The 72,089-nt window shown below is 39.5% G+C and overlaps 2 protein-coding genes across 3 annotated transcripts in view; one reads left to right on the top strand and one right to left on the bottom strand.

Moving 5' to 3' along the window:
• FBH1 (F-box DNA helicase 1) overlaps positions 1 to 19,747 on the top strand; it is a 44,737-nt gene extending 24,990 nt beyond the window's left edge. The window contains exons 13-22 of one of the 2 annotated variants that reach the window (XR_008530885.1): positions 88 to 224; positions 4,077 to 4,176; positions 4,271 to 4,392; positions 6,148 to 6,223; positions 6,845 to 7,042; positions 7,617 to 7,742; positions 8,779 to 8,885; positions 18,372 to 18,503; positions 18,919 to 19,116; positions 19,273 to 19,354. Coding sequence is in view for 1 of the 2 variants with exons in the window: in XM_054594059.1 (XP_054450034.1) it covers positions 88 to 224; positions 4,077 to 4,176; positions 4,271 to 4,392; positions 6,148 to 6,223; positions 6,845 to 7,042; positions 7,617 to 7,742; positions 8,779 to 8,885; positions 18,372 to 18,503; positions 19,273 to 19,443 (1,169 nt within the window). In the remaining variant the exon portion in view is untranslated. Of the gene's footprint in view, positions 1 to 87; positions 225 to 4,076; positions 4,177 to 4,270; positions 4,393 to 6,147; positions 6,224 to 6,844; positions 7,043 to 7,616; positions 7,743 to 8,778; positions 8,886 to 18,371; positions 18,504 to 18,918; positions 19,117 to 19,272 lie in introns of both variants that reach the window. The other variant, XM_054594059.1, reaches the window with a different exon arrangement.
• Positions 19,748 to 28,182: 8,435 nt separating this feature from the next.
• Positions 28,183 to 68,139, bottom strand: IL15RA (interleukin 15 receptor subunit alpha). The gene is given in 10 exon segments (XM_054590755.1): positions 28,183 to 28,441; positions 30,230 to 30,308; positions 37,808 to 37,840; positions 38,487 to 38,681; positions 40,200 to 40,250; positions 40,253 to 40,315; positions 40,318 to 40,338; positions 40,611 to 40,703; positions 42,218 to 42,412; positions 68,027 to 68,139. Coding segments are annotated over 10 exon segments (927 nt in total). The 5' UTR covers positions 68,115 to 68,139; the 3' UTR covers positions 28,183 to 28,332.
• Positions 68,140 to 72,089: the final 3,950 nt, after the last annotated feature.

Here is a 72,089-nt window from a genome sequence, read left to right as displayed (position 1 = left end):
TCATCGTTTCTGTCTGAAACATGGTTTCTTTTTTCCATGTGGGTTGGCATTCTCTTAGATCTCTTACTTCCCCCTTATTGGTTGCAGCAATCATGAATATAGTCCTGTCTCAGCCATGTGGAAAGATCTTTGTAGGGGACCCACACCAGCAGATCTATACCTTCCGTGGTGCAGTCAACGCCCTGTTTACAGTCCCTCACACTCATGTCTTCTATCTCACACAGGTAAGAGTTCTCTTTGCTTCCAAGTCCGCAGAAGGACATAAGTAAGCATTGTGGTTCTCCATGCTTGTTTTTCAGTGCTTACTATGTGCCAGGACCTGTGTAAGGCTTTGTGTCAGGTTCATAGTATGTAGCCAATCCTTGCTTCTAAGCAGTGGTTCTCTGGTTTTCAGGGGATCTACAGAGTCAAAACAGTTTTCATAATAGCAATTTGCCTTTCTCACTGTGTTGACATTTGAACTGATTATGCAAAGCAGCATGGGTGAAATTGCACGTGCCATGCCGTGAACCAAGGCTTTGGCACCAAACAGTACCAGCGGTCGTTGTGTTCTTTACTGCCATGTACTCATACAGTTTAAAAACAAGCAACAACACAGTTCACTTAAGAATGTACTTGACGCAGCAAAAATGATTAATTTTGTTAACTGCTATTTCTTGAAGACGTCTCTTTAATGTTCTGGCAATGAAGTGAGAAGTATGAATAAAGTACTTCTTCACACCAAAGTATGTTGGTTTTCTAATGAGGAGCAATTTTGTAATTGAGTTGTGAGCTACACTGGCAGTTTTTTTTCTTGTAGTACCATTTGTCATTGAAAGAACAGCTAACAGACTTCTGGTTATTCAGATTGGGATTTTGTTCATTTTCCCAAAAATTTTTTTGGGGAAAATAAATGAAATGAGCTGTGACTGAAGGAAAACAACTGAAAATTTTTTGTTACCAAAGATTCAAACCTTTACTTTCAAGTGAAATCAAAATTTTGGAAAATTTATATTTGCCATTGTGAGCATGACAACTCATGGTGTCCTTGATTGTGCAAAAAGGTCATTAAACTTTCCTCCCCTTTTCTACATGCATGTGTGTAAGGCTGAATTTTCTTCATGTGTTTCAACTTAAGCAACACATCACCACAGATAGAATGCACATAGAACTGAGAATCCAGCTGTCTTCTGTTCAGCTGGGCATTAAAAGGATTTGCAAAAATGTAAAACAGTGACACTCTTCCTGCTAATTTTTTTTTGTTTTGGAAAATATATTTAAAAAAATATGTTCTTTATGTTGTTATGCAATGGGTTTCTTATTGTCTTTTTTAATTATTTATTTATTTGTATTGATTGATTTGAGAAAGAGAGAGAGAAATGTTGACTTGTTGTTCCACCCACTTATTTTCATTCATTGCTTGGTTCTTGTATGTACCCTGACTAGGGAGCAAACCCACAACCTTGGTGTATCAGAACAACGCTCCAGCTAACTGAGCTCTCTGGCCAGAGCTGCTATTGTTATTTTTATTTATTTACTTTTTTTTTTTTAGAGAGAGGGGAAGGGAAGGAGAAAGAAAAGAAGAGTAACATCAGTGTGCAAGGGATGTATTGATCAGTTGCCTCTCACATGTCCCCAGCTGGGAACCTGGCCTATAACCCAGGCATGTGCCCTGACTGGAAATTTAACCAGTGACCTTTTGGTTCACAGACCGGTGCTCAGTCCACTGAGCCACACCAGCTAGGGTTACTGTTATTTTTAAATGGATCAAAGTTTCTAACGATTACTACAACTAGATAAAACTCACATAAATAAAATCTCCTTCAGAGCCCCAGCAATTTGTAAAAATATAAAGAGTACTGAGACCAAGAGGTGCAAGAAGCACTGCTTTTAAGAAACTCTCTTCTAGTTAGAGGATATGAGATGTGCCATCTATTCAAGTGTAATCTGAATTGTTTTCTTCTGTTACAGAAAGTTCTGTAGCCTACTCTGTGATTCCTTTGATTTCCTGTGGTGTGCTATAGTGATTCAGGGTAACATAAACTCAGAGTAACTTTTTTTGATAGACTTTTTAGTTTCATATTTACAGAAAAATTGAGGAAATAATCCAGAAATTTCCCATTACTGTGCATTCGGTTTACCCTATTATTAACATAGTAGTGTAGTGCGTTTGCCACAATTAATGAACTAGTATTGACACATTATTATAAAGCCCTTAGTGTATTTAGATTTCCTTAGTTTTTACCTAATGTCCTTTTTTGTTCCAGGGTCTTATGATGATTACCCTATTACATGCAGTTGTCATGTCTTTGTAGCCTCCTTTTGGCTGTGACAGTTTCTGAGACTTTCCTTGTTTTTGAAGACTGACAATTTTGTAGAGTACTGGTTAGGTATTATGTAGGATGCCTGTGTTAAAATTTATCTGCTGTTTTTCTCATGATCTTATAGGTGTTGGGGAGGAAGATCTCTCAGAACAAGAATTGTCATCATCATCACAATATCGAGGGCACATACTATCATTTTTATCACATGATATCGAGGGAATATGATTTATGGCTGTTGATGTTGACTTTGATCATCTAGTGGAAATAGTGTTTGTCAGGTTTCTCCACTGTGGACTCACTTTCCTTTTTATACTATAATATATACTTTGGAAGGAAGTCACTATACTTAGCCCTCACTCAAGGAATAAGTGTTGGAATATCTAAGTAAATTATTTGTAATTCTCCTACAAGGGAGATTTGTGTCTTCTCTCCCATTTATTTAGTCAATCATTTATTTATATCTGTATGGACTCACAAATACTTATTTTATGATTTTGGATATGGTTTACTCAGATAAGTTCTATAGCACCAAAGTACTATTTGTTGAAAGTCTCATATTCCTTAGTGTGTTACTGATGTTCACCAAAGCACATAATACTTTATTACCTTAAGTTAGAAATGCATGGAAAAGGCAATGCATATCATGAGTTTGGGGAAAAATAATATCTTTCCAGCTGCAGTGGTCAAGGAATTAGGGTGTTAAGCAGAATTTTGAGGAGTAGGTAATTGTTTTGCCACATGTCAAGGCAGGGAGAGTGCAGGGAATGCCCATGAAATGATGATTATATAATACTTGTGGTTGGTTATGTAGGGCAATGGTTTTTAAATTAATGTAGAGAGATTTTCAAAAGGCAAGGAAAGAAACCCTCCCTAACCTTCCTTAATCTTTTGTATAATTTATACTTGTTAGATTTTATTTGGAAAGAAGGGTAGATTTGCTTAGAAGAAACATTTGCTATTGGTTTTGGGAATAAAGGGAAATAGCTTGTTGAGGCTGTGATGAATCTTGAAAATGTATGCATCGCCTTTTCTTCCTGTATTGCTCTTTTTCAGGAAGCACATGACTTGAGGACAGTGTGTGGGAAAGACTGATCCAACAGCCCTGGCTAGTGTGGCTCAGTTGGTTGGGTGTCTTCCCACAAACCAAAAGGTCATGGATTTGATTCCTGGTCAGGTCACATGTCTGGGATGCAGATTAGGTCCCCAGTCAGGGTGCGTGCAAGAGGCGACCAGTTGATGTTTCTCTCTCACATCTCTGTTTCTCTCCCTTTCTCCCTTCCTTCCCTTTTCTCTAACCAATAAGCATGTTCTCAGGTGAGGATACAAACAAAGAGAAATGTTGATGCCACAGAGGTGTAGAGAGCTGTTGGCAGTGGGAGGAGACTGGAAGGAAAAAGACCAAGTAGGTGAGGCTTGCAGTTTGAGTTTCTGAGCTGACCTGGCAGCAGTGGTAAGAAAAATAGTATAGAAAATACGGTGGCTGAATTGTCAAGATTTGGATTTGGGAATATAAGGTAAAGAAAAATAGGTAACTCTAAGGTTTCAAGATAGAAAATACTATTCTGAAAACTTAGAAATAAAATCAGTGATTCCTTGTCAAGCTCCTGTTCAGTACAAGTGGGTTTAGAGTAGGAAATTTCCAAATATGCTTTCCAGGTAGGGCGAGTCAGGAAGGATCAGTTTGGCAAGGCCAGGACTTGGCAGTGATAGAAATATGCTAACATACTTCAGGGAGAGGTTGTTAACTCCTTTTGTTTTGCTGTTTTCCAACAGAGTTTTAGATTCGGTGTGGAAATAGCTTATGTGGGAGCTACTATCTTGGATGTCTGCAAGAGAGTACGGAAAAAGACTTTGGTTGGAGGAAACCATCTGAGTAAGGCTTTCAGTTACTTTTCTTTGATTTGTTACAAAAATTAGTTTTCTTCTTTATTTGTATTTGCTGTAGAGTTTGTGCTCTCTCCCAAAAGGTGGCATTAGAGGTGATACAAAGGGGCAGGTGGCCCTTTTGTCCCGGACCAATGCCAATGTGTTTGATGAGGCTGTACGGGTGACTGATGGAGAAGCACCTGCAAAAATACATTTGATTGGGGTAAGAGTAAATTTCTCTTGACTGCTTCATGCACAGAAACACTGCAGACAAACATAGCCGATGAAAACATTTAATTTAATTAGGATTATCATTCAAGCATTTGGGTTTTTGACAGTTTTCGCCATCTGTGCCATGACTGAAGTCTTTTTCCCTGAGCATTCTGATTATGCTAGCCAGACATTCATGTAAAGTCAGATCCAACAAGAACTTGAGGATCTTTTCTCCAACTGTTTAAAGAATAAATACCCTTCCCACTTTTGACTATATAAATGAGGCCACTGGCTATGTGTGAGTGTTCCAGTGTGTGTTGTTCATCAGTAAGACCCAGCGAGGCGACAACACAGCTGGGACAGGCTAGTGGGCTCCAGTGGGTAGAGTGTGTATACCTGGTTCTAGCTCGGGTTCTGTCACTAACTTTGTGTGGCTTGCGGCAAGTCACAACTTTTGTGTGCCTCATTCTCTCCATCTCTAAGATAAAATAATGCCTTTCCTTTACCTGTTTCACAGGGAAAGTAGGGTTCAGTGGCATGTGTGTGGCACTTTGACTTTTCGAAGTAAAGTTATATGACTAAAAGACATTCACACATTCATTTATGAACAAAATATTTTCTATGTGTAGGCATTTAGTAAATGTATTGAGTGAATTATAATCAGAAGATGTTCTGACTTCTCCTTTTTATTTATAAAGATTACATTAACCAAGTTAGAGGAGAAAATTCAGCCTTAATCTTAGTATTTCATATAATTCTCATTTTTGCTAATTGTTTGTCATTGTTCTTCTAGATGTATATTTTTACATTATTGTAATTATAGTATACATTAAAAAGTATGCTGTTTTAACTCAACACATAAGCATATTTTCCTTCATGTTACTACTATAATGACTACAGTATTTCACGTAGTGGGTATAGCATAATTTAGCCATTTTCATTATTGTAAGAAAATAGTACATACTTGGGGAGTACCATTCATGCTGGGCATGATATAATGTAAGTTGCTCTCTTCCCTTCTCTGTATCTACTTATCACTTATAGCTTGTGTCATTACACATGATCACATCTGATTTCCAGTTATGTATACTGTCTTATTTTGGTTTCTGTTTTACGTTAATGTGTTGTGTGTCCCTTCTCAAAGTGATGATAAAGGCTTTGACATATGTTTCTTCTGTACTGGGACCTGGTGCTGTGCAACTGCTTGGCCCCAGCCAGTGCTCAGTACACGGTTTCAGGTAGACTTAGGCTGAGCTGTGATACAGTCAGGCCCTCACCTCCAGGATCTAATACCCTTTCTAAACACAATAATCTGGACCTATAGACATTCTATAGTTCTTTTCTCAAAATAAGCAATGGTAAGTATTCATATTTCACTCTTTGTATTTAGATATCACTTATTCTTCATTGCAATCTTTTATATTCCTAGAAGGTAGGAATTTAAATTGCCCATTTTTGACAAGAAAGAATGTAGCTAGTTTCTTGGCTTTTTTAAGGCAAGAGTTTAAGGTAGCAGCTAAAACCGAGCATTTGGTAATTCTGAATTTCCAGGCTGCGTTATAGCCTAGTGCTTTTATGCCGGATGAAATTTGCTGCTTACTGTCCTTATGCTTTGGGTGCAATTTGAGATTCGTTTCCAAGAAACCATCTAATTTCAAAGATCACATCTCTGCATTTGTTTTACTGTTGTTAAGACAACAACAAAAACAAAACAAAATTAAAAACAACAAAAAACCTCAAAAATCCCACCAAAAAACTTTTTCAGGGGATTAAATCATTTGGATTGGACAGAATCATTGATATTTGGATCCTTCTTCAGCCGGAGGAAGAACGGAAGAAACGTGAGTACCTTCCTGGCCATGGCGCAGTGGACAGAAGCACTCCAGTGACGAGGGATGGGAGAAGGATGGGCACATTCTGAGTCAGAGTTTTTTAATTCTGGAGAAGGGTGGAGCTAGTGTTGCTCTTTTCCCATCAAGACTGGGATGCCTGAGCCTCCTGTTTTCTGAGGTACTGATAGCTTTTTCCAGATCCTTCTCTTAGGAGTCTTAATTCTTTTTCTATTGTTGGCCCCTTAGGCTGTCTTCCCTCGTCATCTTTTCTGTCTGCCTGGGGCAACTTTACACATTGAAACTTCTGCATGTGCCCCAAATGATCGTTGCTAACATTTCTATAGCACTTTTCTTTTCATTGCTGTGCTATTTGAAATCCCTGTGAAGTAGGTAAGGATCTCAAGGGTAGGGCACTTGATCCTCAGTTTAGAGACGGAGAGGCTAAAGCACAGGTCATTTCATTGACTTGCCCAGGAACACACAGTAGGTTAGTGATGTAGTCGGGACTAGAACCTGGATCTCCCAACCTTAAGACCATTCACTTATGCTGTTGGTTAGGAACGTGTAGCTTCTGCCACCATATGTCAGTGTAGCCTGTATCACATTAACTTGTGCCTGTATTTTTCTTAGGAAACCTCCTTATTAAAGACAGGTTTATTAGAAGATGGGTGCACAAAGAAGGCTTTAGTGGCTTCAAGAGGTATGTGACCGCAGCTGAGGATAAGGAGCTTGAAGCAAAGATTGCTGTTGTTGAAAAGTATAACATCAGGATTCCAGAGCTGGTGGAAAGGATAGAAAAATGCCACATAGAAGACTTGGACTTTGCAGGTAAGGAAAACAGTTCTTCACTTCCCACCAAGAAAAGGAACAGATGGTCTTCTGCTCCATCTTGCCTGTATAAATATCATGAGCGATCAGGGGGGACTTTGTTGTGTTCCTGGCATTGCCTAAGAGAAGGGAGCAGAGCTGCCATTGTTCCTTAGGGATCCTTTGCTTCTGCTCTACTTCCAAGCTGGTAGAATGGGACTTTCTGGTCCCAACTCTGCTGCTATGTGACTTTGGGCAAACCATTCACTCCTCTTCTGGGCCTCTGTCCCTTCATGTGTGAAGCATAGGAGGTGAGCCAGTCACTGTGAGCTCTGTGATGTGGTTTGGAGATGCATTAACTGACCTCCAATGACTTTTCTACTTTTCCCCTCATCTTTTTATTTTTCCCTTTTCCACTCTTTTTTTTTTTTTCTGACTGTATTTTCCCCTTTCCTCCTTTTCCCACAAAGCTGCACATAGGCGAGAAAACAAAGTTAGAGTTTTAAGGTTCAGTAGGAAGAGAACATTTTCCCCCTTCTCTTGTTTCTCTTCCTGTCCCTCCCCCATCTAATGCTATACTGTGCTATTATTCCAGAGTACATTTTGGGTACTGTGCACAAAGCCAAAGGCCTGGAGTTTGATACCGTTCATGTTTTGGATGATTTTGTGAAAGTGCCTTGCGCCAGGCACAACCTTGCCCAGCTGCCTCACTTTAGAGTTGGTAAGACTGGTTGCACTGAGGATCCTTTTTAAGAGTTGACTAGAGATGCTTCCTTGGGATGCCTTTCTTTTTGTTGGGTGATGTGGCCTCTTGGAAGGATTCTACTAGAAGAAAAAAAAGCACCTTCCAGTCTTAAAATTTTTTATTCATATACACATATTTTAGAAACTACTTCCAGAGCCCACCTCTCTTGGTGCTGCTTCTAGGGTAGTTATGTTTATAGTGTCCCTACTTAGGCTGCATCAGCTCTTCAACTTGGGGTTTTCACCGTCAGACAGCTTACCTGCTTACCGAGGTGGTTTTTTTTCTTTATTTAACTCTCCTTTGTATTAAAGAGGCCAGAAAATCATAAAAGGTTAAATAGTAAACACTGTATTATTTATCTGCTTTTGCATAAATTTATACTCAAAGCTAGTTGTTAAACTGTAAGCATCAGTGCTATTGCTTTAGTTTTAAATCTTAAAATTATTTGAAATTTTCCTACAAACAAACAAAAACTCTCAGTTAACTGTAGATTCAGAATTTGGGGTATAGTATACATTGGCGGGCTAAAATAAGAACACTAAAACTTCCTTATACTGATGAATATATTCATAAAATGAGAGAAAGACATGGTATTGAATATAGGTTAAAGTAGAGAGGGGAAAAATGGCCATAGAGAGTTAGTTATCAGTTGCTTTATATGGGGGAAGAGAAGTTTGTTTAATGTACTACCACCTTTTTTCTCCTCTGCTGGTCATTACATGTTTACAGATATATGCAATGGGCACATAGCAGGTATTGAACTGGTTCCCAGAATTTATTAGTAGCACCACTAACTAAAGCTCAGTATTTTGTGCCACTAGTCTATTAGTTTTTGTTTATTTTTAGAGTTGGTGTTTGTAGGAAAATTTTGTATATATAGCCAGCAAATCTTGAGTGGGTTTTGTTTTTGTCAGGGCTGGATGAGGGGTAGTTAACATTTAGATGAGAACATAAATTTTTGTGAGCAGGCTCTTGAATTGATATATTTTTTCCTCCTTTACCTTATTTTTAGAGTCATTTTCTGAGGATGAATGGAATTTACTGTATGTTGCAGTAACTCGTGCCAAGAAACAGCTTATCATGACCAAATCATTGGAGAACATTTTGACTTTGGCTGGGGTAAGAGGAACTAGTAGCACAAATTAGTTTACAACATTTGGATTTTATTGGGTTTGAATAAGGGATCCGCCTACCCTGGGTTGAAGGAAAAGGGCTTCTCTTTCTTGAGTGCACAGAGGCCTATTGCTAGTGCAGGAGGTGTCCTAACTAAAGAAACAAAAACATGGGTTCTTTTCTAAATTCTTTCCTAATTCAGTTTCAAAAGTTCTTTTAGCCCTGGCCTGGGGCCTCAGTTGGTTGGAGCATCATCCTGTACACCAAAAGGTTGCTGGTTCAATCCCCAGTCAAGGCACAAACCTAGATTGTGGGTTTGATCCCCAGTTGGCATGTATGGGAGGCAACCAGTCAATGTTTCTCTTTCTCATTGATGTTTCTGTCTCTCACCTCTCCCCTTCTCTCTCTAAAAATCAGTAAACATATCCTTGGGTGAGGATTTTTTTAAAGAAGATCTTTTAAAAAATATCAGCTGTGTTCATGTATTTTTAAATTCTCCCTTACTCAATTAGTGTTCAACATTCTTAGGGGAAAAAACACAGCAAGAATGTTTTCTGCATTTGAACTTTCTCCCTCTCACACTCTAGTTTGTCTGGAACTGGCAACTGCTGCTGCCACCAATAGACTTCTCTGGAAAGAACATGCCCTTGCCAGGCGAGAATGAGTATTCAGGCACCTGGCCTCTTGTCCTCTGCTGAAATGCAGAGAAGTGTCAACCCTTACCATTTACACCTGCAAACCAGCCTTCTCCTGCTCTCCCATTGCCACCTTCTTTCTGCCCTTCACGGGCTGGAGTATAAGCCAACTTTACAACCCTGTTGGAAATTAGAACAGAAATTTGAGCTAATGGTTACTACTTAGTCCATCTTTCCCTGAACCATAGATAATTAAGCCTGAAATTGAAAACTTAGATATAGAAGTTATTAAAAATACTCTTGCATCCTTAGCTATTTCCAAAAACCTTGTAAGATATTGTACTGCAAGATGATTTAGTCCAAGTACCATATTGTATGTTCTCTTAAGGAGGGGAGAATATGTGGAGCTGTAAAATCTAAGCATTGCTACTAGTGGCTTTGAACCTCTGGATGGGGTGGAGGTGTGGGAGAGCAATCATTTTTTAATAAATGGTATTCACCGTCTCAGCTCAGATCAGAACTCTGATCCTCAGACTTGAATATTTATTGAGTGCCTAATATGTGCCAAGCACATTTCTAGGCACTGGAGCTACAATGGTGGGCAAGGGAAATTCCTGCCCTCACAGAGCCCATATTGTAGGTGAAAAGACAGTCAATGAGTAAACAAATAGGATTTCTCTTCACATTTTGTGAAGGAGAATATCAGCTTAAAAGGGAGAAGTTTTGCCAGTCAATATTCCGTATGACCAGTGAGAACTGCAAAAGCTTCCTGCCTAGGACTTGCATTTTTATTGAACTTTCTTCTTCCAAGCCTCCTCCTCATTTTTTCCCAAATCTCTCTTCAGTCAGGCCTATTTGGCTGTAAGAATGTTTCCAGAATTGAAATCAGCTGCACGTTTTCCCAAGCAGTTTTGCTTCACCTGGGCCTCACCTTGTGTGACATTTCACCTTGTGTGGCAGCTCACGTGGCAGAGCTTCTACTGAAGACTTTTTCCTTGGTTGCATCCTCAGCGGCACCTGTGTCACCATTGGAGACAGCTTAGAGCAGAGCTCTGTGAACTTTTCTGTAAAGATCCAGACAGTATATATGTTTGGCTTTGCGGGTCATGATATCTCTGTTGTATCTGCTCAGCTCTGTTGTTCTAGTAAGAGAGCATCCACAGGAATTCATTAATAAACGAGCGTGTCTGCGTCCCAATAAAACTTTATTTACAGCAGGTACTGGTCTGGATTTGGCCCCTTGGTTGTAGTTTGCTGACCTCTGGTTTAGAGATAAGTGTGACTTTTCCTAATTTTAGGGAATGCAGTAGAATAATTATTATGTACAAATAATCTCTACCTATCACATAACTTTTTATATAAACTTTTATCTTGAGTATACCTGCAGTATGGTTTTCTCATAGAAATAGTGTTACATTATTTGTCTCTACATAGGCAGAGACAAATGTATTTGAAAAAATAAATTAAAATAAAATTTAAAAAAATAAATTTTCTTTAGGAAAAAAAAAGAAATAGTGTTACATTAGTGGTTAGCTCTGTAACAAATCCAAATTGTCAAGTTGGTAACTTTTTTTTTTAGATTTTATTTATTTTTAGAGGGAGAGAAGGGAAGAAGAGAGGGAGAGAAACATCAATGTGTGGTTGCCTCTGGCGTGCCCCCTGCTGGGGACCTGGCCTGCAACCCAGGCATGTGCCTTGACTGGGAATCAAACCAGCAACCCTTTGGTTTGCACACCAGCTCTCAATCCACTGAGCCACACCAGCCAGGGTTCATGCCGGTAACTTTTTTTTTGGAGGGTTAGGTCGTTTATTTGAAACATTTCTATCTTTTATAGGTAGTCCTGTATTGCTATGAACTTCCCTCTCAGGACTGCCTTTGCCTTGTCCTATAGGTTTTGGACTGTTGTGTGTTCATTTTCATTTGTTACAATTGTTTCCAGAAACTTTCTGATTTCTTCTCTTATCTCACTATTGACCCATTCATTGTTTAAGAGCATGCTATTCAGTCTCCATGAGTTTGAATGCTTTAGAGTTTTTTCCTTGAGGTTGGTTTCTAGTTTCAAGCCCTTGTGGCCTGAGAAAATGCTTGTTATGATTTCAATTTTCTTGAACTTCTTGAGGCTTGTTTTGTGTCCTATCATGTGGTCTATCTTTGAAAATGTTCCATGTGCATTTGAAAAGAATGCGTATTTTGCTTCTTTGGGGTGAGAGGCTCTATTTATGTCAGTGAAGTCCATTTGGTTTAATGCATTGTTCAGTTCCTCAATATCCTTGATGTTTTGTTTGGAAGATCTATGCATTTTTGTCAGTGGCGTGTTAAAATCCCCTAGTAGCAGTGTGTTGCTGTCTATATCTTTCTTGACGTCCTTCAAGATTTTCCTTTATATTTTTGGGTGCTCCTATGTTGGGTGCATCTGGGTTTACAGTGGTTCTCTCTCCTTGATGGATTCTTCCTTTAAGTATTATGCAGTGTCTTTCTGGGTCTCTTTTTATGGCCTTTGTTTTGAAATCTATTTTATCTGATATAATTATTGCTACCCCTGCTTTTTTTTTCCTGTCCATTTGCTTGGAATACTTTTTTCCGTCTCTTTACTTTCAGTCTGTGTAGGTCCTTTGGTCTGAGTTGGATCTCTTGTAGGCAGCATATGTGCGGGTCATGTTTTCTTATCCATTCAGCCACCCTATGTCTTTTGATTGGGGCATTTAATCCGTTCACATTTAAAGTTATTGATAGGTACTTATTCATTTTTTCCCTTTGTACCTGTATTCCTCTCTTTCTCACTCTTTTTCTTCATCTTCTTAAAGCAGTCCCTTTAGCATATCTTGCAGTGCTAGTTTGGTGGAGGTGTATTGTTTTAGCCTTCTTTTGTCTGGGAAACTCCTTATTTCACCTTCCATTTTACTGAGAGCCTTGCTGGGTAGAGCAGGCTTGGTTGTAGGCCTTTGCTTTTCCTGACTTGGAAGATTTCTTGCCATTCCCTTCTGGCTTGTAGTGTTTCTGTTGAGAAGTCAGCTGCTAGCTGTACTGGGGCTCCCTTATGTTACTACCTGTGTCTCCCTTGCTGCCTTTAGGATTCTCTGTTTGTCTTTGATATTTGCCATTTTAATGATGATGTGTCTTGGAGTGGGCCTCATTGGGTTCCTCTTGAATGGGACCTTCTGTGCTTCCTGGACTTGTGTGACTCTTTCTCTCCTCCAATTATGGTAGTTTTCCATCATAACTTTTTCAAACAGGTTCTCTGTCCCTTCCTCCTCCTCTTCTCCTTCTGGTATCCCTATTAGGTGGATATTATAACATTTCAGGTTGTCCTGTATTTCCCTCAACGTCTCTTCATTCTTTTCGAGTCTTTTTTCATTTTCTTGCTCTTTCTGGGAGCTTTTTTCTACCTTATCCTCCAGCTCTCTTATTTGGTCCTCTGCTTCATCTAGCCTGCTTTTGATTTCTTCTGCTGTGTTCTTCAGTTTGGAAATGGTTTTCTTCATTTCCCCTTGTCTCTTATTGATAGTTTCTATGTCCTTTTTCATGCTGATATAGTTTGCAAGTAAGTTCCTCATAGTTCCCTGTAGTTTTTTGTAATTCTCTCTGAGCTCAGTGAGCTCATTGAGTGTCCTTAGAACCATTGTTTTGAACTCAGTGTTTGATAGTTTAGTTGCCTCTATTTCATTTATTTCTCTTTCTGGGGATTCCTCCTTTTCCTTCAACTGAGGGGTGTCTTCCCATTATTTGTGAGACTCTTCTTTTTTTGCTTCTGCTTCTTAAATTGATCTGGCTTGACTTCCTGACTTTGTGGTGTGAACTTCTATGGTAGGAGACCACTGCTTTTTTCTTTCTGGACCTGCCTCTGATGATGTCAGATGTTGACCCCATCTGGCCTTGGGCAGACTGTTCGAGACTTCCAGGAATCTACTGTCTGTGTCGCATGCTGATAACTTTTAGTGGAGGTATTGTAGAGCAGTAGTATCACTTCACAACAGAAGTTAAATAGAATTTTTCTTTGAGACATTTAAAAGTTGAGAAAATTATATATTAAATTACTATATACAGATCATTCCTGTATATATTTGGGGTATGCATCTCTAAAAAAAAAAATGGGCCATCTTTTTTCATGGCCAAAGTGCCATTATCATCTTATAAAATTTATAATAATTTCATGTAGCCTCTACTGCCCAATACATAATCATACATTTAGTTGTTAGGTCTCTTTAAGTTTCTTACTATAGAGTGGTCATGACCTCCTTCCTCCTTTTTAATGCTTCTGGATTTTCACAGGATCTGAGTCAGTTTTCCTACATAAGGTTTCACATTCTAGATTTGCTTCCTTTTGTGGTTGTAAATCCAGGTATTACCTACCGTGGATTTCCTCTAACTGGAAGTTGGCCATAGAGGCTTAATTAAGTTTATGCTTAACTTTTCTGGCAGGAAACCTTTATTTGGGGGTCAGAGAGGGGCTTTGCTTTGTATTTCCTCACATCAGAACACAATGATATCAGGTTATCTCCTGTACAGTGATGCTAAGATTGTTCAGCTTTTTAATAAACAGAGCTGGGAAATCCATATTTTGGGGAAAAAAACAGCGTCAAGAGTTTATGCTGCTAATTCCAACTTTTCGTTTAAAGTTTTTGTGGTTAAATATAACACAGATGTAGAAAACAGATGTGCACTTTGCAGTTAGGATGATTGAACGTTCACCCATGTCAAGAGAATAGATTTGCCAGCCGTCCCAGGTGCCTTCCGTGTAGCCCCTCACAGTCCGCACCGTCACCCCGCCCTCATGAGAGTGGCTGCCGTCCTAGCTTTCACCCTGAGGACTTCTTTTACTTCTCCTCATAGTTTCTTCCCAAGTGTGTACCACTGACAATATGAGTAATAAAAACATTTTGGCACACGCTGTCTTCATCCATTTATTATTGTAAGGCTGTGCTGTGTCTGCATTGTCAGAGCCTGAAGCCATTTACACTTATAACTCTTATCAGTTATAGTTCTACAGTCGAAGTTAGATGAGCATTGAGGGGTTTTTACTTCTTTTACACTTGAAGCTTTTCTCTTACACTGAAAATCTTGGTTACAAACAGTATTTATTAATTGCTTATTTATACTATTCTACTGTATATACAAATTTTAAAATAATACCAATATTACTGAATACTGAATGGTATTTAAGATTTCCTAACAGCCCCATTTCTCCATATTCCCCTTAGGGTGTATAGTCAGAATATCATACTCTTTTTTAAAAATTTTATTTATTTATTTTTAGAGAGAAGGGCAGGAGGGAAGGGGAGAAACATCGATGCGTGAGAGAAACATCAAGTGGTTGCCTTTTGCATGCCCCAACCTGGGGACCTGGCCCGCACCCCAGGCGTGTGCTCTGACTGGGAATCAAACCAGGGACTTTTCAGTCCACAGGCTAAATGCTCAATCCTTTGAGCCACACCAGCCAGGGCAGAATATCATATTCTGAAAGCAATTGAAATAAGTTCTTTTTCCCTTATAGTTTGAGCATCAGTTTAACTACTGTTTGATATACATTTGTTTGTTTATAATTCCTATAAGAATTGCTTGGCTTCTTTCTGACTTAATTATCTTTTTTGAAAGAGGAGATCATTTATCTTTTCAACATCGAAATTCTGTAACAGATATATCAGAGAAGTCCCATTCCATCCCCTGTCCTCTTCAGATTTTGTCTCCCTCTGTCAGTAATAGCTTATCTTTAAGTTAGTTTTTGATTTATTCTTTAGTATTTCTTTTTTGCAAAAATGTATATATCTTTATATTCTCCTTTTTTCACAAAAGGTATCATTCTATTTACATTGTCCTGTATCTCATTTTGTCACTGAGAAACACTCATGGAAATCACTGTCAGTTCATGACACTCTTTCTCATTCCTTTGTACAGCTGAGTAGTATTCAGTGTGTCGACATACCATGATTTATGCAGTTTCTCACTGACGGATATGGGTTCTTTCCAATCTTTTGCTTTAATAATAATGCCACAATGCATAGTCATTTTCTATTCTTGCCTGTACATTTTGGGTGATACACTTCTAGAATCTAAATTTCTGAGCAAAGGATAAATAGATATGTGATTTTTCTAAATATTGCCAGATACTTCACAGAGATTGTATACCTTAGTGTCCCACCAGTTTATCTATGAGACAAACAGGTTTTTAAAGCTAATTGGAAGCTTATCAATTGGTTACTGCATACATTTTTGGGGAAAATGAGTTTTCTTCATAAAGAATATGGAATCTAGAGAAATACTTACCCCTCACCGAGACTGGGTTGGGAAACATCTGTTGGCCCCCATGGTGCTCTGTGGGAGCCCCGGATACATGACCCATTTTTGTGAACAGATGTTTATAAGTCTGAGAGACCTTGGGTGAGTTATGAGTACTTCTGCTTTTTTTTTTTTTTATCATAGCTTATGAGTCAGTTTGGGGACATCCTTTTTCAGAACTGGCTAAGTTTACCTTCTGCTCAGAGAGGAAGGCTATAGGGGACCTCAAAGGCTCTGACAGAGGGGAGCAGTGTTAATAATTTAGAGAATGTGAAAGCACATTGTGAACAGTATAGTCATACATGGTGAGGTTTTAGAACAAAAGTGAGCCACTGCTTTCTACTACATAGAGTGATAAACCATTTGGTCTCCCCTATAACCAAGAGTAGGCCAGCCAGCCTACTTTTTCTCTGACACTCTTAGAAAATCTGGCTAATCACCAGGAACCTTTTTGTTTCTTTCTTTATTTGAGGAAGAGAAGAGAGTCACCACATTATCGAATTATGAAGAGACATGGAGTTATGCTAGTTGCTCAGAGACAGCTTCTTAGCCTCCCAGAATCTTAGATTCTTAATCCAGATCTTACAGGCATATCCCTAAAATAGTGCCTAGCACAATGTTGATGCTCAGTGTTTGTTGAATGGATGAAAGCAGCATCTCCTCTCGTTCTGAGGCTGAACATAATCAGGCCTCAGATAAGACTGCATTGGTTCACATCCCAGTTCTTCCAGCTGGACAGTGTGACTTTGGTGAGCTGCCTATCGCTCTGTACTTCAGTTTCCTAATTTGTGAAGCTGGTATAACGGCACTGACTGCACCTCTCAGGAGGGAGATGAAGGGTCACATGGAACCAGTGAAATAGCTGCTTTACAATCCTTTAGGTAAAGCAGAGGGGACACTCTAAGGTGGTTAGTTGTCTCTCAGACACTGAATGCCAGCAGTGAGGTATCGAGGGGAGAACTGGCATTAGCAGCAGAGCTGTGTGGTCATGGCATGCATGTGCTCATTTCATGCATGTGCTCATTTTTTCAACAGTAATTTTTTTCTTTTTTTTTAAATTTATTTACTTTTTAAATACATTTGTCTCTGCCTCCCCACCACCACTTTCCCTTGCCCCTCCCTCCTTCCCTCCCTCAGCTCTTCCCGTTTGGTTTTGTCCATGAGTCCTTGCTATATGTTCCTTGACTTTCCCCTTCCCTTCCCTTTCCCTGGCCCCCCCTTCCCTCTTGTCTCTGTTGATTTCTTTTCCCTTCAGTGTTGCTGGTCATATTTTCCTTGCATCTTTGCATTGTTGGTTAGGTTCCGCTTATAGGTGAGATCATATGGTATTTGTCTTTCGCCCCCTGGCTTATTTCACTTAGCATGATGCTCTCCAGTTCCATCCATGCTGTCGCGAAGTTTAGTAGTTCTTTTTTTCTTTCTGCTGCATAGTATTCCATTGTGTATATGTACCATAATTTTTTGATCCAGTCATCTACTGATGGGCATTTAGGTTGCTTCCAACACTTGGCTATTGTAAATTGTGCTGCTATGAACATTGGGGTGCATAGGTTCTTTTGTATTGGCGTTTTGGTGTTCTTAGGGTATAGTCCCAGCAGGGGAATCCCTGGATCAAAAGGCAGTTCCATTTTCAGCTTTCTGAGGAAATTCCACACTGCTTTCCACAGTGGCTGCACCAGTCTGCATTCCCACCAACAGTTCAACAGTAATTTTGAGTACCTTCTACATGACAGAAATGCTGTTGAGTCAATTTAGCTTTGTATCTGGAGATGATAAGAGAGGCAGAGAGACTCTCTGTTGCTTGGTGATTAAGAGCACAGGCTGTGGACTTAGGAACACCCTGGTTTGAGCCTCCCATCTGTTGCAGTCTAGCTCTGTGATCTTTTGCACAAGTCACCTAATTTCTTGGCTCTTGTGTCCTCATATACACACAGGGGATGAGGGCAACATCACCCCCAGGAAATCATTATGTGTACTGTGCTTTATAAGCAAAGAACCTGACTGCTAGTAGAAAAGCAAGGCATTTAAAAACAAAACGGCCTGATGTGATTTAAGGAGGCAGGTGTAGGTGGTGGCATCATGTGCCTTTGAATTCCTGAAGGCCAGGGGTTCCAGGGAAGCTTTTCCCCCATGATAGTGTTTGCAACAGCTGGCAGTGATCCACCCGCCAGTGTGTAACACAGTTTGCTGTATGCCCTTCACAGTTCTTTGAGTGATGGTGTTTCCTCCCAGTTACTGGTCTTCGTACCTGTGAAAGTATTGGGCACCCAAGATGTCACTAAAGAATGTGGGTGGCTTAATTAGTTGATTTACCTATTCATTCAGTTGACAAATACTAATTTATAAAGCCCTGTTATGTGCCAAGCACTCTAGTTAGTGCTAGGAGGTTTTGGTAACAAAACAAGTAAAATGCTTTGTGATCTATGGAACTTATAGTCTAGGAAGGAAGCCACAAGCCAGTTTCAGGTCCAGCAGCAAGATTTTGGGAGCTGGAGTGTTTCCAGCTCCTTAGGTATAAGAGTTTCCAAGTAGAATGTGGCAGAGGTATTCCTATTATTCTCTTTCTCACTCTTTGCTTTCCAGGAGTACTTCTTGCAAGCAGAACTGACAAGTAATGTTTTAAAAACAGGAGTGGTCCGCTGCTGTGTGGGGCAGTGCAACAACACCATCCCAGTGGACACCGTGCTCACCATGAAGAAGCTCCCCATCACTTATGTATGTGGCCTTGGCTGCGGCTCTGGCTTTCTGTAGAATTTAATCCAATCATTTGTGTTTTATCACATGTGAGCTAAGTGTTTTCTGGGCTGTGAGTGAGGGAGGTGAAAGAGAAATTTATATGATCCTTCTCAGAGGCTTTTCATATATAAGGCACAAGAGATGCCAGGTCTATCTCTGTATCAGAGATGATGATAACGTAATTAGTGTGGGTAGCACAGGCTGAGAGGTTGGCTTGTGATCAGCACTGCGAGGGGAACTACTTACCTGGTTAAGTTGTTGTTGGCTCTTCATCCCTCACCTTAATAATTCCATTTTCTGCTATAAGAGAATTTGATAGAGTTGAGTCTACCCTAGATGACCGTGCAGTGGGAATTACAGTGGTACCTTGCTATTCGTCATAAATTCTTTCCAGAACTCACGACGAGTGCTGAAACTGACAAGTACTGAACAAGCAACGAGTGATGACGCATTTTCTCTTGTGGGACAGTGTTTTGACTTACCTAGCAAGTGAAATGAGTTCCGAGCAAGCCCCAAGGACTGAAACATATTTTTCTTGTCATAATGTGACGAGTAAAGTGTTCGATGAGTTCTGAAACCGACGAGTACCAAGGTATGACTGTATTACTAAGAGGTGTGCACAAGTCTCAAAATATCAGAATCATAATACACAGTTCCTTGGCAGTGTGACAGCAGTTCAGCACTTCTTGGTGGAAAATCCTTGTTTTTTGATTGTCCTTTTCTTTCTTTTCCTTATCCCTCACTACAGAGCAACAGAAAGGAAAACAAGGGTGGCTACCTGTGCCACTCCTGTGCAGAACAGCGCATCGGGCCTCTGGCCTTCTTGACTGCCTCCCCTGAGCAGGTGCACTCCATGGACCGCACCATCGAGAACATAGTACTGCCCAGACATGAAGCTCTGCTTTTCCTTGTCTTCTGAAAGCCAACAGGAGCATTCTCCATGGTACAGATTGCCTTGTGTAGACTTCAGTTACCTGAAGAAAGCTAGTGGGGTAGCGTTCTCATTCACCTGAGACTCTGAATTCACTCACAGAGCGTTTTTGAGGAAGATTAAGCCAACCAGAGTTGGACCTACTATTTCTCCATTCCTTGTAGGTTGCCAGTTTCCACTGTCCCTTCTCCAGGCACACAGCCTGGGCGTGAGAGGGATGTTCTTTTGATAAAAAACAAAACAAAACGCAACATTTTATGTATTTAAACTTTTATTACAAGGTTTCGATTAAACAAGCATTGTAGAACTGACATACCATTGTGTGACACCTGCCTTCAGCCCTGCTGTTCTGAACGTTCTCCAGCTTTCTCTCTTTTCCACTTACTGTTTTTAACAGCGCAGTCACTAATCACATGGCAGACCAAGCAGAATATGTGACTTGATATCCAGGGTGAAAATTGCTGCTTCAAAAATGAGATTTACATGCTGGGGAGACTCACACTTGTATAAGACATAATGTGTGCTTTTAACATCATGGGGTTCACAGTTTAAACAAGGAGGCAACATCATACAGAAAAAAATAATAGCTAGACTTCTTATGCTTCCCACAGGTAGAACTAAAGATTAGAAATACTTGAGAAGGAATTGGTGAAAGGGGTCAAAGGTAAAAAGATAAATAAATAAATACAGGCATTACTGAACACCACCAGAAAATAGCTTACTTTTATCTAGTAATTTGTAACCAAAAGAAAAAAAAATACTTCTGAGGGAAGAGGACAAGGGGTTGGGGTAGGGGAATGGGAATAAGTAGAAATAGAGAGTTGGTATGTGGTTGGCTGCCTAGGGATTTTGGGTGGTTTTAATAAAGCTGTTGTTATAGAAACCACTGAAAAATTCACATCGCTTAGATCTACATGGATCTGGTATTTTTACAATTTTGCCATGTATGGCTTCAGGAATGTAGATGGCAGATGAGAGAGTTGGCACATTATTGCCCAAAGAGTTTACCACATCTAGTGTCTGAGCCAGTTGAGCGGAGTCCGAGAGCAGACCTCATAGTTTCGGTTGTTGCAGTCATCCTTTAACCTCTTCTACATCAAGCCTCTATTGCAGCGTAGAGAGCAGGCCGGTGGTACAGGAAGGGTGCTCATGGATTGGGCCAGGGTGGTTGGAAAGGGTGAATGCCAAGTCAATGTTTGCACATTGAGGAAAATTCACAAAATTGGACCTGAAAACAAGTTTAATGAGAAGAGGGTTTCACCTACTTGGCTGGTATTCTTGGCCTAGCCCATTTGATGCTTATGGATAATGTGTAATAAAAGAGCAAGTGAAGGGAAGTTACTTGATTTTAGATTGGTCTTAGTATTCAGTGTTGTTCAAAAGAGTGGTTTGGGGGAAGGATGGCAAGGGATGGCTCATTAACACATTTCCTGCACATCTAGTTTTGCCAACCGGAGAGGAAGCAACTTACTTATTGGAGGACAACTCATTCATTCAGTGAACCTTCACTGAGCACCTGTTGTGTGGCAGGTGTCATGTTAGTGGGTATATGGAATCAAAATGTAGACCCTGACATAAGGAGATTGCAGTCAGTGTAATTGTAGTTGGAGGTGAAAAGTGTCATATATGCTCTGGGGATGAAAGTCCAGGGCTAAAGTCTTCCCAAAAGAGGATGGTGCTACCGCTGGGTTAAATAATAGCTACTAAAGAAAGAAAGAGTGTTCTGAGAAGAAGGAGCAACATTATGGGCACAAAGGATGTGTATGGTAATAGCCCTGCAAGAGCAAAATGTCAGTACTAGTATTTTGATACTTATTTTGAAAAGTAAAAGAATCTAGGAATTAATACTGATACTTCATTTTTAAGAATTAATACTGGTATTTCATTTCAAAATCATTTTTAAATAATTTTTTAAGAACCAGTAAAACTAAATATTTGGTGTGTTTCAAATAGAAAAGCATTTTTTAAATACCTAGTAAAAATATAAACTTTAAAAGTAAGTGTTAAGTGACCATTATCCTTTTAATATAAGTGATTAGATGAGAAGAATGAAAACGTTATTCAAAAAATAAACTTTTTAGCTACATAAAAATGAAAATCTGTTAGATCTTTTGAAAAGTATAGTCTCTAAGAGGCTCCCATGATTTAATTTAGTTGTGACTATACATGGGTGGGCATAAGTAGGTTTACAGTTCATATGGAAAAAGACATGAAGGTTATGTTTATTGCAATAGCTTTATTAACTGTTTTTGCAAACTCACAACTGTAAGCCTACTTTTGCCCACCCCTGTATATTTGTGCAAGATTTTCTGTAGTTTTTTTTAAAACACAGTAATTGGGAGAAAATAAGGAAAATAATTATAAGCTAGTTCTAAATATTTTTCTGTGGTTTACTAACATTTGAATAATTCCTTTTATTTGATAACTTAGAGGAGATCTTTTTAAATTTAAGAATCTGCAATATATTCATAGTAAGTTCTAGTTTTTTGTTTCAGAGAAAGCATTTTTGATTTGTCTTTATCTTCTTTGATTTTTATTATGTATATAGATATTCTGATGCGGAGCTACCCATATGAAAATAAATGTTTTGTCATATATCATTTGTTTAGAAGATATTTGCAATACAATAAAAATTATTCTTGAAAGAGAAGTATTAAAATACCATAGTGTATTGTAGACTATTAGTTTGTCCTTTCACATAATTATTCTCAAGACATATTTCAGATTTTAGATATTTTTAAATAATGAGGTGATGATATTAGACCAACCTAAAATATTGCTATATAGATCTTTTAAAATATCACAGAATACCAGCCACTGAAATTGCAGTCACTAAAGGCATGAAAGTACAGGAAAAGCTTGGGTAAATAAGGTGCATATGTGGCTAGCGTGCATGTGCAATAGGAGCAGGCTGGGGAGAGGGCCAAGTAATAAAGAGCCTTGAACACTAAGCCAAAGAGTTAGCGTGGTGTTATGAAAAATTATGAGGAATCTTTGAAAAATTTTAAGGCATGAGATTTTTTTTTTTTTTTAAGGAAGAACATTCCAGTTGTAGATTGAAGGATATTGTAAGGAGATCAGATAAATGAAGAGGTTAAGAGTTGTAATCCAGCAAGAAATGACAGCTGATGAGTTGGACCAAAGCATTTGAAGTGGGAATGGTGAGGAGGGGGTGGACGCATAGATCAGTGGTTCTGACAGTGCAGTCCCCGCATGAGCAGCAGAATTCTCAGTCCTCACCCCAGATCTGCTGGATCAGAAGCTGTAAGACTGAGACCCAGCAATTAGTATTTCACAAGATCTGTAAGTGATTTTGGAAATTTCTGGGTTTGTTTTTTTTTAAGATTTTATTTATTTATTTTTTAGAGAGGGGGAAGGAGCATGAGAGGGAAGGAAACATCGATGTGAGAGAGAAACATCTATTGGCCAGCCCTCATACATGCCCCAAACAGGGACCAAACCTGCAACCCAGGCACATATGGGACAAATCCCAACCGACTGAGCCACACCAGTCAGGGCTGGAGAACTTCTGCTTCTGAGATTAAGAGGCAGCATCAGTGAGACTGAGAGTGCTCACATGGAGATGGTGAGTTCGTGATAGGAATCTCAATAGGACCTTCACTTCTCTGGCTTGTTCTGCAGGGTAGGTGAGGGTACCTTCATTGGAACAGAAAATGGGAGATGTAGTAGGTGGTTTAAAAACAGTGATGAATTTTGTTTTTGACATGTTGAGTTTGGGGTGCTTTTGAGAAATCCATGTAGAATTGTCTAGAGGGCTATTGGGGTAATAGATCTATACTTCAACAGATTGCTTTGGGCTAGGAATAGAGGTTTTAGGGTTTTCAGTACATAAGTGGTAGTTACATACTGAAGAGATAGTTCAGTTTAAGGGTCTTAATTTTCTTTTTAAATTTATTGATTTAGCAAGAGAGAGAGAAATTTGTTCTACTTATTCATACACTCATTGTGTGTGCCCTGACGGGATCAAACTCACAACCTTGGTGTATTGGGACAATGCTCTAATCAATGGAGCTACAAAGCCAGGGCAGTTTAAGGGACTTGAAGAGCTTCTTCCTGCATATTATCAAGAATGAAAAGAGCAGAGGTCTAAGAAACAAACCTGAGGGACATCAGGCTTGGGACTAAAAAGGAAAGAGGATTTGGTGGAGAAAGTGACAATTGATTCCAAAAGACAGACATGCTACCAAATTTCCAGAGAGGAAAGGGTTTAAACAAAAGGGCCTTCAGCATCCAGTGCTATAGAGAGACGAAGTAAAATAAAGATGGACAGGTGTTGTTTTAACTGACGCTCAAAGTCAGTGGCAGCATTAGCATGGTCAATTTCAGTGAGGCTAGAAGCCAGACTGCAGTGGGCTAAAATGTGAGTGGAGGACTTTGGGTAATCTGACAGACTAAACATATGTTTACTTTGGTTGCTTCCTGAAACCATATTAAAATGACAGTAACAGGATTTTTTTAAAAAGGCCTAAACCAATAAGTGCAAATAAAGCAGAAAATAGATGACAGTCACAAAATTTTCAGAAGTTGGAAAGCAGATAAATGAGTGATAACTGAATTAGCTCATCAGAGAAAACTGAATCTTAAGCCCAAGAACTCTGAAAAGATGTGGAAATTGATGGCACCACGGTCTTCTGGAAGTAGGGTGTGAAAGTGGAGCAAAAAATCAGGAAGATTGGAAGACAGTTTATTTAAATCCTCTGATTTCCCCCCCTATTCTGTGTATCTTGGCAACTTCTTATCCTCAACTCTGGCAGAAGACTGGAGGGTTAATCTCTGAAGAGGATAAAATAGAGGAATATCTCATGTAAGACTCTAAACACGGTTAAGGACGGGCTGTATTCATTTAGGCTGTTATAATAGAACAGCACAGACTTGGCGACTTATAAACAACAGGCGTGTATTTCTCACAGCTCTGGAGGCTGGAAGTCCAAGTTCAAAGGGCCAGGAGATTTGGTGTCTGGTAACAGCTTGCTTCCTGCTCCACAGACAATCAACTTCTAGCAGTGTCCTCTTGTGGCAGGCGTAAAGAAGCACTGTGGGGTCTCTTTTAGAATGACACTAACCACTTTCATGGTGCTCCACCCTCATGACCTAATCACCTCCCAGAGGACCCACCTTCCAATATTATCCCCTTGGGGGTTAGGATTAACATGAATTTTATATGCACAAAAACATGTATGTACAAATTCATGCATGCACATATGCATGCAGACTCTAGGTAGGAGATTGACATTTCCTTCTCTAGGGAATATAACCAGCTTTGGCAGAAACACTGACAATGACATTAAAGGTTCCTAAGGAAATTGGCCAAACATATTGCCCAAGGAAAGAGCCTACAATCTTAAAACTCCACCCAAGTGCTCGATTTCAAATACGGTTTTAGTGCTTCACTCTTAAATCAGAGCACTAAACCAAGGATTGCCAAATATCTTTTTAAATATATTTTATTGATTATGCTATTACTGTTGTCCCATTCTTTTTCCCTTTTATCCCCCTCCACCCAGTACCCCTGTTCCCTCCAGCATTCCCCCTTTAGTTCATGTCCATGAACTAAGAGTTGTACACATAAGTTATTTGGCTTCTCCATTACCCATACTATTCTTAACATCTCCCTGTTTATTTTGTACCTACCAATTATGCTTCTTATTCCCTGTACCTTTCCTCTACTCTCCCCCTTCCCTGCTGAAATCCCTCTGTGTGATCTCCATTTCTGTGACTCTGTTCCTGTTCTGGTTGTTTCCTTAATTTGTTTTTTATTTGTTTTTGTTTTTATAGGTTCAGTAGTTGATAGTTATGAGCTTGTTGTCATTTTACCGTTCATACTTTTGATCTTTTTCTTAGACAAGTCCCTTTAACATTTCATATAATAAGGGCTTGGTCATGATGAACTCCTTTAACTTCACCTTTTCTGGGAAGCCCTTTATCTGCCCTTCCATTCTAAGTGATAGCTTTGCTGGATAGAGTAGTCTTGGATGAAGGTCCTTGTTTTTCATGACTTTGAATACTTCTTTCAAGCCTCTTCTTGCCTGCAAGGTTTCTTTCGCGAAATCAGCTGATAGTCTTATGGGAACTCCTTTGTAGGTAACTGTATCCTTTTCTTTTGCTGCTTTTAAGATTCTCTCCTTATCTTTAATCCTGGGTAATTTAATTATGATATGTCTTGGTACAATGTTCATCCTTGCTTGATGGATAAATTCTGGGGCCATAGTATGTTTTGGCATTGTAAAGGTTATTTAAACATTTCCCTAGAAGAACTATACTACCTGGTAAAAGAATTCCTTTTACCCCTTTAGGTCTTTGGGGAAAAAAATCCTGATTTGTTTATTTACTTATTTATCCACTCTGCCCCACCCTCCTTGGTCCTTTCAGACCTCAACTCCACCCCACCCTGCTTGCTTCCAGTCTACATCTAATTTTCCAGATCTAATTTTTGTCATGTAATTTACCCATCTTGAACTTTGTTGGTGACTGATGGATCATGGACTGCTTCTGTGATAGATCTGAACCAGTGATTTCAAAGCTCCTGTGTGGGCCCCCAGAAATCACCATACCACCTGGTTTTCCAAAGACAATGGTGAATTCAAACCACAAATCTATGAACTGGCCCTCTGACTTGGCCCTCTTACACTCAATGGAAACCTTTCAAAATTTGGTTCCACTAAACATCTGCCTAATATTTTATGTAAGTTGCATTTTCTGTCATATTAGTTTTACAAATAACAAGGGTAAAACTCTTAAAACTTCTCATAAAGAACAAACTGGATCCAGACTAGAAACTTGGGGGCAAGCAGGTAAGGGGTTTAAATCAAGTAGCTTCAGCACAATGAAGTAATTAAAGCCAATAATGAATAAAATGGCTCGGCTCACATGTTAGTAGTGGTGTTTTCTACTCATTGAAAAAGGTGTTTTTGTCACAGGTGGGCACAGGTAACCATGTTCTTGGCGATCACAGACAAAAAAATTGAACTGAACACAGAGTTTATAGCAGAAAGCGAGAGAAAGCAGATTTATTAACCCACATGGAATATAGGAGCAGGCCAACTCTGAGCAGAGCAAAGGTGAGCTGAGCAGAGCCGAGCAGATCCTAACAGTCCTGACCTCAGGGGCTAGAGGGTTTTTCTTTCTTTTAGGGTGGGTCTTTCCTCGTTAGTTTTGGCAGGCTTCTATTGTACATGTACAAATAGTTATATGATTTTAAAGTTACTGCGCATGTGGTCTCCCATGATTTCCTTGATTGGCTTGGGAAGGGGGTCCCACAATGCTAATTTATTATAATGTTCTTATAATGAAGCAGGGGTCAGGTAGCATCTTCTGTGCACGTGCATTCCTGATTCACTAGGATTCAGTGCTTTTCCAGATGCAGGCAGGAATTACTAGTGTTAGAACAGGGTCTCTGTCCTTTATCCATGTTCTTTATCTGAGCCCTGGGGCACCTCTAGAGTTTTCTCCGTCCTGACTACCTCCTGCCTCATTTGCAGGTAGTGAAAATGGTATGACTCTAAAATTCCCTGGACCAGCCATTTAAATTCCTACCCTTTTGTTTGCTTTTGACAAAACCGTCTAAATTGGTGACATGAAGAAGTTAAGAAGAAAGAACACTTTAAGAGCTTCTAGCAGAGCGTGAATTGGTTGCTATGCCCCGCCCTTGCAAATGCTTGTGAAGGCTGCCTGGCCACCCCTGGCTCTGTGATTGGGCAGCTGACGGCTGGTTTATATATAGTCAGGACTGCTACTCCCTGGCCCACCCCTCCCCATCCCAAGTTCTCTTCAAACTCTGGCATTAATTGAGCCAAGTGGCCTTGGGCAAGTCAACTTCTCTGGGCTTCAGTTCTCTCATTTATAAAATGAGGAGGTGGGAATAGGTCCATAATTTTACTTTAAAAATTTTATAAACAGCAAAGAAAGAGAGAAGAACAATTCAGAGCATGTGGGTACCAGGCGTATGTGGCCATAGCCTGCCACTTGTGGCTTCTCACATAGAGACTTCATGGGAGATTCTCTAAAACTGTGATCGGATCCAGCTTTAGGCAAGAATTTTTTCTCCTTGTATAAAAGCTGAGCTCAACCATTTGGGACTCAGCATTCCTGCTCTTTCTCCTCTTGTTTTTTTGTTTTGTTTTGTTTTGTTTTGTTTTGTGTGTGTACATTTCTCCTCAGTGATTCTGTTACTGCATTTTAATTGAAAATAGACATTTTATTTTTTTTATACAAGGTACAATTTCAAAATACAGGTCATATAATATGTATATATAATAGATAAGGGAGTATAAATATAAATGTATATATATGAAAAATGTCACTGAGTTCAGTTTTCTTTTTGAATCCTTAAATCAGGAGGACTCATTGGGCACAGTGGTTCTTTATTCCCTTTTCAATGAACGCAGAGCACCTTACTGGAGAGAGTTTTAGGAGCTGAAAACCTGGTATCATCCCTATAGATTTTTCCCAAGCCAGGGGGAGCCTACTAAGTTCACTTAGAGCCTCAGGTATGTTTCTTTTTGTTGTAAACTACAGGCCAAGAGGAAGGATGGAAGAGATAGTCAAACTGATAAACTATCCTGAGTGAATGCCTGTAATGAAATTAAAGCCCCGAGGCCTTCAATGGCTGGGACTTCGGTAACTCGACCTTATACCTGAGCCTGGCATGGAGTTTCTATCCTAAGCCTGGAGAACCTATTCTTACAGGCAGGGTCTAAGGTAGGCACAGTTGACAAAATGATGCCTGGACGTTTTAGCATCCTGGCAGCTTTTCCCTGGCGCTCAACCCCTTGAGTCTTTTCTAGATTCCCTCTGGCCAGAACAGAGTTGGTGCCTTCGCCCTGGCCCTTGCTGGCCCTGGTTTCTCCCTGGGGTTTCTTAGGTTGTGCAGTAGTTTTTTGTGTCCTCCTCTCCGCTGTTGGGTCCCCGAGTCATTGGCATATCTTCCATATTTTCCATTTGAACACTGAGTATCCAGGAAGTTTGCCTGTAAAGCAGATAATTGACAGGTTTTGAAAAAAGGAGTTGCCCTTAAATTCAGTAAACAGATAGTCCCTATTGAACACTCCCATGGAGAAAACTCCATTCACAAATATTGTTTAAGTTGCATTTGGGTATTTTTAATCCCCTCATCCACCAAGGATTTTCCAGTGCTGTTGGAGCAGCATCCCCCCCACCTTGCCAACTGTCTGCTAAAAAGGGGTAGTTTAAATGGCGAGAACAAGAGAGGGAGTAACTAGGAGCCCAGCTAAACCAGATGTGATAATCCTAATAAAAAAGATGTAGCATTTATAAAGCTTTAAAAACAGTTCATGGAATTTAGCATTAAATAAACAGACAAATACATTAATCATTTCCTAAGTAAAGAAGGGAAGGCGAGGCATAGCACTGTAATTCCATATTTCTGTCATGCGTTTTTAGGCCATGGGTATCTGAGGCAGCAATTTCTTTCAAGGACTATTTAATCCACCTCCTGGGGAAAAGAAGCAATTTTTAGGACATTTAAAAATAAACACTTTGAGCTTCTTGGAGGTTAACCAATTCGTAGAGATATATTTATGAATATTTCTCTAACATAATCTGTGAATATTGATATTTCTTATGAGCATTTTTATTGGCCATATATACCACATTTTCAAATTCTTTTTAAGAATATATTTTAATGCATTATTCTTTAAAAAGATTGTGTTTGTATTCCTTTTTACAGTCAATGAATATAGTTTCTATAATCTCTTATAAATGTAACTCCAAATATAGCATTTTTATGGAAATTACTATAATAATTTGAAAATCCTTTTAAAAGTCATTTATTTTGCCAGCATTTTAACATTTTTTGTTTTTTTGACAAGTAAATAATATGTCATTTTAGTTTGTTAATTTCTAAACTCTGAGGTTTATGGCACTTCTTGTTGGTTGAAACGGTATTGCCAGGATTTGAGGATTCATGTAAATTTTTATATGGTGTGTTTATTTTGGCTTTTACCATAGCATTACATGAAATGTTCACTTTTTTTCAAAGTTAGGCACAAAGGGTGGTATAGTTTTTATGTTGATATGATATTTAGAAAATAATTTTTTTTACTAGTAACTGAAAGTTTATTTTTAATGAATCCGATATTCATTCATTGTATAATGCTGAGGAAGGATCCAGAGCAACCATATTAATGTGGAGTGCCGAAATACTGGTTACTGATTGATAGAAGTATAAAATTAAGTCTGATATGCCATTTTAAGCTTTAATGAAAGAATGATAAAAATGACTGAAGACTAGAAAAGTAATAAAATCTGGAATTTTAGCAAGTGGCAGAAACAATCTTGTCGCAAATGCTGAAATGCAGAATTTCAATGATTAGAAATACAAAAGTAAGGTTGATATAAATGAGTATATTTATAAAAAGGTATATCCATATTTAATGTGTGTTCAAGAAGAATATATTCAAGACTGTACGATAAGGATTCATACAAATTGCATGTATATTAAATTGGTTATTTGGCACAGTCTTTCCTTTTGAGCTGGCTCTCGGGAGAATCAGCCCTGTGTCATCAGTTAGGTTCTGGGTGCCCCGCTGCTGGTGAGTGGCCTGCTTTGGAGGCGAAGGGCTCTCTAGGACTGGCTCAGAGACTGCTCAGCTCCGACACTCCTTGTGGCCAAGAGGGGCGGGGGTGAGAGCGGGAGCATGTGTCTCTTGCCAGGAAAGGGCCAGAATCATGACAATGAAGCTCTTCACTGAGAGGAAAGGAGTCTTGTCTAGTGTGATTTTCCTGTGCCACTCACCTTGATTTTTTGCACCAACGTACCAGAAGAAATACCGCACATACTCCACAAATCACAAAGGCAGGTATGGAGATTGCCACTGTAAAAGAAGAGAACTAAGCTGTTATGCTAAAAGTCCAGGTAGCATATTCATTTCCAAGAATCTAAAAATTCTTTACCATTTACTTTCCTGAAGAGAGATCCAAATGCCTTCCCAACCAGTTTATTGTGATTAACATTTCTTAATGTCCATGATAGTCAATCTATTCTATATCTGAGAAAAAAGTTCATTTCTTTTCCTCCAACGCTGCCAGTTCAAACTGTCCCCATTCATCTTATCCCATGTCCCCTGCTCCTAATCCTTGTGCTTCCTGAGCTGAGTGACATAGTCATGGGCAGGGATGGGAATAAGTCATGAGCAGGTCAGAAGCTGGAGTGGACGTATCAAGATGAGGAGGCTAGCACTTCATGAGAAGAAATGCTCGCTGCTAATTCCAAAGTCAGGAAAATAATAGATACGGCAAGGGTCCTCCTCAGTTGTCCTTTGACGCAACTTCCCCCTTTCTGCGGCTTTGCAGAATTCTGATTTAGAAATGATAGCTTGCAGTGCCATTTTTCTTCCAATTTCATTATCATTATTTATTTATTTGCTACTTTTTATGGCAGAGAAAGGAAGAGGTGTTTTAAGAGAGCTCTTATAGATGAGTGGAGAATTAGGTAATGCTTAGGAAAAGGAACAAAACATCTTCACTGAGTTGAAAGGAACAGCATTGAGTGGTGGGAGGACTTAAGGGTGGAGGGCTAGCGACCAGGACAGCATTTGAGATTTATTAGATGGGACCAGTGGAATCTTCGTGTGGAAGCAAAAGGCTTATCCTATGGGCAGGGTGAGCATAACTATTTTGAAAACACTTGTGTCAATAATAAGCTGCAAGCAAATTTGGCCAATTTGTCTTAATGTTATGAAATCTCCCTGCAAAAATCACCTAGCTTCCCCTTGTGCAAGATGACAACCCTGAACATCCAGAGAGCCAGCTATCTCACTGCGGACCGTGAGTTACACATGTCTCCTAGGCTGTTAAGCCTTTTAGACCTGTGCCAATACAACCAACACACAACCTTGTAGGCAAGAGTGAATTCCCATGATTCAGCCTTAAAAATACAACCCTCTTGAAAAACAGCTAAATATATGAATGGAGGGAGGAAATACCTAGATTCTGGGTAGGAGTGTAAAAGGGTACAGTTTTTCTCAAGGGAAATTGGCAACATAACAAAAGCTTTAGAGAAGACCATATCCTTAGACTCTCCAATTCTATTTCTAGGAATTCTAAGGACATGGGAAAGTACTGTATTTTGCCACATATGATGCACACCCACGTTTTTGGTCCTCACTTGCAGGAAAAATATCTTTCATTTTAATTTTTAAATTCAATTATTTACTTATTTATTTATTTATATTTAGAAACCAAACCAATTATCATATTCCAGGGTATTATTTTGCATACAGATATTGTTGCTTTCTAAAGTTATACTTTTAATGCATAAGCATAAATAAAAGAATTAAAAACATTTATATAGATATGGAATTAGTACTACCCATGTATAATGTGCATGCTTATTTTTCCCTAAAAAATTTGGACAAAACTTTACAACTTTACAAAACTACTTGTAGGAGAAGTAAGCATTAAAAACTTGTTCCAAAAGAAGGAACAGAAAAGATGGGAAATTAATGAAACATGTTTTGAATTTTCAAACTTAATATTACTCATCAATATGACTAAAAATCAGAAACCTTCAATTAGCAAAGATATTGCAGCCTATGATAAACTATTTCTTCCCATTGACTAATCACTTGGTGTGCATTTACTATTTATGGAGAGATTTATTGGAAAAAGCTAGCTGATGTAAACACTAGTTGTATTTCACAATGCTTCTTTCTGTTTCCTTTTAACGAGAATAAAAACTGCAGACTCAAACTCAAGTGAGAAGAGTTCCTGAGCCAATGATACAAACAAAGTAATTTGAATTCGGTGACTAAAACTCAAACCCTTGGCTTCTTTCTCAGTTATATCTGACAAATTTAGTAGAGAAATTGAAACCAGAGTCACTAAAGCAATGCACTAAGATATCAACTGCCAAAATTCTCTACACTTTTGTGTTTCCTAGTGGGGGAAGGTGCATGGATTCGAGAAAAAGGAACTGAAAGAGACTTGGTGAGAAAGAGGATGAGAGATGAGGATTAGAGCCTGGGAAAAGGACGAGAAAAAGTGGATTATTGCACAGGAGGCCAAAAGGTCAGTGCTGCCTGCCTTGGGTTCACCCTACAGTGCATGTTAGGCCTGAGGCTGAAAGAGGACCTAGACAGCCAGTGGCCACTATTGAATGTGGATGATGAAATGTCCTTTGTGAATATACAGGGCATTGCCATTCCTTAGCAGTAGCTGCAAACTAGGTCATTCATGGAGTAGTACGTATTTCTGATGTTGCTGTGTCCAGAGTCCTTATGTGTTTGCATTTGATGAGGGCAATTTTGAAGTAAGAGTGTCAATTCATTATGCCTGGGCAGTTTTCCTAGTTTCTTTTCTCTTACTGTACTGAGCACATTCTAAGTGTTGGGGTCAGAGTAGATACTCAATCAATATTTAATTGATTGAATTAAACCTATAACATTCCATAAATTGAAGTATGTACATTTAAAGTACCATTTACACTTTACTTGGGGAGGGGAACACACAATACACTGTACAGATGACATATTGTGGAATTGTGCACCTGACACCTGTATAATTTTGTTAACCAGTGTCACCCCAATAAATTGAATAAAAAGGAAAAAGTGTTTTAAAAAATAAAGTGCTATTTGCTTTTTAATGAGAAATTTGCCTTTCATTGCAGTTTAGGACCATATCTGGCACAAAATAGGACCTCAATTTACATTGACTGAACAGATGAATGACAGAGTAGCAGCTCCTGCTAAAGGCCAAGGATACTGAGTATGGCAAACTTATTTCAGATGTGCCAGACTGGAGCTATAATACCTTCAGAAAAAAGAACTCCTCATTCCTGGTGTATTAAGTGAATATGGCTATGTAAATGCTATGATAGGTAATATTTTTGGCCTTTTACTTTACAATTGAGACTTCAAAAATAGCTTAGTCAAGAATCAGAGACCAGGTATTGGAATACTTGAATAAAGATATTGACGAAAAGGGCTGCCAAGTGACGTAATAGATATTTAAAGCAATGAAATAATGAGTTAAACTTCTGGCCAAGATGGAAGCATGGGTAGATACACTTTGTCTCCTTGCACAGCCAAAAGAAAGACAACAAATTTAAAAACAAAAACAAGCAGAACTGCCAGAAAGTCAAACTGTATGGAAGTATGACAACCAAGGAGTTAAGGGAGAAACATTCATCCAGACCAGTATGAGGGGCATCAACGGACAGCCTGGGAAGAGAGGGTGCATAGCACAGCAAGGCAACGGCTGGAGAACTGGGCCCACGAGATCACAGCTGGTGGTACCACATTTGCATGAGGACAAACCGGGAGGAGCATTTGGGGAGCTAGACAGACCGTGTGACCCAGGGTTCCAGCGCAGGGAAAAGAAAGCCTCAAAACCTCTGGCAGTAAAAATCTGTGGGGGTTGCGGCAGTGGGAGAAACTTCCAGACTCACAGGAGAGTTCAAGCGGCCTTTGGGGTCCTAGAACGTACAGAAACCCATCCCCCTGGGAATCAGCACTGGAAGGGTCCAATTTGCTTGTGGGTAGCAAGGGAAGTGACTGAAAGCAGGGTAAGAGTGGAGCAAGCAGCATTGTTCCCTTTCTGATCCCTCCCTCACATACAGCACCACAACACAGTGGCGTGGGTTGCCTGCCCTGGCGAATTCTTAAGGCTCTGCCCCGTCCAACTTTACAAGTGTGCTGAGACCAAGAAATATGGCCCAAATGAAAGAAGAGATCAAAGCTCCAGAAAAAGAACTAAGTCATAAGGAGATAGCCAACCTATCAGATGCACAGTTCAAAACACTGGTAATCAGGATGCTCACAGAAATGGTTGAGTATGATCACAAAATGGAGGAAAAAGTGAAGGCTACACAAAATAAAATAAAGAAAAATTTACAGGGAACCAACAGTGAAGGGAAGGAAACCAGGACTCAAATCAACAATTTGGAACATAAGGAAGAAATAAACATTCAACCAGAACAGAATGAAGAAACAAGAATTCAAAAAATGAGGAGAGGATTAGGAACCTCCAGGACAAGCTGAAACATTCCAACATCCAAATCATAGGGGTGCCAGAAGGAAAAAAGGAAGAGCAAGAAACTGAAAACTTATTTGAAAAAATAATGAAGGAGAACTTCCCCAGTCTGACAAAGGAAATAGACTTCCAGGAAGTCCAGGAAGCTCAGAGAGTCCCAAAGAAGTTGGACCCAAGGAGGAACATGCCAAGGCACATCGTAATTGCATTGCCCAAGATTAAAGATAAGGAGAGAATCTTAAAAGCATCAAGAGAAAAGGGGAGAGTTACCTACAAAGGAACTCCCTTAAGACTATTAGGTGATCCTCAAAAGAAACCTTACAGGCAAGAAGGGGCTGGCAAGAAGTATTCAAAGTCTTGAAAAGCAAGGACCTACAAGCCAGATTACTCTATACAGCAATGCTATCATTTAGAGTGGAAGGGCAGATAAAGTGCTTCCCAGATAAGGTCAAGTTAAATGAGTTCATCATCACCAAGCCCTTTTTATGTGAAATGTTGAAGGGACTTATCTAAGAAAAAGAGGATCAAAAACTATGAACAGTAAAATGACAAAAACAAAAAACAAAAAAGAAACCTCACAACTATCAATGACTGAACCTAAAATACAAAAACAAACTAAGCAAACAATTAGAACTGGAACAGAATCACAGAAATGGAGATCACATGGAGGGTTATCAGCATGGAGGAGGAAGGGGGAGAATAGGGGAAAAGGTACAAGAAATAAGAAGCATAATTGGTAGGTACAAAATAGACAGGAGGAGGTAAGAATAGTATAGGAAATGGAGAAGCCAAAGAACTTATATGTACGACCCTGGACATGAACTAAGGGGGGGAGGATTGCTGGTGGGGGGTGGGGTATGCAGGGCAGAGGGGAATAAAGAGAAGTAAAAAATGGGACAACTTTAATAGCATAATCAATAAGATATACTTTAAAAACTGATGAGTTACACTTCCTGAATATTTATTTAAATGTTAAAGCCCTCAAATTCACTTACCCATTTGTGCATTTATTCAATATTTATTCAGCATCTACTAACCATTTTCTGTAGAACTAAAAACAGCAACTTTAAAAGCTGTGATACCTTTTATAACCTTATTTTTAAAAAAACAAATTATGATATTGGTAGTGGGCTGATTAAATGGGCTGATTAAAGTGTTAAGTAAACATTTACTGAGCAACTGCTATGGTAAAGCATCATTTATATTTTCTTAGAAAGATGAACTCAACTGGCTGCTTATTCATGTGGAAATAGCAACACCCACCTATGCCAGGGGCACCAGCGAGTACCTCTGTCACTGATACCTGACCTGGACCTACTCTGAGGTCTTAGGTGTCTGCAATTGTATGTGACATACTTTGAATGCATTATCACTAAGTGTTTTTGGAAAATAAGTATGCTTTTCATTTTAGCGTTTACCTTCTTAGCAGATGAAACTCCATACATAATGAAATCTATCTAGTTTTCTTCTCCTTGATGAAACTACTTGCTCTGTACTATAGTTGGTGACATGTCTATCTTTATATTTTAAGTAACTTAAAAGAAGTTCATTTTCATATAATATGAAAGGTTTAAAGCTGTTTTTTTCTTTTAAATCTTTGTATTTTAACAGTTCCTTGCATATAGCTATGATTGTCTATTGTACATATTTAGTTAATGTTTATTATATTACATTTCAGAATTTGGGAGTGAGTTTCTCATAGTTTAATCCTGTGAAAGACATAAATTGGAAAAAATATTTTATAGACTATAGCCCATAATAAAATAGTTTGAAAATCTATATAGAAAACATGGCCCCCAAATTTTATGCATAGAATTTTATCATATAGCTATACTCGCATATATGCAAAACAACATAAGGTTTTCCAATTAATCATTGTTTGTAATATAGCCAAAGAATGTAAGCAAACGTGTGCAAACAGGGGTTTGGCTAAATAAATTATGGTAAATTCATGCTATGGAATATTTGAAGCTGTTAAAAAGAATAACATGGTTTTATGTATTGATGTTATATATCTTGGAGTGAAGGATCTCCAAGATATACCATTAAGTGAAAACAAATAGGGCGCAGAACAGTGAAAATAAAATATCTAGCTGGCTAGCATCACCCATCCTCTCTGTAGTGTCTACGCCCTGACTTTCTCTGAAAAGGCCCGCAGAAACCTGGGAGCAGGAGTTTCTTCCTTCCAGCAAGGGGATATTTTAGACAGAAGGCTTACTTTTTACTATATATATCCTTTTGTAATTAAAAAAGAAATTCAAACCAGGGGCAAATATTAGCAATTTAAAAAATGAATAAAAATTTTAAAATTTTGTGCAAAGATTAATGTAGTATGTGACATAAAAAGAAAAATGAGCTTGGCTTCTTTATTTATTGGTCTCCTTTTAAATGATAAACATGTTTTTGTTTCCACATCCTTGTTATTAAATACCATAGTTTCTCTATGAAAATACTCTCCGAAGAGCCTTTCTAAAATGTCTTGCCTTTGTATATATGATTGATTTTTAAAAAACCATTCTAATCAATGAACTGCTGAAATGTTCAAAGCCACCTGTTTTCTTTTCAGATGGCACCAATGCAGATAAAATGTAGTCACAAAAGTATCGATCCTTCTCTAGCAGGAAAACTTGGAAATTGGAAATAGAAATCATTTTTGCCCATGTGAAATTAGTAGTTTTTTGGTTCATTTGAAAACCTGTCAGACAAAAGTATTAGATCCTTTCTTACTACTTGCATTTCTCTCTTTTTCTTCTCTTTCTCTTTTTCTCTTCTTTCTTCTGTGAGCTCTCCTCTCCTTTCATGTTTTTCTTTTATTCTTGCTAACACTTTTTCATTTTCCGCCTTACACTTCCTGGGACATTCTCTATCTCTTAGCCTTAGTATTCTGTATGTCTTCTGTAAAAAAGAAGTCCTTCTAGACTGAGAAATTTGTACAGTCTGGCTGTACGTACAAGGTGCTGACTCTCTGGGAGAGTAGTGCAACCTACGTGTCAGCAGGAAAACATCCTCTCCGTGAAACCAGCGCTCACTCGTGGCTTTCTAATAGTTCCGGTAGCAGAACTGAATTGCTGAATAGGACCTTTTCATGATGTGTCTGCTCTCTGGTTTCCCTATCAGGAGCCTGACAGTGAGAAGGTAGCAATATAAAGACAGTGATGTTAACTAAAGAATTCCATAAATAGGGTGACCATGTAACTTAGCCTCTAAACAAACACTTTTGAGAGTGAAAGGAGATGCTGGTAGTGATCCTGCCGGGACAATAGGCACAAACCAGGGCTGTTGAGCTTCCTGGGACCGAGGTCCTCTGAGCATGAACACTGCCATGACAAAGGAAAACACTTACCAGCGATGGCTGTGGCATTGTATGAATATGCACCTGCAGAGAAGAGGTTGCAGTTCAGTTATGACCGTAATCCTAAAGGCACTGTTCTCATCAAGCAGGGGAAATTCTGAGCAATTTGGTTCCCATCTTAAAGCCTTCAGAAATTCATGGCTGGCAAAGCCAAACTCATTTTAGCAAAGAACAAGCAAGGTAATTATTTCTTTTAGATGCTGAGCCACACTTAAGAATCAGATATGCCCTTACAAATAATGAGGGGTAAAATGGGGACAACTGTAGTTGAACAACAATAAAAACAATTTAAAAAAAGAAAAAGAAAAAAATGAATCCAATATGCCCTTACAGAAGATACGGATTACTGAGAGCTCTTCCATCCCACAGAGCGTGACTTTGGGTGGTGGAAAGCTTCCTCTGCCCTCCTATATTGCGAGGAGGCAGATATTACTCAGATTCTTGGCAAATCAGGTTAATACGGTGAGCCTTGTCACACATGGGAGATGGACTTTCTTTTTTCACCAGACTGAGCCAGGGTAGAACACAACACATAGAGACCAGAGCAAGAAGGCTGTAGCAGACAGAAAGCAGGTGGTAGAGGGTTGCAAAATTGTCCTGACTTTGGATGGTGTAATGTCATGCAGGCAGAGAGCTGACCTCTCCTAAAGTATGCAAAGCCAGTGCTAACCTGGCTTCTCCACAGAGACAGAGGGAGTGTGTTCCAAGGCCTTTGCCGTTGTTTGAGAATGGTCTTGGGAGGGCTCATTCCCAACTGTCCCTGTGGTTTCTGTAGAAGGAGGTTTTGGTGGCATCAGCCTGGAGCCCGGTGCAGTAGTTGGCTTTGTGGCCATCATGGTGTCTGACTTGGAAGTGAAAGCTGGCTCTGTAAGAAGGCGCAACACATGGAGAACATAAATGTTTAGAATAATCACTCTCTCAGCTCCAGAAGACAGTGAACTGAATACCGGCAGTAATGAGCCCACCCTGGGCCAGCCCTCCCCCAACACACTGTTCCATGGCTCTTTACGAAAATCCCTTATTGGCCACAGACTTTTGAGAATGCTAGAGGATCTACAGTGACGTATCATGGTGCATGTAAGTTAAATATCCCAAAGATTAGAGTATAGCTAGGCTTGTTTACTAGAGAAGGCTGATCTCAAAAAACCAAGTGATACTATATTTGCCAAAGACATCTGCGATGCTGATTTTAGATTATTTCATACGCGTTTTCACAAAACTTCTAAATAAGGGGAACCCTGAGATTCAGCCCATCTCAACTATAGAGTGTATTTGAAGAATGTCCTGACTTTGCCCCAGTCTCAGCATTTTTGGTTGTCTGACCACACTGTTTGGGCCACTTTTCCAAGTGCTTTGAGACACAGATGCTGGGAGAAATCATCATGCCCTTTAATCCTTTGTTGCTTCCTCATACCACCCAGGCTGCAAGCACTCCAGGTACTTTGCGGATAGAGTTCCCTCAGAGCGTACTCATCCAAGTGCCCATGGCTACGTCACTGCATCAAAGATGACACTCTCACATCTGAGATTACAACTGTGCAGTTTCATCTGATCACGTGTTTGGCACATGAAGGCAGGACTGGAAGAGGCCACTTAATTTTTCTCATCAACTGGGTGAACCAGATGTGACTCTGATCAAAGGAGCTTTAGAATTACCCCAAACTTAAATATACCCAGTACCTCAACCTCTTCCTTCTGTTTGCAGCCAACTAACAAGGAGGAAACCCTTTTCTGGCCTCTCTGTCCTCCCTTTAGCAATGGTTCTCAGCCTTGGCTACCTAAGGCTACCTGCAGAGCCTCTAGCATTCTAATTCCCAAACTGCTCTCCAGAGTTCCAAGATGATCTCAGTGGGCAGCCAAGTTTAGGTACCAGTGCCCTTGGAAAGGCGTGTCAAGCATGACAGGATGACTGTGCCTGGAGGTGGGGAGACAAGGGCTAGGAAAAGCCACAAACTGGAAAATGGGACACAAAAAAATCAAGAGTTAAGTGTAAAGTAAGGGTATCATAGGATACAGGGCACATTGTCCACGATATTTGGCACCCAAGGTTTTGAATTTTCTTAACATTGGGACAGTGCTGAGGAAATTGGGATAGGTGACTACTTAAGACTCAGTGGAAATCTGGGACATAGGCAGCTTTGTGTGATGCTTCTACACTACAGCCATCATAGTTAACTTGCTGTGGTTAGGACTGCTGGGAGGCAATTCGGCATGGGTCTCTTACGTTTCTGAAGGTCGTTTCTTTCTTTGTTAACCTTTACAGAGCTCCTTGTAGGACAAGAACTCATGCCTGTTTTTTGTTGTTGATTAAAAAAATTATTTATAACTGACATGACAGTATTATAGTAGTTTCAGGTGTACAGCATAGCGACTCAACGTTTACATGCTTTACAAAGTGATGGCCACAACAAGTTTCTGATCTGGCAGTGTTGTGTTTTTGCCAGTACCCCTGAAACTGTGGTGGGCTAACATGTGAGGCAGGCAAAATCCCAGATCCTCCCAGTTTTGGCGAGGACAGCAGTCTGCAATTAAGTTAGATCTGACATACATAGTAAGAGTGAATTTCAAACCATTATTAATCATGCATATATAAAACATGGATATCAATCACCTTTGATTTAAAACAGAAAATTAAGCTAAAGTTAAGTTTTTCTTCTTGACTTTAAAAAAATTTTTTTTTCTATTATATAACTTTGTAGTCGAACTCCAGCTGTGGTCCATGCATCTGAGGGATTTGTGGGGACCTGAGTGTAAAAGGGAATGAAAGTCCTTACAAAGTTTCCAACATTCCTACCTTTTCCAGAAGGGGAGGGGCTGCCTGGCTCTGGGGTCACCCCCGCTGGTGCTACTGGGGAGGAGGGCCTTTGGCGCATCAGGGAGGGGTCTCCTAGGGAGAGGACAACCACAAGGCAATTATGATCTTGAGGGTGGAACCTGGGGTAGCTTCAGAACTGGATTCAAATAAATATATGTATTTCAAACAGATACATCTAGCTTCCTAGGATAGATCAGAAGCACAAAAAATAAACTACAATCAAGTTTCCCCGCCTCCAGTTCTCATGCCAATGTAAACACGGACTGCGATCAGAGCAGGCAGCAGGTGCATCAGCATATTTGCATCAGTTCCCTCATCCCCAAGCCCCACAGGGGCAACATGGTTGAGCCTCAACAGATACATCCGGCAGGTTGCATCACAGCAGAGGAGGCCTGAGCTCAGGAAACCTGAGTCTTTTATTAATGGCATCACAATGTCTGCCTTTTTCCTAGAAGGAAGTGCTGTCTCCGTCTTCCAAGGCTATGTGTATAAGCATCCTTGAAAAGATAGTCCAGGGAAAAGGTCTGCCAGTCCTCTGCGTCAGGGAGGAGGCTCCCTCCTTGCCCTGCCTCCTATGTCTGCATGACAGTCATGCAGACAGAGCGGAGGGGCCACCAGGTGATCTAAATATTACAAGTTCAATGAGAAAGGCTGGCTCTCCAAGGAGCCCTACAACAGAGCGAGTTTGCTATGGAACAACCTCTTCTCGTCCGCTTCCCCCATGGAGAAGCTGGGAATTTTCACAAATGTTATATGAGAAGGTATCTCGCTCACTGCTGGACATATACCAAGTATGCAATAAATGCTAGATCAGAATTCTCTTGGAAGACTGTGGGTCAATCTTTATTTTTCTAGAGTAAGGGGATTAGTATTTCTGGAAATGGCACAATTTGGTTTCCGTGGAAAGATTATGTCGCTCCTTCAGGCATGGTTTTCCAGCTGCAGATGGTTTTTGAAAAACTGATTCTGGCAACTTTCCCTGGCATTTGCGCTGGAGCACTGACTGGACACCAGGCTTGGGTGACTGAGTTACGGGAATCTGTGCCAGTCTCCTGGGGTAGACACCAATGGAGAAAAATGGCAATAATTTCCCTGCTGGCTCTCTCCTAGGGAGAAATTGGAAAGCTCTCTGGGAAGCAAGCATGCTTGAGCAGACACCCTTGTCTGTAGCCCAATTCTTTCTACCATAATCTTAAAGCATTCATGGTAATAACGGTTAATATTTACCAGGTTTCACTTACTCTTCCTCCAAGCTACAATGTTGACATCAGGTTCCTATTCTAGACGAGAAACCTGGAGTTTTGAGGCATTAAGGCCCTCACCCAAGGTCTCATAGATTTAAGTAAGTGGCAGAGCCAAGATCTGAACCCAGAATTGTGTGAACCCTCCTCCCCCCACCAAAGCCCATGTACTTCCACCTCTAGGAGGTGTTGTTCAGGGGCCCGTTGGTTTGTTTAGCCTCAGGCCTCAACACAAATCCTTAGGCCTCTCAGATGGGCTCATTTAGTGACCCATGTTGCAGCATTGCTGTCTATGTGCCCTTGGCAAGGGTATAGGGGATGGATGGGGCAGGGACAGTTACTTACTGATGCACTTGAGACTGGGAGTTGTCCACTGGGTAATGTTTGTATCCTCGTTATGCAAGCACTTAGTCAGGCTGGATGTACCAGCTTTACGCTTGAAACCAAAGTTACAAATATACCGCTCCCTGGAGTTCTCAATGTAACTCTTGACCCGGATGTTTGCATGTTCAATATATGTGGGGGTAGAGCATGTGGCACCTGCAAAAATACAGATACGAGGGGAGAGATGAACAAATTTCAGCTTGTTCAGAAGCCTTCCAGAAAACTTGCCTTAGGTGCCAGCCTTTCAGCATAGCTGGAGAGAGAGGAGTTATGAATGAAAACTTCCTTTGACTCACCCTTCACTTCCCATGTGTCCCCAACCTCAATCTCTCTCAAAGGGATTTATCTCTGTCCTTCTCTTCTGCCTCATCCATACCAAGCCTCTGAGCTCTCTTGCCTAAATGAACCCCAGCAGCCTCTAGGCAGCCAGCATCATCTTTAGAAATGTGTATATCATGGCTTCACTCTTACCTGACTTTCTGCTGCTCTTAGAATAAAAATTAAAATCCTTACATCTTCAAGAATCTTCCAGAAATGGCCCTGCCTGCCTCTCTAGCTACTCTTTCCTGGCCACATGAGCCTTTGGTCTCTCTATGCCACTCACCAGGCCTGCCTTCCTCCTCTCACCCCGCTCCTGGCTGGCCATCTGCCGTCCTTCCTCAGGAAAGTCTTCCCTCGCCCGCACAGTCAGCCAGATTGCATAGTTCTGTGTTCTTTCCTTGTGCAGTTGTCTCATGGTTACTTCTAAGATATTGAGGTGATATAATGAATCTTTGCCCCACCATCTGCACTGCAAGCCATAGAAGACAGGGGTCACTTCTGTTTTGTCAACATTGTATTTCCTGAGCCTAATGCAGTGCCTGGCAAGAGCAGGTGCTCAAGAAATAGTTGTTCAAAGAATGAATGGATGAACTGTCTTCCTCAACGCCAGACTGAAGTCTGGCCTTCTAATAAAAGGCAGGATGAATTTCCCTAGATGGCTCTACTTTTGTGGTAGCTGGAATTAAACTCTGACTCCAAAACTTCAGCTAAAAATCCTGGCAATGGGGCTATAGCTCTGTTCTGTGGAAATGAGGAGTTTTACAAGTTAGTATATGAGGGTTTTTGCCTTAGAAGGAAATGAAGGACTGAAATGTTGGCCATTTCCATTTTGAGGATGCCATATTTATTACTGACTTTTTATTGTTGTTAATTATTTATGGCCTGATGATATTTTTACATCCTTGGAAAAATTCCTTTCCCACATAAAAAAATGCAACATAAGTGTTAAAGACATCTAATGAGTTTAATGAGTTGTAGGAGTACTTCACAGACTTCTCTCCACATTATGTAACAACAAAGCTTGCAAAAAAGAAAAATGAACTTCTTTTTAATTATGCAAAAATGAGTGAAATTGGCATTATTTATCAGGACCTAATGTAAAATGGTATATAATTGTGTTAAAAATTCTTCCTTCCTCCCAGTTAGAAACTGACATAATAGGGCAAGATTTAGAACCCAAGGTTTTCTTGGTTTGAAGCTTAATGGCTAAGATCAGTATCCTGGGGCTTGCTCAGTCCTGTACATTTGTTTTGCTTTGTGGCACCTCTCTATAGACAGAGGCTCAGTAGGTCTTCAGGATAAGCCCAGAGCTGGTCTAATGGCTAGTGAGCATGACACCTGGTATTTATTCTCATATCTGAGTTTAGGAATGTGCCAGGATCAGACAATTCTAGCTGAAAGTCTGATGATTTAGCTACTGGATTTAGTGCCGTGAATAGCCTAACTCCCAAATGGATGAAGCGAGCTTGGCCACCTATCTGGATTAGACTGTGTGCTAGGCCTGGAGGGGGACAGATTCTGTAAAACGTAGTCATCTTTTGCAACTCTGAACGTCGTGGTGAGGATTCTGGATTCTGGAATGCAAATCTCCATCCATCCTGGAAAATATCTCAAATCTTTACCTGGGTGTCCAGGTGATGCTGATTTCTTTCTGTATCCTTCAAATAAACCAATCTCATTTGATTTACTCCAACAGAATCTGTACCTGCTTGCCAGCAGCCTGAACCTTCTCTAGGTCAGGCCGCATCTGGGTCAGCTCTGACTAAATAGCAGCTTTCCCCTCCCTTCTTACCTGCTTCCTGTGCATTGGCCTGCCTATGCCCAGAAACTCTAGCTTTCTGGAAGAGGACTCTGACCCTCTGCCCAGGTCTTGCCCATCTGTTCCTCCAGAGAGCAGTCCCTGGATTTCTACACTCTTCAGCTGATGGCTAGGTTTGGATGTCAGAGAATGACTGCCAGAATCACCAGGATACTTACCTGATTTCCAGGATCATGGTCTCTTGGACCCCTTATGCCATCTCCTACTGGTCAGGTGGGCCTCTCCAGACATCAGAATCAAAGGAGCCATCTTAGAATTCAGAATGTTAGCACAATCTACTGTCAAGTGCCTGACAGCCTTCAGACAGGCAGGCCTGTGGGTCAGCTGTCAGACCCTCCCTTTCTGCTTCAGGAAGTCCTTCTCTTCAGGCTCTGCCACCAAGGTTTCAGCATACCTCATACCTGAGCCCACCTGAACTACGACAGCCCAGCGAGTCGGTCACTCCAGGCTTCACTTGGTCTCCTCATTTCAAGAGAGAAAATGGATTGTTGATTTTTTGTTCTAACTCTAACCACTGACTCTTCTTTTAAAGTCCCATCGACATCTAATATTATATTTTGTTATGTATATAACTGTGTCATCCTTTGTCACTCCATGCTGATAGCCTCCATGTTCTCTTTTCACTTATGTGGCTTCTACAGTGGACTTGAACATTTTCATTTTCTTTTCAATGAGATCATAGGATAATCACTATTTTATCTTACTAATTTTTGAAAAAAATATTTCCTACTAATTTCTATGAAAAAAGTTTTTAGAGAGAAGAAGTCTAGCTGCTAGTTTACTTCCTTTACCATCTTTTCTCTGTTCCATCTGGCCTTTGGGTTGTATTTGCCTGAATCCCTTCCAAAACATCGTTGTTCGCCAGATAGTCCTCAAGTTCAATTTTGTCAACTGATTTTAATTTCAAATAATGTTCTGAATCTTTTTAGCTCCCTTTGGTTGCCTTTTTTCAGTCTTTACTGTTTTCTGTATTATTTTCAGATTGGAGATTTTTGTCAGCAAATTGTTGCATGTCTTCTAAGTCTCAAAATAGTCTTCTCTATTTAGGACAGTGGTTTTCAGCTCTTAGTGATTGTAGCTCATTTTGTAAAACATTTTATAAAACATTCGTGATCTGTCACTTGAGGGGATTTAGAAAATCAAGGCAATGGCAGCCACATCAGCAAGAGTTGTAAAGCATCACTGCTATAGTAGAAGGGCATCAGTGCCAGGGTGTGAATCATGTGGTCATGCTTCTGAGCTGGTTCCCATGTGGGTGGGGCAGTCCAGTGAATCTAAGAGCCCAGAGTTCTTACAGCTTCCCATAAATATGCAGCCTTCTTTGGTGAAGGCTTAACTTGCTACTCTTAACCTTAGATTCATGGGAGGTAGTACCCCTCTCAGCTCAACATCCCTTCTGCCCAACATTGTTGTTGCTGCAGGCATATTTAGCTATTGCTACAATGAATTTTACACACCAGATAGGAAATGGTTCACAAGAAATGTGCTATGCACGCAGTCAAGAACCTCTGCTTTAAAAGGAAAAACAAGCTTGGCCAGATACTGAGTAAATAGTGATTGTTTGCAGCTTCTGCAGATGTTCCTTCCAAGCCCATCTCTGCTATTAAATCTCTGGCCACAGGTCTTAAGTCACTGCCATCTCTCCTTTTCTTCTTGAAAAATGTATAGGAATCAGTCATTATCAATGAGCGAAACAAACCCAGTCAAACCCAGTGCAGGTTTTGGAGGAAGAAGTTACAATTATGGAAAAGGGGAGGTGATGAATAGAATGTACCCTATAGTGTTGGGATAGAATTGAGGTTGGAGGGATCAGTATGTAATTAGAGTGTGGGTACACATGTGTGTCCATGTTCCTGTGTGTCCATGTAAGTGTGTACATGCAAATATGCACTCATTTGTGTACATGTGTGCTAGCTCTGCCCTCTAACAGTGCCTAGAAGTGATGATACACTAGCAGCAAACATACTTGGTACCCAGATTTTGGTCTGTACAAAAAGAAACTATGGCTCCTTGGAAAAAAGTCTGATTCCCTGGTTAGGACATAGAAAGCACAAGGTGAGTTTGGAATATCTTGCACCAGAAAGTAAAGACGTGCTCAAAGAATGATGGACATATGTGAAATGGATATAGTGGCTAGGTTGAACCACCTCTTGCTCACCCAATCAGGGGCAATTTGAGTACTAAAACAAGATAATAACAGATTATGGAACAAAATAAAATCCCATAAGTTTGTACTAATATAAATTAATAAATTAATTAAGGGACAAGAGGAAGCCCTTCTTATAGTACATCAAAATTAACATCACCAATATTGGGACAAATCAGTATCATATGCCTCCTGATCCAACCCACAGAGAAAGACACAGCATTGGTCACTTCTGTGGTATTTTCCCCCCAAATCCATGACCTCGATCAGGAGGAAACACCGGATGAACCTAAACTGAGAGACATTCTAAAAATAGTTGACTTGTATTTAAGGTCAAGAAAGATAAAGAAAGGCAGAAGGAGTGTTCCAGACTGAAAGAGGTTAAAGAGGCATCACGACTACTGTGACGTGTGGTCCTGGATTAGATCCAGAATTAGGGAGAAAATGCTGAAAAAAGACATCGTTGGGACAATTGACAGAATTTGAATATGGACTGAGTATTAGGTAAAATTTCCTGATTTTAATAATTGTTCTGTAATTATGTTGTATTTTAGGAAGGTATGTAGGAGAGTGTTGCTCTTAGGAAACACATACATACTGAAGAATTTTGGCATAAAGGGACATAATGTCTCCAAATTGCTCTTAAATGCTTTTAGAAAAAATGCATATGGGTAGAAAGGGGGAATGACAAAGTAAATAGGGCAAAGTGTAAATAGCTGGTGAATCTGGGTAAAGGGGTATTCGGAAGGTCTTTGTACTACTCTTGCAACTTTACTATAAGTTTAAAATTATAAGAGAATAAATGAGTTAAAAAATAAGCAAAGCTAGTATCCAAATAAAACCATTTGATGAGTGGGGCCATTTTTTTTGGTGATGCCTCTTGAAGGAAACTCTCAGAGCCCTTGAAAATTCAGGCCAAGATTATCTTCCATCATGAAAATTTTCTTTAATTTCCCTAATTGTGGTTTTCATAGTGCTAACTTTTCCTCTTTTCTTGTCTGTATTCACACCGTTTAGAGTTCCTTTTTTTCATTTCCAGCATCCAATAGTGGTGTTTCCACTCTTTCTACATTTGGTGTTTGATTGTAGCTTTGGTTATCTGTGTGCATTCACCGTTGTCATACTGGAGACTTTGCTTTGCTACGTGAACTCTGGTCCTATCTACCTTCATCTTCATCTTGAGCCCTCTAATGTGAGTGTGCATCAGAAACTTCTGCAGGACTTGTAAAACAGAGTGCTGGGTCCTCCTCCCAGAGCTCTTGAGATGTAGGACTGAGGGATAGCTGCTTGTTCATACCTTTCTTAGATATGGCATTGATTCCATCAGTGAGGGTTTCTTTTACAGGATTGTCTTGATGTACTCTTCCCAATTTATTTTCTAATACTTTGTAATTGGATCTAATGCCCCCTTTTCCATCTCAAATCTCTCTCTTTCTTTCTCTGTGATTGTTGTATGTTTACCTGGGCTGTACCATGGTTTTAATGTCATACTGCCAAAAGCTTATATCTGCATTTGTGATGCTTCCCTGTAGGTTAACATATATGGGAAAATACTTAGTGGTTGTAGGATAGAGTAGGGAGGAATGATCATGAAACTCAACTGTAGAAACTTGACAATAGACCAGAATGGATAGTTCCATAATATTATAGATAATATTATGCTATTGCTGACTGGACAATCTCCATCCAGCCACAAATCAATGACTCCCGAGAACATGAGACATGAGGTCCCTAGGGGAAAAGACTGGGTAAAGACTGGATTTGGTTGGTAGGAACGTATTTAACTGGATTTTCCTCCCTTGGCCCTTTCCTTCCATATGCCAAGTCTGCTCTTTGGAGCTGATAGCATCATTGTGAACAGGAGGAACTTGTGAAGTCACAGAGTCATGCTCTCAGCTTCTGGAGGACTGGTGGCCTCTGCCATGCGTGATTCAAAAACCTCAGAAAGGAGAGTGTAAGATCCTCTACATTACCCCAAACACCACACACACAGTTATTTGTAAGGCCACTCCTTCGGGATTACAAAGACACATTACTCAAACCTTATTTTCACTTAGCATAATGTCTTTAGCATAAACTATATCATAGCTTATTGCAAAATCTCCTTCCTTTTTAAGGCTAAGCAATATTCCATTGTATGCATATACCATATTTTGATTATACATTCACCTGCTGCTGAATGGCCTGCTTCTACATTTTTACTGTTGGGAATAATGCTGCTATGAACATGAGTACACAAATGTCTCTTTGAAACCCTATTTTCAAATCTTTTGGGTATATACTCAGAGTGCAATTTCTGGATCATATATTAATTCTATTTTTTATTTTTTTGAGGAAACTCTATACCATTTTTTACAGTGGCTGTACCATTTTACATTCCCACCAACAGTGTACAAGTGTTCTAATTCTCTACATCCTTGCCTACACTTCTTTAAAAAAAATAGTAGTCTTCTTATTGGGTGTGAGATGTATCTCACTAAAGTTGTGATTAGCATTTTCATAATGATTAGTGATGTTGAGAAGGCTTATTGGCCATTTTTCTATCTTTGGAAAAATATCTGTTCAAGTTCTTTGTTCATATTTAAAAAATCCTCATTCAAAGATATGTTTTATTGGTTTTAGGGTGGGGGGAGTGAGGGGGAAAAAAACCCACCTGTGTGAGAGAGAAACATTGACTGCTTGCCTCTCATACATGCCTTGACTGGGGATGGAACCTGCAACCTAGGTATGTGCCCTGACTGGGAATCAAACCTGCAATCTTTTGGTGTACAGGATGATGCTCCAACCAACTGAGCCACCTGGCCAGGGCTTTTTGCCCATTTTTTAATTAGGTTTTGCTTTGTTGTTGAGTTTTATGAGTTCTCTATATATTCAGGATATAATATATATTCTATATATTAATATTATTAGATTATCAATATTCTATTAATCCCTTATTAGATATATTATTTGCATAATTTATGTGGGTTAATTTTTACTCTGTTGATAGGGTCTTCTGACATACAAAATTTTAAATTTTCATCAAGTCCAATATGTCTATTTTTTCTTTTGTTATCTGTGCCTTTGGTGTCATATCCAGGAAATCATTGCCAAATCCAATGTCATAAAGAGTTTTTCCTATGTTTTCTTCTTTTTCTTAATGTATATAACATCAATTAGCTTTTTAATTTATTGAGGTAACATTGGTTAATAACATTATATAAATTTCAGGTATACGGCATTACAATTCAGTATCTGTAGACCTTATCGTGTGCTCACGACCAAAAGTCTGCTTTCCTTCCATTACCATTTTTTGACCCCTTTTATCCAATTTGCCCTCTCCCTGCCCTCTTCCCTTCCAGTAACGACCATTCTGTCATCTGTACCTATGAGCTTGTTTTGTTTTGTTATAAATAAGATGTGATACACACACGCATAAAATGGCATACTACCCAGCTATGAAAAACAGATAAAATGATGCCATTTGCAACATCATGGATAGATTTTGAGGGTTTTAGGGTGAGCAAAATAAGTCATATGGCAAAGGACAAAAAATATATGATTTCACTCATATGTGGAATATAAAACAAAAAACTAAAAGAAAAACTATGTTTTCTTCTAAGATTTTTATTGTTTTAAGTTTTACATTTAGGTCTTTGATCCATTTTCAGTTAATTTATGTACATGGTATAAGGTAAGGTTTCAACTTAATTCTTTTGCAGGTGGATGTCCAGTTTTCCCACTGGTTGAAAAGACTGTCCTTTCCTAGTTGAATATGCTTAGTATCCTTGTCAAAAATAATTTGGCCATATATATGATGGTGTATTTTGGGGCTCTCTGTTCTATACCAAAATTGTCTATTACATTGATCAGTTTTTGTATGTTGAACCATCCCTGCATTCTGGAAATAAATCCCACTTGGTCATGGGGTATAATCCTTTTAACATGCTGCTGAATTTAGTTTGCTAGTATTTTATTAAGTCTTTTGTATCAATGTTCATAAGGCATATTGGTCTGTAGTTTTCTTACAGTTTCTTTGCCTGGCTCTGGTATCATTCTAACATTTCTGGATGCTGTAAATCTAAGATTAGGGTGCTGGTATGGTAGGGTTCTTGTGAAAGCCCTCTTTTTTGTTTACAGAACACTACCTTCTTGCTGTGTCCTCACATCGTGGCGAGAGAGAGCTCTTTTCACTTCCTCCTCTTCTAAGGGCACTAATCTCACCATGGCTCCCCCATCATGACCTCATCTAAACTGAATCGTCTCTGAAAGGCACCACCTCCAATCATGACATGGGGATTAGTGCTTCAACAAATGAACTTGGGGGAACACAGACATTCAGTGGGCAGCTCTATTTTTCATATCTTTTAAACTCTCCTCTTCACCATCTGTTTCTCTATAATGCACTCTGAGAAATTTCTTCAGATCTGTCTTCTAGTTTACTAATTTCTCTTTCCTGGTCTATAATTTGATGTTTAGTTTCTCTATTGATTTTTTAAATAAGTATTTGAATATTGATCATTTGAAGTTGATTATATCTGTTTATTGTTGACAAGTATCTACCATATTAGGTCAATAATCAGTCAGAGAATTTGTATTTCAGTCAGGATAGCAGCCTAAGAGCACCCTCTCCCTCCTTTGTACATTCTTAAAACTATTTTTATTGTGAAATTTATACATATAAAAATGTATAAAATATTTACCTGCAGTTTAAGGATTAAGCATTAAATGAAGACTCATGTATATACTAATCAGTTTATGAAACAGAATATTACTGTAACTTAGAGGATACTTGAGTGCTCTCTCCAGCTCCACCATCAACTTTATCTCTTCAAGAGATGAACACTAGGAAAAAGAGACATCATGGGAATGCACTTCTGGCCAAGATGGAGGGGTAGGTAGATTCACTTTGCCTCCTCACACAACCAAAAGAAGGACAACAACAAATTTAAAAACAAAAATAACCAGAACTGCCAGAAAATCTAACTGCTTGGAAGTCCAACAACCAAGAAGCTAAAGAAGAAACATTCATCCAGGCCAGTAGGAGGGGCAGAGATGGGCAACCAGGGCAGAGAGGACTTGCCGCAAGGTAGCAGCTGGAAGACTGGGCGGGCAAGGCGGCAGCAGGAGGACCAGGTGGTCCCATATTTGTGTATGAAAAAACTGGGAGGAACAGCTGGGGAGTGAGACAGACTGCACAATCCAGAGTTACAGTGCCGGAAAAGAAAGCCTCAAAACCTCTGGATATAAGAACCTGTGGAGGTTGTGGGAGCAGGAGAAACCCCCAGCCTCAAAGGAGAGTCCCATAGGGTCCTGGAACATACACAAACCCACCCACCCGGAAATCAGCACTGGAAGGGCCTAATTTGATTGTGGGTAGTGGGGAAAGTGACTGAAAGCCAGACAAGAGCCAACCAAGCAGCATTGTTCCCTCTCTGACCACCCCCCCCACCACAGTATCACAACACAGTGGCATGGGTTGCCCTGCCCTAGTGAACACCTAAGGCTCTGCCCATCCCAATGTAACGGGTGCACTGAGACAAAGAAATATGGCCCAAATGAAAGAACAAAATAGAACTAAGTGAAGTAGAGATATCCAACCTAGCAGATGCACAGTTCAAAACACTGGTAATCTGGATACTCACTGAATTTGTTGACTGTGGTTGCAAAACGGAGGAAAAAGTGAAGGCTACGCAAAATGAAATAAAGACAAATATACAGGGAACCGACACTTCAGGGAAGGAAACCAGGACTTAAATCAACAATTTGGAGCAGAAGGAAGAAACAAACATTCAACCAGAACAGAATGAAGAAACAAGAATTCAAAAAAACGAGGAGACAATTAGGAACCTCTGCAACAGCTCTAAACGTTCCAACATCCAAATCATAGAGGTGCCAGAAGGAGAAGAGGAAGAGCAAGAAATACAAAACTTATTTGAAATAAATAATGGAGAGCTTCCCCAATCTGGAAAAGGAAATAGACTTCCAAGAGATCCAGGAAGCTCAGAGAGTCCCAAAGAAGTTGGATCCAAGGAAGCACACACCAAGGCACATCATAATTACATTACCCAGGATTAAAGATAAGGAGAGAATCTTCAAAGCAGCAAGAGAAAAGGGGAGAGTTGCCTACAAAGGAGTTCCCATAAGACCATCAGCTGATTTCTCCAAAGGAACTTTACAGGCTAAAAGGGGCAGGAAAGAAGTATTCAAAGTCATGAAAGACAAGGACCTTCATCCAAGATTACTCTATCCAGCAAAGCTATCATTTAGAATGGAAGGGCAGATAAAGTGATTCCCAGGTAAGGTCCAGTTCAAAGAGTTCATTATCACCAAGCCCTTATTATATGAAATGTTAAAGGAACTTACCTAAGAAAAAGAAGAATATCAAAACTATGAACAGTAAAATGACAAAAACTCACAACTATCAATAACTGAACCTAAAAAAAAACAAAAACAAAAACAAAACAAACAACTAAAACAGGAAAAGAACCATAGAAATGGAGATCAGAGGGAAAAGGGAGGGGGAAGAATGTGGGAAAAGGTACAAGGAATAAGCAGCATAAATAGTAGGTACAAAATTTGCAGGGGGAGGTTAAGAATAGTATAGGAAATGGAGAAGCCAAAGAACTTATATGTACAACCCAAGGACATGAACTAAACGGGGGGGGGGGGGTGTGCTCTGGGGAGGGGCGGTGGAGAGTGGAGGGGAATAAGGGGAGAAAAAAATGGGACAACTGTAAAAGCATAATCAATAAAATATATTTAAAAAATAAAATTAAATTTTTTAAAAAAAGAGACATTATGGCGGTGGTGACCACACAATACAATATACAAATGAGGTATTACAGAATTGTATATCTCAAATCTATATAATCTTGTTAATCAATGTAACCCTAATAAATTCATTAAAAAAATAAAAAGAGATGAACACTAGATTAATGTTTGTAACAATCATTCCTTTGCTTTATTTATGGCTTTACCACATGAATAAGAGTTCCCAAATAATATATTGTCTAGTTTTTATGTTTTTGAGTTTTTGTAAGTTGAATCATATTGCACATATTATTCTATACTATGAGAATACAAGGTTATGTTTTTAACTTATATGGATGTATATAGCTGTTGTTCATCCATTTCAGGTATTAAACTATTCTATTGTGTGTGTATGCTACAATTTATCCATTTTACTGTTGTTAGACCTTTGTGTCATTTCCAGTGTTTCCTGTTATTACACATAATAAGGCAGTGAATATTCTTGTATATGTCTCTTGATGCACACGAAAATGAGTTTCTTTATGGTATTTTCTTAAGAGATGGCATTGCTGGGACATAGCACATGCACATTATTGATTTAACTCGATAATACCAAATTGCTTTCCAAAGTGACTGTATCAGTTTACACTTCTATGAGGAGTGGTGAGTTCTTGTTCCACCACTTCACTGACAATTATTCGATTAATCTTTGTTAAATTGGTGAATATGACATGGTATTGTATCTCATGGTATCTAATTTCATTTCTATGTTATTAATGTGAGGAAGCAGCTTTTCAGGTGTTTACAAACCCCATTTATGTTTTGTAGTAAAATTCCTGTATGATTTTTGACAGTTTTACTATTCGGTTATTTTTTTATTATTATTACATGTTTGATATAAATTCTTTGTTATTTAGATAAGCTATAAATAACTTCTCTCAGGTTGTGGCTTGTCTTTATTTTATTTTTGTTGCAATTGGCTGAACAGAACTCTTAAATTTCAATGTAGTGAAATATATCAGTTTTCCATTTAGGATTAGACTTTTGATGTCTTACTTAAGAAGCCTTTCCTAACTCAAGGTTATAAAGAGATTCTTCTACATTTTTTTCTAAGAGTTTTATATATTTGCCTTTCATTAAGTCTTTGCCAATTCTTCAGTTCATTTTTGTGTATGATGTGAAGGATTCAATTTCATTTTTTAAAAGAAAGATAGCCAATTATTTTAAGATTTATAATTATTGCACCTTTTTCAGCTCTATCATTAATTAAGTTGCTATATTCTGTCTCTCTTTAGGCCCTTTTACTTTATTGATCTGGTTTTCTATTTCTACAACATAATTTAGGTAGTGAGTCCAGACAGTTAATAGAGCAAGGCTAGTTTTGGGAGAATGGACAACTTTAAGATATTGAGTCTTCTGACCTGAAAACAGTGTATAAAAAGATTTACATTATTTAGGCTTCTTTTAAAAAGCTTTATTATTTTCTACATAAGGGACCAACATGTTTTGCTGATTTATTATTAGGTACTTAATTTTTGGTGGTATGTGCTTTTGTAAATTAATTGTGTATTCTGCAATCTTGCTAAACTCACTTATTTTAATAGCATTTTGATAGATTCCATAGGATTTTCTATGGAGATGATCATGTCATAGATTGCATTTTATGATTTCATTTAATTTCTCTTATTTGTTTACTAACCACAATTCTTTGTTATATTATCTTACTAATTACTTTAAGGTTTATAGTATATATCTTTACCTTATTATGGTTTACCTTCACGTGACATTATACGTCTCCACACATATAGTGTAGGAACTTTAAACAAGCACACCACAAAGTCAGAAATCAGACAGATCAACTTAAGAAGCAGAAGCAAAAGAAGAAGCAGCTCACAAATAATGGGAAGACAAACACCACCCAATCGAAGGGAAAGGAAGAATCCTCAGAAAGAGAACTAAATGAAATACAGACAAGTAAACGATATTGAGTTCAAAACAATGGTTCTAAAGAAGCTCAATGAGCTCAGTGAGCTCAGACAGAATTACCAAAAACTAGAGGGAAACTATGAAGAGCTTATTACAAATTATATCAGCATAAAAAAAGACAGAAATTATCAACAAGAAGCAAGAGGAAATGAGGAACACAATTTTTGAGTTGAAGAACACAGTAGAAGGAATCAAAAGCAGGCTAGATGAAGCAGAGGATCGAATCAGCAAGTTGGAGGACAACGTAGAAAAAAGCTCCCAGAAAGAGCAAGAAAATGAAAAAAAGACTTGAAAAGAACAAAGAGACGTTGAGGGAAATGCAGGACAACCTGAAATGTAATAATATCTGTATAATAGGGATAACAGAAGGAGAAGAGGAGGAAGGTATGGAGAACCTGTTTGAAAAAGTAATGATGAAAAACTTCCCTAATTTGAGGAAAGAAAAATTCACACAAGTCCAGGAAGCACAGAAGGTCCCATTCAAGAGCAACCCAATGAGGCCCACTCCGAGATACATCATAACTGAAGTGGCAAATATCAAAGACAAAGAGAAAATCCTAAAGACAGCAAGGGAGACATAAGTAGTAACATAGAAGGGAATTCCGATACAGCTAGCAGCTGACTTTTCAACAGAAACACTACAAGCCAGAAGGGAATGGCAAAAAATCTTCCAAGTCATGAAAAGCAAAAGCCTACAACCAAGACTGCTCTACCCAGCAAGGCTCTCAATTAAAATGGAAGGTGAAATAAGGAGTTTCCCAGACAAAAGAAGGCTAAAACAATACACCTCTACCAAACCAGCACTGCAAGATATACTAAAGGGACTGCTTTAAGAAGATGAAGAAAAAGAGTGAGAAAGAGAGGAACACAGGTACAAAGGAAAAAATGAGTAAGTACCTATCAATAATAACTTTAACTGTAAATGGATTAAATGCTCCAATCAAAAGACACAGGGTGGCTGAATGTATTAGAAAACGTGACCCGCATGTATCCTGCCTACAAAAGACCCACCTCAGAACAAAGGACCTACACAGACTGAAAGTAAAGGGATGGAAAAAAAAAATATTCCAAGCAAATGGACAGGAAAAAAAGCAGGGGTAGGAATACTTACATCAGACAAAATAGATTTCAAAACAAAGGCCATAAAGAGAGACCCAGAAAGACACTTCATATTACTTAAAGGAAGAATCCATCAAGAAGACAGAAACATTGTAAACCTATATGCACCCAACACAGGAGCACCCAAATATATAAGGAAAATCTTGGAGGTCTTCAAGAAAGATATAGACAGCAACACACTGATACTAGGGGATTTTAACACCCCATTGTCAACAATGGATAGATCTTCCAAACAAAACATCAACAAGGATACTGTGGAACTGAATGATGCATTATATCAAAAGGACTTAACCGACATATAGAGAACCTTTTATCCCAAAGCAGCAAAATACACATTTTATTCCAATATACATGGAATATTTTCAAAGAGAGACCACATGATAGGACACAAAACAAGCCTCAAGAAATTCAAGAAAATTGAAATCACAACAAGCATTTTCTCGGGCCACAAGGACTTGAAACTAGAAACCAACATCAAGGAAAAAAATCAAAAACATTCAAACTCGTGGAGACTGAATAGCATGCTATTAAACAATGAATGGGTCAGTAATGAGATCAAAGAAGAAATCAAAATGTTTCTGGGGAAAAAAAAGAACCTTAAACAATATAGTTCCATTTCTTTCTCCCCATTTCTCTTTGTGCTATTGTTTTCATACATTTTGCTTCTATATATGTTATAAACCCACAACGCATTCTTATTATTTTTGCTTTAAGCAGTTATTACCTATTTTATTAGCTAGAGATTTTAATAGATGTTTGCTCTGTTTTTTAACTCATTTCGGAGTGTTTTGTAGCAGAGCGTTTTTCAGAATATCTACTTTGTCATTTTGCTGAAAAATGAAGTCTACCAGTGGTCTTTCCATTATGAACAGTCCTCAAAAACAGATAAATACATGAATAGTTGATATATGGATGCACAAGAATATCAATATACAGCATCTAACCTAATCAGCCAGTTACTTTACAAAGCTAGACTCTTTCATAAGCATATTATAGATAATACAGTTGATTATATCAATAATCTTTCATGGAGGCCTTAATTACATCTTTGGATACTTAAACGATTATTTCTCTTAATATTCATTCTTTCATAACATTGTTCCCTAGATATTCAATGTAAGAAAGTCTCACCTTGTTTATAATATTGTAAGCAACTTGAAGGTGGTAGCTATATTTTAAAGTCCTCTGGTACACAAAATACTTAGCCTGACATGTAATAGATATTTTCTGAAGTTAGTGGCTTATAAATATATAGAGTGGAATGGGTGAAGTAATGGAAATAGGAGTAAACTTAAGGTTCTGGGATTTTCAAAACTCTAAGTAGCCAAAAAACATATACAACAAGTTCTGACAATCATTTAATTGAAGTCACTAAAGTAGTGCTTGGGGTCACGCCTCTTTCTACTTCCCAGAACTTGTGAATCAGGCTTTTTATCAAGTTGGTTTATACAGTCTAATATTAGTAAGTAGCTCTGGCCTAGTTTCATATTCAGAGTTCCAAAGTTATCAGGTTAGCATGCCCCTCCCATTCTTTAAGGAGAGTCAGAACCGACTTTAATATTTTCTTTCTCTTATTCTACCATTTAAATGCCCACAGCATGCTAATTGTAGGCTACAAAGAAGTAAGCCATGTGATTTCTGCTTTCAAGAAGTACATTATGAAACTGACATATTGAAAGTGTAAAGCCCTCTGTGTTCACAATAATCTATTTTCTTTCATTATTTTTATAGCTGAAATACCAGCCAAGACAACACACTTCCTTCTGGAATTCACTGTAAGTATAGACTGCACTCAGGTCATTGTCCTTAACTCATCTATTCTTCTCTCAGGTTCATTAACTGAACTCCCAACCCACTTTTTACAAGATAGGCAAATTCATCATAGTTCAAGTAGTTAAGTAAAGATTTTTAAGGCTTGGATGAATTGAATGGCTATAGGTTGAAAAGCAAACAAAAAGAAAAGAATAAAATACATTTTATACTCATAGGACTCAGGAGGAAATCTGCCTACTCCTCTCTTCCTTATTGACACTGTCTTGGTTTAGGATTTCGTCACCACTTACTGGAACTATTGCAAAAGCCTCCAACTTAGCTTCCTGTCTCCAGACCCTCTTAACTATGGTTTATTCCTTACACTCTTTATAAGAGTAACCCTTACACCATTTGACTCCAATGATGTCCCTTTTGTCCAGAAGCCTTCAATGGCTCCCTACTGTGCAGAAGAAAATTAAGTCTTTCCAAATAGAAAACATTCAGATCACATCAATCCTGTGTAATGAGTAACACTGATATGATTCCAGGAGTATATAGTTGGGGATTTTATACATTCATTCACATAGTTATATACTGTTTGGTAAAATCAATTTGGCAAAAGTGATTTAGCTTAAAACCAGTTAGTTGAAATGATTTGATTAAAAAAACACTGTAATTTTTTAGAATTCAAGGTGATTCCCCTTGCCTTTTTTGCTTTATAGAACTAGTTTTCATCCAATTATTCTCACTCTGTGCTGTTTAGAATATCAAACATTTTGAAACAACATATAGATCCAACCATTTAGAGGCAATTTAAGCCTACACACAGCTCCAACAATAAGGAATTGTTTAAACAAATTGTAAAGGATTATGACATGTATGTATAATATGCACAAATGTTATCTGCAGTAACTTTATAGTATCTTGTTTTGAGCAATTTTAAAAATATACAAAGACATGAAAACATTGCCAAACAAGATCAGCTATAATTTAAAATGAATTACAAAACTCCAAAATTCTAGCTCTTTATTGTGCTATTTTGTGGTTTTATTTTACTTTTCTAATTACAAAAACATTTCATAGAGTACTATGCTCTAAACAACTGAGCCAAGCACAATAATTCAAAATATGATAGAAAAGTGAAAAAGGCAGACATTGACACACACACAATCCATATCTCCCTGCTTAATGACAGTTACTTCTAGATCTTCTAGTAAAAACTAAATCATATTATGCATACTATTTGGCAGAAACTCTGTTTTATTTATGCAGTCCTCCACTTTTGAACCTTTAGGTTGATTCCAACAAACCCTTTTGTACGTTTAAGTTTTTATTGCTTTTTTGCTATCAGTAGTAGCACAAAGCAATAATAACTAGATAAAACTGATTTGAAATAAAAAAAAACAACAAAAGGTTTAGGCAAAACTCCCCACACTTTTGAAAAAATGGTTTAAAAATGTTTAAAGACACAAGTTATAAAACCATACCCAAATGTACTAACATTCTGTACAAACCAGAACTGGTGAGCAGAGATATTCATCTTCACCTTTCAGGTTGTGAGCACGTCTAAGAAGTAAATGACCTTCTGCCCAAGATGACAGATTCCCCTTTTAACCAGGCCTTTGGAATAAGAACGGATTGACCACAGCTTGCTCTCTAGAAGCACTGTAAACTAGTGGGATCAGATCTGAGACTATATTATTTTTTCAGGTATGGATAAGGGATGAGCTGCTCTTTATACTCTATGACCAGGATCATACTATCAAGTAGCAAATTTAATTGTTTGGATCTCTTCTAAACTCACTTGAAAAACAAAAATAGACTTCCAGCCGAGATGGAGGCATAGGTAGATATACTTCGCTTCCTTGCACAACCAAAAGCAGAGTAGCAACAAATTTAAAAACAAAAAACAACCAGACTGCCAGAAAATCAAACTGTATGAAAGTCCGAAGCCAAAGAGCTAAAGAAGAAACATTCATCCAGACTGATAGGAGAGGCAGACACAGGCAGCCAGGGTGGAGAGACACACAGCAAGGCTGTGGCTTGTGGACTAGGCAGTTCCACATTCGTGTGCAGATAAAAACCAGGAGGAACAACTGGGGAGTGAGGCATGCTGCGCAGCCCAGGGTTCCGGCACCAGGCAAATGAAACGTCAGAACCTCTGTCTGTAAAAACCTGTGGCGGTTGTGGCAGTGGAATAACCTGCCAGTCTCTCAGGAGAGTCCATTGCAGGGGCCCACAGGGTCCTAGAACATAAAAAAGCCCACCCACTTGGGGAACCAGCACCAGGGCAGAAACTGGAAGTATTCAAGTTGCTCATGGGAAGCAGAGAAGTGACTGAAAGTGGGGCAAGAGCAGAGGAAGCAGCATTGCTCCCTCCCTGACCCCTCCCCCACATACAGCACCACAAATAGCAAGGCAGGTTGTCCTGCCCTGGTATATACCTAAGGCCCCACTGCTTACAACTTAACAGGTGGGTTAAGACAAAGAGATAGGGCCCAAATGAAAGAACAGATCAAAACTTCAGAAAAAGAACCAAGCAACAAGGAGATAGCCAACCTATCAGATGCAGAGTTCAAAACACCGGGCATCAGGATGCTCTCAGAAATGATTGAGTACAGATGCAAAATGAAGAAGTGAAGGCTACACAAAGTGAAATAAAGAAAAATATACAATGAAGGGAAGGAAACAGGGACTCAAATCAATGATTTGGAACAGAAGGAAGAAATAAACATTCAACCAGAACAGCATGAAGAAACAAGAATTCAAAATAAATAAATAAATAAATGAGGAGAGGCTTAGGAACCTCTGGGGCAACTTGAAATGTCCAAACATCTGAATCATGGGGGTGCCAGAAGGAGAAGAGGAAGAGCAAGAAATGCAAAACTTATTTGAAAAAATAATGAAGGACAACCTCCCCAATCTGGAAATGGAAATAGACTTCCAGGAAGTCCAAGAAGCTCAGAGAGTGCCAAAGAAATTGTATCCAAGGAGGAACACACTGAGACTTATCATAATTAAATTACCCAGGATTAAAGATAAGGAGAGAATCTTAAAAGCAGCAAGAGAAAAGGGGAGAGTTGCCTGCTAAGGAGTTCCCATAGGACTATCAACTGATTTCTCAAAAGGACCCTTACAGGCAAAAAGGGGCTAGAAAGAAGTATTCAAAGTCATGGAAAACAAGGAACAAGGACCTACATCCAAGATTACTCTGTCCAGCAAAACTATCATTTAGAATGGAAGGGCAGATAAAGTGCTTCCCAGAGAAGGTCAAGTTAAATGAGTTCATCATCACCAAGCCCTTATTACATGAAATATTAAAGAGACCTAACAAAAAGAAGAATATCAAAACTATGAACAGTAAAATGAACAAACTCACAACTATCAACAACTGAACCTAAAAAACAAAAACAAAAACAAACTAAGCAAATAACTAGAACAGGAACAGAATCATGGAAATGGAGATCATATGGAGGGTTATCAGCCAGGAGATGGAGTGGGGAGAATGGGGGGAAAAGTACAGAGAAAAAGAAGCATAATTGATAGGTACAAAATAGACAGGGGAGGTTAAGAATAGTATAGGAAATGGAGAAGCCAAAGAACTTATATGTATGACCCATGGACATGAACTAAGGGGAGGGAATGCTGGAGGGAATGGGGGTACTGGAAGGAGGGGAAAAAGGGGAGAAAGAAATGGAAAAACTGTAATAGCATAATCAATAAAATATACTTGAAAAAAAAATAAAACTGAAGATATGCTTGTTCTGTTAGCTTTGTCCATCTTATACCAATACCACATTGTCTTGATTACTGAACTTTATAATGCCTCAAAAATCAGAAGCATTCTTTTAATTCCATTCTTCTTTAGAGTTGTTTTTCCTATAGTAAGTCTGTTGTATATTCATGTGAATTTTGGGTTCACTTTGCTAATTTTTGCAATAAAGCCTGCTGGAATTTTGATCTTGGGAGAACTGACACTTTAATGATATATATTTGTCCAATCCATGAACATGGTATATCTCTCCATTTGTTTAGATCTTTAAGTTTCTCTCAGCAATGGCTTGTGGATTTCAGTGTACAGGTGATGTTTTGTAGTCTTTTGTCAGATTTGTCCCTAAGTATTTCATACTTTTTGATGCCATAACAAATGATATGTATATTTTTAAAATTTCATTTTTCCAATTACCCATTGCTAATGTGTAGAACTATAATTATATTTTGTATATTGGTATTTTGTCTAATGCAACCAACCCAGACATGAAGGGACAGCTATGTTAAAAAAAAAAAAAGGTGTAATAGCAATTCAGCAGAGCTAATCTTTTTAACAAATGGAGCTAGAACAGTTGGATATACATATAGAAAAAAATTAAAAATAACAAAAATCCAAACTAAACCAGTGCAAAACTTTCAATCCATACTTCATATTATATAAAAATTAACTCAAAATGAATCATGCACAAATATCTAAAACCTAAAGCTATAAAAACTTAAGGAAAATATTTATGACCTTGGATTATGCAAATATTTCTTAGATATGATACTGAATACATAATTCATAACAAGAAAATTAATAAGTCGAATTTCATCAAAATTAAAATTTTCCACTCTCATCAGACACCATTAAAAGATTAAAAAGAGAACTCACAGACTTTGAGAAAATATTTTCAAATCATATATCTGATAAAGGACTTGTATGCAGAATATATAAAGAACTCTCAAGATTCAATAATAATACACTCAGTTTTAAAATGGTAAAAGATTTAACCAGACACTTTACCAAAGAAGATATAGGGATGGCAAATGAGCACATGAAAAGATGCTCAACATAGTTATTAGGAAAATGAAAATTAAACTTATACTCCTTTTAGAATGGATACAATTAAAAAGACAGACCAAATGCACACTGCAGACACAAAATTGGTAACTATGTGAGGTGATGGGTGTGTAACTAACCTTACTGTGATAATCATTTCACAATATATACATACTGTATATAAAATCATCACACTGTACACTTTAAATTTACACAATGTTATACATCAATTTTATCTTAATAGAACTAGAAAAATCTTTTTAAAAGTTTTTTGAAAATCAATCATACCTAATACTGACAATGATGTGGAAGAATTGAAACTGTCCCACACTGCTGATGGAAATGTAAAATAGTTCAATTACTTTGGGAAATACTTTGGCAATATCTTTAAAAAAAATTATTCACATGTCATACAATCCAGCCATTCCACTTAGTCATTTTCTCTAACCAAGAGAAATAAACTTGTATGTCCACACAAGAACCAAAATGTAAATGTTCATAGTGACTCTATATGCAATAACCAAAAACCAAACCAATACAAATGTCCATTAACAAGTGAATTGGAGTTCTGGTCAAGATGGTGGTATTTGCAAACATGGTTCACTTCCTTGCACAACCACATCAAAATTACAACTAAACTATAGAACAACTATCACTCAGAACTGTCAGAAATCAATTTCAATGGAAGTCTGACAACTATGGAATTAAAGAAACTACACCCCACAAGACTTGTAGGAGGGGCAGAGATGCAGAATGGGTTGGTCCCACACCCATGTGTGGTGGATAAAACCTCAGGAGGGATATCTCAGGAGCAAGAAGTCCCAGCCCCATATCAGGCCCCAGCCCAGGGTTTCAGTGCAGGAAGATAAGTCCCCAAAACTTCTGGCTATAAAAACCAGCAGGGACTGAGCTGGTGGAAGAAACTACTGGAGTCCTAAGCAGTTCCTCTTAAAGAACCCGCAAATGAATTTACTCAGACTCACTCCCTCTGAACTCTAGTACCAGGGTAGCAGCTTGAAAGGTACCAGCGGCATATAGAAAGGAACTGAAGTGTCTGGCATCAAGGCAAGAGCTGGAGAACTGCTTTCTCCCAGATAGAAAGGTGGACAGAGGCCATTGTCCCTTTTCTGAACCCTCCGCACACAGTCACAGAGCCAGCAGGCAGGTGCCATATCTGAGACTCCATCAACCTAGCTAACACTGTCTGCCCCTGCTCTGAAGATCCTCCAAGACTACGTCCCACCTAACTTACTGGCCCACCCAAACTGTTAACCCTGACTTTTTCATATGAATGGCTGGTCTTGGCTCATGCTTCACAACTTCCTAAGTCCTCTCAAACAAGCAACAGCTGGCCTCAGTGAGCCTCAGCCCCAAGCCCAGCACTAGCAGAAGCCAGCCTAGATTCACAGCTTGGCTTTACCTGGGAATCTTCAAGCACAGCACAAGTAGCTGCCATGTCAGATTGCTTTATAGCTCAGGCAAGGTGTCCCCTGACAAAACATAGGTGGGTGCTGACCTTGGCCTACATCACCCGGGAAACTCCAGGGCCTGCGTACCCAGTGGACAGCTATAGATCATGTCAAGGCACCACCGCCTTGCCCCTGCACAGCTGATCCACGGAGCAGGGAGGTTGGTGGTCAGTGGTCATAGGCAGTCCTTGCTGCTGACCAACCTGGGTAAAACCCTCCCATTGACCTGCCAACAGCAATCAAGGCTCATCTACAAAAGGAGGGTATACTAAGCACACATGAAGGGTGCACCTCGAGTACCCAGCTTGGGTGATAAGGGAAGCTGTGCCAATGGACCCTACGGGACACCTACTATATTAGGCCATTCTACCAATGCAGGGAGTCACAGAAGCTCTACCTAATACATAGAAACAAACACAGGAAAGCTGCCAAAATGAGGAGACAAATAAACATGGCCCAAATGAAAGAACAGATCAAAACTCCAGAAAAACAACTAAACAAAATGGAGATAAGCAATCTATCAGATGCAGAGTTCAAAACAGTGTTTACAAGGATGCTCAAGGAACTTACAAAGACATCAGCAGCATAAAAAAGATCCAATCAGAAACAAAATATACACTGATTGAAATAAGAACAATTTATAGGGAAACAACAGTATAATGGATGAAGCTGAGAATCATATCAATGATTTGGAAAATAAGAAAGAAAAAAAACAACCAACCAGAACAACAAGAAGAGAAAGGAATCCGAAAAAATGAGGATGTGTAAGAAACCTCTGAGACAACTTCAAACATACCAACATTCACATCATGGATGTGCCAGAAGAAGACAAAGAGCAAGAAATTAGAAATCTATTTGAAAAAATAATGAACGAAATAGATTCACCTAATTTGGTGAAGGAATTAGACATGCAAGTCCAGGAAGCACAAAGAGTCACAAACAAGGTGGATGCAAAGAGACTCGCTCCAGGACACATCATAATTAAAATGTCAAAGATTAAAGATAAAGAGAGAATCTTAAAAGCAGAAAGAGGAAATAAGTTAGTTACCTACAGGGGGTTCCCATGCAACGGTCAGCTGATTTCTCTAAAGAAACTTTGCAGGCTAGAAGAGATTGGCAGGAAATTGTCAAAGCAATGAATAGTGGGGACCTACAGCCAAGATTGCTCTACCCAGTAACGATATCATTTGAAATTGAAGGGGAAATAGGTTCTCAGAGGAAAAAAAAAAAAAAAACCTGAAGGGGTTTATCATCACCAAACTGTTATTAAATGAAATGTTAAAGGAACTTATTTAAGGAAAAGATCATGACTATGAACAATAAAATGGCAAAAAAATACGTATCTATCAATAATTGAATCTAAAAAACCAATGAAGCAAACAAAAAGAACAGAGACAGAATCATGGACACAGAGAGTGTTTTGATGGTTGCCAGAAGGGGACGGGGGATATGGGGAGAATGGGTGAAGAAGTTAGGGGTTTAAGAAGTACAAACAGGTAGTTACAGAATAGCCAGGGGGATGTAAAGTACCATAGAGGAAATAGAGTAGCCAAAGAACTTATACACATGACACCTAGAAGTGAACAGTGGTGTAAGGATTGCCTGAGGGAGTGGGGGGAGCTGGGTGGAGGAAGGCAAAGGGGAAAAAAATGGGACAACTCTAATAATATAATCAATAAAATATGATTAAAAAAGGAAATGGTAAGAAGAAATATAAAGATAAAGGTACTTGGGGAAAAAAGTGAATAGATTAGCAAACTGGGTGATATCTATACAATCGAATAGTACTCAGCAATAAAAAGGAAGGAACTATTCATACAAGTTACAATGTGGATTGATTAATTCTTAGAATGGTTACTATGAATGAAAGAATCCAAACAAGAGTACATACTATGATTGCATTTATATAAAATTCTATAAAACGCAACAAATTAATAGTGACAGAAAGCAGATGGTTGTTGCCTGGGAACCAGGGCTATTTGGGAGGTAAAGAGTATGAAAGACATGAAGAAACCTTTAGTAGTGACTATGATGTTTATTCTCTTGATCATAGTGATTGATTCATGAGTGTACACATTTACCTCTAAATTTATCAAATCATGCAATTTTAATATATGCAGTTTATCTGTCAATTATCCCTCAATAAAGCTGTTTAATGAAAACTAGGAAGCACCAGGAATTATCAGTTGGCAGCAATAACTTTGTGAGATGAAAGCTGCAGTTGATGAGTTTTAGAGACCTTGACTGCAGTGTTCCTCTCTGCACTTTGATAGCTCGTCTTTGCTGGGTTCTGGCTAAGGCTGCATTTCACTTTCACAGTTGCCCCAGTCCACTGGCTATCTCCTGCCTCTTCTAGGGGTCATCCAGGGTGCTCGTTGGTCACCTGGGAGGATCTGACAACATAACTCAGGTAATCAGATGGGGTGGGGGAGATCCAAAGATAGTCTTATGAAAATAAAACTTAATGGAATCCACAGCGCTATGGCTTTCACAACAACCCAGCCAGGATGGATGATTCTGATCAAGTACTGGCTAGACTGGTCTGACTGACTGAATGGAAATGAAGGAGAGTATTGCCTTAAACACACACACACACACACACACACACACACACACACACGGAAGAAAGAGGTATAATGGATTTACTAACTTCCTTGAGGAGTCCATGGATGGCCTTCAGTGAGTCCATGACCCCAAAATTATATGCACGTTTTGTAAGTATATGCATTCATGTGTTTTCCTGGGCAGAAGGTTCATAGTTTTCATCAGACCCTCAAGGAGCTCCCAAACTAAAAAGATTAAGAAGCACCAACAGGTATAAAGCCAGACCCACTTATCATCCTTTTTTCTCACTCCACCCCAGCTCCCAGGAGAAAAACCTATCAGTCACTCATTCGGTTCTTCCCTCTGCGATTACATCTACGCGAACTACATCAAACTATCACCGATTTCATTTCTTCCCCTTTGCCTGGGAGCGCGCACTCCAAGATGCCCCACTAACCTGCGCCCTCCTATATTTCCTGCTGCTTAAGAATTTGGAATTGTTTCCTAATTTCCCAGATGTGCAACCTGCTCGACACGTTTTCTCTCCTCAGGGACGCAGTCCCTACTCAGTCCTACCACTACCCACCCGTGTTCTTTGCTTTTGTCTGAGGGTATTGGGGTAATCTTCCTCCGACGTCTGCTGAGACTGCCTGTTTTGCAACATTCGCACAGCTTTCCTCCTAGGGCTGGGGAAGGCTCACGATTTCTCGAAACTGCAGTAAAACTCCAGCTCGGATTTCCCACTGCCAACTCCGGGTTTTCCCCTTTGCCTCGGAAATCGGGGGGACGTTGTATTAAAAGTCTGGCCTCGCAGTTCCCTCCGTTGAGTGACCTGGCCAGCCAGGGTTGGGTAGGGGCACAGGGACCGGCGCCCTGCCCTTCGCCACCAGTCCCTTGATGTGTTCCCAGCGAGTGGGTGCAGCGCCCCCTCTCAGGTCGGCGCACGCCCCTTTCCTCCTAGACGGACTCGCTGCCGCCGCCGTAGGTGGGGTTCTCAGTGCGGTCTACAGGCGGCGCCCCGGCCTCTTCCCGCCGCCCCGCCAAGCGCACGCCTCTCCGTACTCCTTACCCCGCGTCGCCGGCGGCCGGAGCAGCAAAAGCAGCAGCAGCGTGGGGAGGTCGCTGACCCAGCAGTCCCGGAGCCGCAGGCGGGCCATGGCCTTACCCACAACGGCCACCTCCTCGCACTGGCCGGGGCGGCCCCGCCAACTGCGCGTGCCGATGCCCGAAGGTCCGAGAGGAGGTGACGGGTGAAGCTCCCTGGACTAGCCGCCCCGCGTCGCATTCGCTTTCGCTTTTGCTTTAGCCCCCGGAGGGCTGGGGAGAGGTGAGAATCAGGACAGATCTGTGACTCAGCATCCCCACCCCCTCCTCTAGAAAAAGCCCCGGCTGATCGGCAGATCCCCGAGCCGCTGCCCCAGTCCCTGGAGAGCCGCGGGCCACACAGAGCGGAGGCCCCGGCCATCACCTGTGGAGGACTGCATTCCTGCCCCCTTCTCTCGTTTGATGTAGCCACAAAAGTCCATTGGGTCTCGTGTCCCCACGCAGAGGGAGTGGGCAAAGCCTCTGGGAAGCAAGGCTTTTCTAGTAAGCGCTGCTGGTGGGCGTCCACACCTGACTTCGGCTCCTCTTGACCTTCCTTGGCTTGTCTCCGTCTGTCGCTCCTACTTCACCTTTCCAAGTTTCCCTGCACTTTTGAACCTTGGGCTGGCTGGCGAGTGGCTCTGCGCTCCACCTGTCCAGTCCGATCACGGTGGGGGAACGGACCTCACTGGTGGGTGACAGCGGAGAGTCGCCGCGGTCCGGCTGACCCGGGTAGCTGCCTTGGGGGTGCAGCCCATGCCACCTGCTCGCACCTGCCAGAGACACGCGAGGGGAGGTGACCAAGTGGAGCTGTTTACTGGAAACTACAGTACAAGACCACAGCCAGGAAATTGACTCTGAGGCAAATTACAGCCATATTCAAATTTTGAGTTTTCTATGCATTAATTTTTGTGTGTTTAGTTCTGTGAGGGAGGGGGGGAGAGAGACAGAGAGACAGAGAGACAGAGAGAGACAGAGACAGAGAGATCTGTGACACTGCCAAGATGCGGAAGAGTTCCTATTGCAGGATCACCCGTGCTACTCTATTTACAGCCACAGCTACCGACTGTCTTCTCTCCCCCTGTCCCTAAGCCCTAGCAACCACTGGAGATGGATCTTTTCTCCATCTCTAAAATTTTGTCATGTGAAGAATGTTATATAAATGTAGCCGTACAGTTTGTAACCTTTAGACCTAGGCCTTTTTCACTCTGTAGCATTCCCTTGAGACCCAGTCAAGTTGCTGTGTGTATCAGCAGTTGGTTCCTTTTTATGAGGAGTACTGATAGGTTTTTTTCTAGTATATTTTATTGATTATGCTATTACAGTTGTCCCATTTCCCCCCCTTTATTCCCCTCCATCCCGCACCCCCCTCCCAGCATTCCCTCTCCTTAGTTCATGTCCATGGGCCGTACATATAAGGTCTTTGGCTTCTCCGTTTCTTATACTATCTTTAACCTCCCCCTGTCTATTTTGTACCTACCAATTATGCTTCTTATTCCCTGTACCTTTTCCCCCATTCGTCCCCCTCCACCTCCCCACTGATAACTCTCCATGTGATCTCCATTTCTGTGATTCTGTTCCTGTTCTAGTTGTTCGCTTAGTTTGTTTTGTTGTTGTTGTTTTTTAGGTTCGGTTGTTGATAGCTGTGATTTTGTTGTCATTTTACTGTTCATAGTTTTGATCTTTTTCTTAGACAAGTCCCTTTAACATTTCATATGATAAGGGCTTGGGGATGATGAACTCCTTTAACTTCACATTTTCTGGAAAGCACTTTATCTGCCCTTCCATTCTAAATGATAGCTTTGCTGGACAGAGTAATCTTGGCTGCAGGACCGTTTTTCATGACTTTGAATACTTCTTCCCAGCCCCTTTTGCCTGCAAGTTTTCTTTTGAGAAATCAGCTGATAGTCTTACAGGAACTCCTTTGTAGGCAACTCTCCCCTTTTCTCTTGCTGCTTTTAAGATTCTCTCCTTATCTTTAATCCTGGGTAACTTAATTATGATGTGCCTTGGTGTGTGCTTCCTTGGGTCAAACTTCTTTGGGACCCTCTGAGCTTCCTGGGCTTCTTGGAAGTGTATTTCCTTTGCCAGATTGGGGAGGTTGTCCTTCATTATTTTTTCAAATAAGTTTTGCATTTCTTGCTCTTCCTCTTCTCCTTCTGGCACCTCTATGATTCGGATGTTGGGATATTTCAAGTTGCCCCAGAGGTTCCTAAGCCTCTCCTCATTTATTTATTTATTTATTTTTTGAATTCTTGTTTCTTCATGCTGTTCTGGTTGAATGTTTATTTCTTCCTTCTGTTCCAAATCATTGATTTGAGTCCCTGTTTCCTTCCCTTCATTGTATATTTTTCTTTATTTCACTTTGTGTAGCTTTCACTTCTTCATTTTGCATCTGTACTCAATCATTTCTGAGAGCATCCTGATGCCCGGTGTTTTGAACTCTGCATCTGATAGGTTGGCTATCTCCTTGTTGCTTGGTTCTTTTTCTGGAGTTTTGATCTGTTCTTTCATTTGGGCCCTATCTCTTTGTCTTAACCCACCTGTTAAGTTGTAAGCAGTGGGGCCTTAGGTATTTGCCAGGGCAGGGCAAACTGCTTTGCTATGTTGTGGTGCTGTATGTGGGGGAGGGGACAGAGAGGGAACAATGCTGCTTGCTCAGCTCTCTGCTCTGCTTTCAGTCACTTCCCCAACTACCCACAAGCAAATTGGGCCGTTCTGGTGCTGATTCCCCAAGTGGGTAGGCTTGTGTATGTTCTAGGACCTCGTGGGTCTCTCCAACAAATGCTCCTGTGAGGCTGGGAGTTTCTCCTACCTCCACAATCCCCGTAAGTTTTTACAGCTAGAGGTTTTGAGTCTTTAGATACCTGTGCTGGAACCCTGGGTTGCATGGTATGTCTCTCTCCCTAGTTTTTCCTCCTGACTTATCTGCACGCAAATGTAGAACCACCCAGTCCACAGCCTTGCCCTGTGTCCTATCCACCCCATCTGCCTGTCTCCACCCATCCTACCAGTCTGGATGAATATTTCTTCTTTAACTCCTTGGTTGTTGGACTTCCATACAGTTTGATTTTCTGGAAGTCTGCTTGCTCTTTGTTTTTAAATTATTTTTTTCTTTTTTTTTTGGTTGTGCAAGGAAGCAAAGCATATTGACTTATGCCTCCATCTTGGCTGGAAGTCTCTGAAAGTTTATTTTTAATGTATGAATCTATGTCATCCACATCCAAACATTCTGCTTTTATATTTGTGTTAGTTTCCTAGGATTACCACAACAAAGTGCCAAAATTTGGTGCTTTAATAAAAAAATTAATAGAATAATAAAAGAATTTGCTAAAGAAGATACAAAATTAATATATAGATATCTGTTGTGTCCCAACACACCAATAATGAACAATCAGAAGGATAAATGAGGAAAACAATCCCATTTACAATTGCATCAAAAAGAATAAAATATCTAGGAATAAATTTAACCCAGGAGGTGAGACCTATACTCCGAAAACGATAAGACACTGAAGAAAAAAATTGAAGAGGACACAAATAAATGAAAGTACATATCATGCTCATGGATAAGAAGGATGAATATTATTAAAACAACCATACCACCCAAAGCAATTTATAGATTCAGTGCAATTCTTATCAAAATGCCAATGTCATTCTTCTCAACACTAGAACAAATAATCCTAAAATTTATATGGAACCACAAAATATCCTAAATAGCTAAAGCAATGTTGGAAAAGAAAAACAAAGCTGGAAGTATCATGCTCCCTGATCTCAAACTGTACTACAAAGCTATAATAATCAAAATAGTGTGGTACTGGCACAGAAACAGACACATAGGTCAATAGGACAGAATAGAGATCCCAGAAATAAACCCTCATTTATATGGTCAACCAATTTATAATAAAGGTCAACTAATCTATACACTGCAGTAAGGAAAGTCTCTTCAACAAGTGATGTTGGGAAAACTGGACAGATATATACAAAAAAATGAAACGGGATCATTCTCTTTCACCATATACAAAAATAAACTAAAAATGGGTTAACAACTT

Source organism: Pteronotus mesoamericanus, unplaced genomic scaffold (genome assembly GCF_021234165.1).
Source record: "Pteronotus mesoamericanus isolate MK-2021 breed Mesoamerican mustached bat unplaced genomic scaffold, CSHL_Meso_final contig_130, whole genome shotgun sequence".
NCBI lineage: Eukaryota > Metazoa > Chordata > Mammalia > Chiroptera > Mormoopidae > Pteronotus > Pteronotus mesoamericanus.
This window is presented reverse-complemented; position numbering and strand designations above follow the sequence as displayed.